The sequence below is a fragment of the Panthera leo genome, chromosome A1 (assembly GCF_018350215.1).
Source record: "Panthera leo isolate Ple1 chromosome A1, P.leo_Ple1_pat1.1, whole genome shotgun sequence".
In the NCBI taxonomy this organism is placed as follows: Eukaryota; Metazoa; Chordata; class Mammalia; order Carnivora; family Felidae; genus Panthera; species Panthera leo.
In genome coordinates, this window is record NC_056679.1 from 206,227,923 (window position 1) to 206,300,011 (window position 72,089).

General features: G+C 39.5%; 1 long non-coding RNA gene and 1 pseudogene across 1 annotated transcript; both read left to right on the forward strand.

Moving 5' to 3' along the window:
* The first annotated feature begins 31,340 nt into the window (after positions 1–31,340).
* Positions 31,341–33,868, forward strand: LOC122198463 (annotated as a pseudogene).
* A 484-nt stretch (positions 33,869–34,352) lies between these two features.
* LOC122227161 lies at positions 34,353–48,878 on the forward strand. Its single transcript, XR_006205912.1, has 3 exons — positions 34,353–36,718; positions 47,134–47,221; positions 47,960–48,878. It is a non-coding gene; the product is annotated as an uncharacterized LOC122227161 (long non-coding RNA).
* The last annotated feature ends 23,211 nt before the right edge of the window (positions 48,879–72,089 follow it).

The following is a 72,089-nucleotide window of genomic DNA, read 5'->3' on the forward strand; positions in this document are numbered from 1 at the left end:
CTGATTCACAATTTTGTTTTCTCATTTGTTCTGCTGACCTGATGTGATGGCTTCTTGACTCATTTAGCAGTATTAGAAAGACACCTGTGGCTGGAAAGGTCCTGGCTGTTTGGAGTGCTTACACATTTGTCCATCTGTCTTTACTCTCCCTTTTCCTGTGTGATTCCTGAAGGACACGTTTTCTCGGAGACTTTCTAATCTGGTCAATACCAGAATATCTAGGTGGTCATCAGAAAAACAGTGTCTTAGGAGTCTGAGGCTGAGAGAGATGTCAGTGAGTCTTTAGCTGAAGGGGGAAACATCTGCCAAAGTCTGCCTTTCAGGTTCCTTGGGAATCTGTGCTAGCATGGGCCTGCTGTGAGTGTTTTCTGATGTTGCTTCACTTGCAGGGGCCTATATAAGGCTTGGAAGGCAGGTGGGTGTGGCATTCATAAAATGACTGGGACCTCCCACACCTTTCCATGAGGGGAAACTGAGAGAAGAGGTAACCCCCACCTTGGCCTCCAGACCCAGAGTTTCTGCCCCATGTTAGCAGAAATCAGATTTCAGACAGCAGCCATCTCACCATGGTTATGGAGTCTCTTGAAACAGGCTACAACAAGAAGAGAACAAGCTGTCAACCAATTTTGTGCAAAGTCAGGCTAGTTTAGCCTCAGAGAAAAAGAACAATTTTGCCTGAAGGCATTTCTGGGACTGATCACAGGCTGAGGGGTTCTGAGGGCCATGCAGCTCCTGACTTGGAATAGCTTGTTAGCTTCTGGGTGGTGGTTTGCAGAAGAGGGTGGGTGGTAAGGAGATATGCGATCAATCCTGTAATCAGAGGGCCCAGCTGAAGATACAGATAGGAGAGGAGGAAGGAGAAAGACTTGGGTTACGGAGGTTTTCCAAGGGAGTAGAAGTAGAAGGGATTGGGAGGCCAAAGACAGGTCCTTGAGGGACTCCTGTCCCTAATGGCCTCTTTGTCAATCCACCTAGTAAGGTGTTATCTCCATAGGACAATCTGTAGAACAGTCTTCCCTTTTTTCAAAGTCATGAGACACATCTAGGTTTCTGGCATGCAGCATATTTTATTTCTTCTTGGAGATTTATTTTTTTGAGTAAACTCCTCAAAAGAATTAGCTGTATTGCCACCTCAACTCCTCATTTCCCAGCCTCTTTTGAACTCACTTCAGTTAGGCTTTCTTCCTTTCCATGCAGGTGAAACTCCTATCAAGATCTCTAGAGTGCTCCAAACACCCACCCCAACTTCATCATCTACCAGTCTCCCCTCCATCCCACATTGGCCTTACTGTTCTTTTAATACCTGAAGAAATCTTGCACCCCAGGACTTTGTACTTGCTCTTTTCTCCTCTGGAATGCTCCTATTCTAGCTAGACTCAGTTTCATGTTTCATTCTGTTTCTCAGAGAGGCTTCCAAGATTACTCTGTCTTTTCTCTGTTTCCATGTCTTGCATTCTTCATATTATTGCTCATGACATGACAATATCTACAATATTAGAATTTAAGCTTCATGAAGGCAGGTACTTTGCCATTTGCTGCTTTGTCCTCAGAATCTAGAACAGAGCCTGGGACATAGTTGGTGCTGCTTCATGGATGACAAACCTGGATCAACCAGCTACAGTACCATATGGCATTCACATAGCTCTCAGGATGAGACAGCTTGTTTTCTAATTCTCTTCTTCACGTAAAAAACTGCAGAAAGGCAGAGAACTATCAGACTTGGCATATGATGGCTGCAGCAGAAAATGCAAACACAAACAAACGAACAAAAGAACAACAACAACAGCCCACAACAACCCAGTAAAACTCAGGCTCCTATTGAAAAACAATTCAATTCAGCTAAATATTGACCATGTGTTTTGATGTAAGAAGTATGATAAGGCATTTGTTTTCATCTAGACTTAAACACAGAATTGTTGCACACTGTGTATAGGTATTTAAATTTTATTTTTACTTTTTATACTTTTTCTGGTTTTATCTTAGTTTTGTCTTCAAGTGTACAGAATTGGACAAACCTCAGTCAATGTCTCATGATACAGTTTTATCATTGGCCTATGTATAGCCTGCATCTATCTATCTATCTATCTATCTATCATCTCATTAATAATGTAATCATTCATGAACCCATCACTAAAAAGAAGAGCTAATTCTTGTTAATAACTTACATCAAATTATATGGTTCCCCTCTCCATAGCCACCCCTTGCCTTTCACTTCCTGAAGAAGCCTCACCCTTAACACTGTGGTTTTCTTTTACTTGCTTTCTCACTTCTTTTAATTTTATTGCATCGATAGCTAAGATTTACCCATATTGGTGCATATTGCTGTAGTTATTCCACGTTGACTTTAGGATAGTGTTTCATTGTATGGATAGACCACAGGGGTTTCCATCCGTTCTCCTGTTGATGGGCTTTGTGGTTATTCCTAGGTTTTGGCTTTTCTGCTGCTTTAGCCATTCTTGAGCAGGTCTCTTGGAGTAATAGCATAAGGGTTTCTTTTGGGTCTATACGTAGGAGTGAAAAAGAATATGTGAATATTCAACTACATGAGATAGTGCCAAATTATTTTCCAAAGTGATTGAGCCAATTTACACTTTCTTCAACAGTGAATAAAAGATTCTGTGGATCCACATCCTCTCCAGCACTTGGCTTGGTCAGACTTTTTTTTTTTTTTTCTTTTCCCAATTCAGTGGGTTTAAGGTGGTATCTCTTGTGGTCGTTCCCTGATTACTAATGACGTTGAGCAGCTCTTCATATTGTTATTGACTATATTTGGTATATCCAGTGAAATACCTGCTTATGTTTGTTTTTCTACTAAGAATTTTAATTCATTTTCTGTTTGCAAATAATAGTCATTCAACTTACAAAATGCCAATAACTTCAGAAAGAGGTCAGTAGAAAGCAAAAAAAGCCTTTGTTATAAGCCAATCTAACTTAACATTAGTCATGCAAAACTTTTAGGTTCTTTCTTTTTGGTACATTTCAATAATTGCAAAAGGTATTTGAGGTGGTGATGGTTGACTTCTTTTCACAACCTCACTACCAGGTTATAAAGAATACTAAGATATGTGTATATCTCAGACGAAGTTCTCCTGTATATTCAAATGCATATTCAAGAAACATTCATTAACAATTCATTAGCAGGCACAGAACCATTCACAGGTTTGATCTGTAGCCTCCTTGAAACCTCTGTAATCTGTTCTTTCAGAGCATCAGAGTACATATTGTCATGCTTTAGTGTCTTCTAGTCAGTCAGATCAATGGCTGGATATCGGATGTATTAGGAATTAGGTTCCATCCCTTAAGGGGACAAGATATTCATATTCCTTGTGCGTGAAAATGTGGACAGATTTTTAACAATGCTAGACAATCCACATTCTTTGAATGCTTTTAATTGTACCAATGGGAGAACATTTATAGCTTGCATTGTACAAATAAATAACTCGTTAGTTTCACCAGTACCATCCATTTTAACATAATATGCTACTTAACAAACAATCAGTTGTCAATCAAGATATGGAGAGTAGAGAGACTTAGAATAATCACCCCTGGAAAGTGACCCTTTCTGATATAATGCTAGCTGGCATCCCTGGACTATGCATTCTTGAAAGAATGTTGCTGAATACCCTGAGAATTAAAGTTTAAGTTAATCAGTACTTATATAGTATCACAATATTGATACAGAAATATTTTAAGTAAAGTAATAGTCACTGTATTCTCTATTGGTATAAGGGAGAGAATGTGGATCAAATATCCCTCTATTTGAATCCCACCTCTGCCTTTTATGTCTCTGTGACCTTGGGCAGGTTACTTAACTTGTCTAGGCCTCAGTTTTATTGTCTATTAAGTGGGGATATATATTAACAATTACATTGTAGGGTTCTTATAAGAATTAAAGGTGTCTAAAAAAACAAATAAAGGGGCACCTGGGTGGCTTAGTCAGTTAAACGTCTGACTTCAGCTCAGGTCATGACTTCACGGTTCGGTTTGTGGGTTCGAGCCCCACATCGAGCTCTGTGCTGATATGATAGCTCAGAGCCTGGAGTCTGCTTTAGATTCTGGGTCTCCCTCTCTCTCTGCCCCTCCTCCACTCATGCTCTGTCTCTCTCCTTCAAAAAGTAAAAATAAAACATTAAAAAAATTTTTTTTAAATAATTAAAGGGGTCTAGCACAGTGCTTGACCATACATATACATATATATCCCACAGATTTGCTTCTAAGCCCTGGACAGTTTTCAAGAATCAAGTACTTCTTTAAAAAAAGATACCATGATTTTTACGGAAGAGAATCACAGAATCTGAAGGTTGGAATGAACCTTCTAGATCACTGATTGAAGATTTCCAAAACTATCTATGTGTCAGTATAACTTGAATAACTTTAGAACATGCACTTTCCCAAACTCTAATGCCAGAAGGTACTGATTTATTGGGTCTAGAGTGGAGAGAAGGAGGTCTAATCTTTAAAAAGTTCCATTGATAATGATGGATATGTGTCATTACACATTTGTTAAAACCCACAGAGAGTACAGTACTGAGGGTTAACTCTGTGTGTTGAACTATGGACTTCAGGTGACAGTGATGTTTCAATGTAGGTTCAGTGACTGTAACAAATGTACCAATGTGGTTCAAATTGTTAACAGTAGGGGAGGCTTTGTATATGAGGGGACAAGGAGTATATGGATGTTTTCTGTACTTACTGCTCAGTTTTGAGGTGAGCAGTAAATAAAGTCTATTAAAAAAAGTTCTGTTGAGGATTCAGATAAACAGTCAGGTTTGGGAACCAGTGGTCTTGCTAGTTCACCATTCGGAGCAGAAACACCTGCAGCTGCAATGACCTCAGTCATGACTTCCTTCCTGTGCTGCCCGTGGAAGCTCGCTGTTCTCCCAAAGCCACCGTGGTTGGGTGGCACCAGGATTCGAAAGTTCTTCCTTATATGGAACTGACGTCAGCCTGCCGCATTGTTACTTCCAATCATTGTGTGTGATTCCTCCCACCCAAGCTACAGAGACCAAATCTAATGTTTCTCACATGAGGCCATGCAAGTATTTGAAGGCAACACTCCCATTCCTCCTGTCCCCACCCCATCTCATGTGTTCTCCTTTCAAGGCTAAAGATGCAGGAACTCTTCCTTGGATATAATTTCCAGGCAATTCCCTCTCCTGGTTAGTTGCTTTTCTAGGTATTTCCATTTTGAAAATATTAACAATGCATCTGGCAGCAGGTAACACCCAATCAGAGTGGAGACCTAGGTATGCCTCTCATTAACCTTTACGTTGTTGAGGAGGGGCGAGGTCCTGGGCTGAAATGACCTGGGGGCTCTAAGCAGCAGCTATTCACCAACTGGTACTGAAGCATTTCAGTGTTATAACAGTCACTCTGGCCATCCTGGTGCACACTTGCCAAATATCAGCCTAGTCAACCTCGCTCTTAAAACAACTCCAAAGGCGCCTGGGTGGCTCAGTCGGTTGAGCATCTGACTCTTGATTTTGGCATAAGTCACGACCTCAGGGTTGTGGGATCAAGCCCCACTTTGGGCTCTACACTGAGAAGCCTGCTTAAGATTCCCTCTCTCTCCCTCTGCCTCTCTCCCCTCCTCTCTCTCTCTCTCTAAAAACAAAAAACCCAAAAACCTCTCTAGTTTGGAACATGATGCTGTAGAGGTGGTCTGAGGCACAGAGTTGAGTGGGAAGGTGTCAGCTTACAGACATCTGCATCACCCAGTAGGCTGTGTGTCTGGTGGTAAAACAAACCTAGGAAATATTTTCAACTGAAGAGCTGTGAAACATTTTTTATGGCACCTGTTTATTGCAATTTTACATTTGACTTCTGAATCTGAATGAAGGTTCATTTGTCATGAGATTTACAGTTTATTTTTTCCTGCCTTTTTGGACTCTTGGGCTGATCAGGCAGCATGTTGTCCTGTCTCATGACTTTGTCCTATCTGCAGTTGATAGCTTTTGACATCATTAAGGACAATAAGGTTGCAGAGGTGGGGCTGAACAGACAATACAGCCACACACCTCTAGAGATCTCTCTGTAGCAGTGTTCAGTCCATTCATTCTGACTGGTTGTAGTTGGAAATTACTGGGAGAATTTTTAAAAAATCAAAATGCCAGACTTTACCTCAGACCTTTTGAGTCATCTCCTCCAGGGTATCGATTTTTACAAAAGCTCCCCAGGTTAAGTGTGACACATGGTCAGGTTTAGGGATTGCCACTTTAATGCTTGCTAGGTATTATTTTTAAACTTTATGAATGCACTTGCTGGATAGGTTTTTAGTACTTTTCATGAAATTTTTTCAAGCCTAATACCTTTAAAAATCCTCTTTATTCACTACTCCAAAAATAGTATTACTGTTAATATCTTTTCTAACTTGGAGTCATTACTTCCCCTGAGGAAAAATTTTCTCATGATAAAATGGAAGCAGTTACGTGACTGGTTCTTTTTAACATGTTCTAGAATTCCCCCCCCCCCCCCATCTCCCCCCTGCCCTCCTTCACATTCTCTGTTCACCAGTTTACTTTATTTGGGGATATTCTGAATCCACAGCTTTCTTCTTTGAAAAATTCACTAACATAATCCCCTCCCCCCAAATTGTCTTCAGCATACATTGTCTTCCACTGCTCCAATTGAATGGAGTGGGCTGATAATATATTGATTTTGTTTATCTCATGTGGTTAGCAGAACTTAGAACTTCTCATGTGATAGACATTCTTCTGAGAGGTCTACACATATTAATTTATTTAATTTTTATAACATGTTATGAGGTAATATTATTGTCTTTATTTCTCAGATGAAATTGAAGCAAAAGAGGTGAAGTAATTTGCTGAATGTCATACATATAGAGAGAACGGACCTGGTTCCAGATTCCATGCCCTTAGCTCTTAGCAAATACAAAAAAGGATAGCAGTAAATTGCAAGCAGTTTTTAATTTGATGTTTTTCTGCTTTTGGCAGTGGTGGTGGTGGTGGGGAATTTGATGTAAGTATGACAGGTGTCACATAAATGAACCCACACCAGAAGTGGCAGTGGTTGTCATCTGGACTGTTCGTTTTTCATTTACATAAATTTATGAGTTCTATACATTGAATTCCACGTAGAAAATTCTCCTATTTTTTAAAAAATACCCTAGCTCTATAATGTTGAAAATGTGTTTTGGGGCGCCTGGGTGGCTTAGTCGGTTAAGCATCTGCCTTCGGCTCAGGTCATGATCTCATGGCTTGTGGGTTCAACACCCATGTTGGGCTCTGTGCTGCCAACTCAGAGCCTGGAGCCTGCTTCAGATTCTGTGGCTCCCTCTCTCTCTGTCTCTGTCTCTCTCTCAAAATTAGATAAACATTAAAGGGGCTCCTGGGTGGCTCAGTCAGTTAAGCATCTGCCTTCGGCCCAGGTCATGATCTCACGGTTGGTGAATTCTCAAATTGTCTGCCCTCAGCATAGAGCCTGCTTCGGATCCACTGTCCCCCTGCTCTCTCTGTCCTCTCCCACTTGCACTCTCTCTCAGTCTCTCTCAAAATAAATAAATAAACTAAAAAAAAAAAACAACCCACAATAAATAAATAAATAAATAAATAATAAAGTGTGTTTTGAAATGAATAAGGGGAATGCAACTGTACAAATTTTGTTCTTTCTCTCTCCAATATAATGAAAAAACAACTGACCATGAATAATGTGGACCTTCAGGATGTAGCCTCTAACTTTGCCCTTAACTATACTGTTCTAGCAGACTTAGGTTCATTTCTTTTATGTCCCTGTGACTTGGCCATTCATTCATTCCTTTGTTAACTCAACAAATATTTTTTGAGAACTAATCATATGCCAGATTTTGGGGGAATAATGACCAGAAAAATCTAGGTTCTTATCCTCATGGAGCTTAGACTCTAGTGGAAGAAAAGACATAATCAAACAATCAAAATGTCCTCCATAACTGTACTGTGTATAATTTGTTCCATCCTAGCAATTATCATAGTGAATTATAAACGTGGAGTTAACAGCCTGTCCCTGTTCTGATTCTAATAGGTTTGAGGGAATGCCCTAGGTTTGTTTCTTCTCTGTGCTCCCTGTGTTTGCTAATTCACTTAGTACTTAATTATGTGTTAAATCAATATGTAGATTCATGTTTTTCTAAATATGGATCTGAAATAATTGGCCTATAGTGATTCCAATTTTATCTTTATAGTTCAGAATGTGGAAAGATAATGTCATTTTGGGAGCAGTTCAGGAGCGTTTTAGGGGCTTAGTTAATGAATGGGAAGATGATTTGGCTGATGTCTTTGCTGAACCACTATTAGAAATTTCACCATTTTCTTAACATAAGGAATACAGAAGATAGATGAAATTTCTTAATAATCAGTCATTGAAGTATTTGGACTCATAGAGACATTAAAGATCACCTGACTCAACCTCCACATATTGTCAAAGAGGAACTTGAGGGCAGGGGCTAATGAATTTAACCAAGGCCACATAAATGTTAACAGAGCCACAGCTGGACACTGAGCTCTGCACAGTCATCTTTTTTTTTTTTTAATGTTTTTATTTATTTTTGAGACAGAGAGAGACAGAGCATGAATGGGGAGGGGCAGAGAGAGAGGGAGACACAGAATCGGAAGCAGGCTCCAGGCTCTGAGCCATCAGCCCAGAGCCCGACGTGGGGCTCGAACTCAGATCGTGACCTGAGCTGAAGTCGGACGCTTAACCAACTGAGCCACCCAGGCGCCCCTGCACAGTCATCTTTAAAGCAAAACAAAATGAATACTAGATGTTGCTTGTTTTTTCATTTCATTTCATTTCATTTCATTTCATTTCATTTCATTTATTTATTTAAAAGTAGTTGCCTTTTTTTTTTTTTTAAATAGAATCAGTTCTCTGTGTGGTTGTATTTATTTTTGAGAGTAAGAGAAAGAGAGAGAGAGAGAACATGAGCTAGGGAGGGGTAGAGAGAGAGGGGGACAGAGGATCCGAAGCAGGCTCTGTTCTGACAACAGAGAGCCTGATGTGGGGCTCAAAGTCACAAACCATGAGATTATGACCTGAGCTGAAATCAAGAGTTGGATGTTTAACCGACTGAGCCACCCAGGTGCCCTGGTTTTTCATTAAAAAAAAAAAAGAAGAGTATGTGAGTTTATTTTCCCATCCCGGTTTACTGAAATTCTAGAATTTATTGATTAATTGACTGAAATGGCCCCATATTGTTATTTACTGACAAAAGCAGATCTTGCTAGAACACAGATTATTCATGAAGATTAATTATCTTGTTCATTCTAGTCTTCCTTTTTTAAAAAAAAAAACTTTTTTCAAAGTTTATTTTTGAGAGAGGGAGAGAGACAGAGTACAAACTGAGGTGAGGCAGAGAGAGAGAGAGGAAGACGCAGAATCCAAAGCAGACTCCAGGCTCTGAGCTGTCAGCGCAGAGCCTGATGCAGCGCTCCAGTTTATGAACTGCAAGGTCATGACCTGAGCTGAAGTCAGGCTCTTAACTGACTGAGCTGCCCAGGCACCCCTAGTCTTCCCTCTCGAATGGGTAGTGCAGAAGCTTATAGAGTAAGATATGGAGATTGTGGTCATAGGGAGGTTGCTGGATTCAAAGGCAGCTTGCACAGGGAAATTAAATAGGCAGGTTCAGATCTGCTTAAAGGAACAGCAAAATAGCTAACTAACTGACCAGGTTTTCCTAGAAAATACATTGATTGGGATTATATATATGCAAATTCAAAAATACATTTTCCTAGTCAATGGAAAAGTGAAACTAAACCATTCTCTGTTTCATTTTCTCTAATCTGTAGTTTCTATCTTTGCTGGAAATCCAGACAGGATCGATTCTTAGAACCCTGCAAATAGTGATTTCTATACTTTAAATTATTTGTAGGATAGTGAAATTATTGAGCCCTGGACTTGGGTTTCTTTTCTTCCAGTTTCCATCTTTTCCATTCATTGATTCATTGATTGATTGATTTCATTCTTTATACAAGAATATTTTAAATATATGTGTTCCTCTGTATTATGCCTGATCAGAATACGACTCTGAGAATTAACATTGACAAGACTTACAGTTTATTTGGTTCAGCAGCACCAAGAAGTGTCCAGGCACAGAGCCCTGTTACCCTCTCTGATGTCACCCAAAAGCTTATGGCCTCTGCAAACACAATTCTTCTTTAAAACTTACTACAGAAATATCATCTAGTGACTTATGTAAACATTTTGGAAACCATTTCTGTATTTCATTTTATATTATTTAAGATAATGTTTATAAATCTTCCAAAAGACTACTGTGTTCTAGATACACGTCTTTCAAGTTTCATGTTTTAATTGTAGTATTTGGATATTAGGCGATGAGATGCGTATTCATTCAGTTCAGGGTTTTATAAACTAGGGACAGTGTTTCTCAGATATGTTCTGAGGGTCCTGGGCATGTGCAGGATGGTGGTTGATAGTTCAGAATTATCACAAGGGAGTTGCAATTTCATGTGTGCCCAAACATTGTCTCTGGGAGGATAAATACATAATGTCACACATAAATACACACATACCAAAAATATGTAGGTAGTGCTGAGATTAATAAAATGCAAGTTAATTAAAAAATGATTCAATTTGTGAATGTTTTTTGTCATAATGTCTTTTCCCAATCAATAATTATTAAGTGTTTAAACACTATCATGTGTGTTCTCAAACTATTTTGGTATTAAAAAAGGTTTTTATACTCAGAAAGACCAGAAGCCACTAACATAAAATATGTCCCATAATAGGCTTTGTTTTTTTCTTGGTGAAAAGTTCACATCTTGTTCATTCTCCTGCCATCCACTTCAACGCTTTAGTTTCTGTCTTCTATACTTTTTCTGATAGTTTTTTTATGTCTTTCCTTAGGCGAGGTCATAGAAATTTCACACATATTTTTTGTCATACAGAGGTGAGATAACAATGTGTTGTTTTGTTTATACCACATTTTCTGATGATACTAAATATTTTCTGGGTTCTCCTGGTGGCACCTACTCACTGGGCCTATATTCTAAGAAAGTGCCTTCCACGGAATGACTTTGTCGTTTGAAGCTAAGGGATGATTTCCTGTGATGTCACCTGGCCCAACTGCAGGGTCCATGTAGGAATATCAAACTGGCATCCACGTCCTGTCATTCCTTTTCTTTCTTCTTCTTTTTTTTTTTTTTGTAAGTCAACCTCTCCTTTTATGTTGGCTCTTTCTCCTATTAACACCCTTCAGCTCTCCCATCTTAGAAAATAGAACCTTCTCTATAGCCCCGTATCGAATCCCATGGCTCCTCTCTTTTCAGAGTTAGAACAGCACTTCCTGAAATAGTGCTCACCTTCATCCCCGCTTCCTTACCTCCCGTTCATTCCTTAGCCTGCGCTCATCTCTCTGGCTTCTGCCTTCACCTATTCCCTGACACTGTGCAGGCTTAGGTCACAATGGAACCCCCCCATTTCAAAATCTAGCAGGCACCTTTAGTTCTTATTTCTTTCAGTTGCCCTCTCCGGAGCCTGTGAACTACTTACTTTGACTGGGTCATGCTGTCACATTCCTCCAAGGCTTTCCCTCATTTTAGAGTGCTCTTTCTCTTTTCTTTAACTGGCTGACTGCCATGTAGCCTGGAAGATTTCGTGTTAGTGGCACTAATACGGGAGGCTGTCCCCAGTCTTCCTGTCAGCTTCAGACTATTAGGGACTCCTAGAGCACCCTCTATTTATCTTTTTTTAAAATTTTTATTTGTATTTTTTAAATGTTTTTATTTATTTTTGAGAGAAAGAGAGAGACAGAGAGAGCACGAATGGGGGAGGGGCAGAGAGAGAGGGAGACCCAGAATCCGAAGCAGGCTCCAGGCTCTGAGCTGTCAGCACGGAGCCTGACAAGGGGCTCGAACTCACGAGCCCTGAGATCATGACCTGAGCCGAAGTCAGACGCTCAACTGACTGAGCTACCCAGGTGCCCTCTATATATATATATATATATATATAAAAGTTTTTCTATTGAGAGAGTCAAGTCCTGGCAGTGTGGAGCATGCTTCAGATTCTCTCTTTCCCCCTCTGTCTCTGCCACTCCCTAGCTCTCTCTCCCTCTCTCTCTTTCAAAGTAAATAAAAAATCATAAGAAAAAAATGTTCATGTCAGTTTCTCCTTTGGGTAAGTAGTGTGTGTTCATTATATCGAAATTAGAAAATCTGGTGAACATGAAGGAGAGCCTCTAAGAAACTCGTAACCCAGAGAGAACCACTGCTAGTATTTTGAGTTTTATCTTTCCGTTGCACACATACACACATGTTGATGTAGCCTATTTTTTATTTTTATTTATATTTATGTATTTATTTTTTAATGTTTATTTACTTTTGAGAGAGAGAGAGAGAGAGAGAGTGAGCAGAGGAGGGGAAGAGAGGGAAGGAGACACAGAATCGGAAGCAGGCTCCAGGCTCAGCTCAGCACAGAGCCTGATGTGGTGCTCAAACTCACAAGTTACGAAATCATGACCTGAGCCAAAGTCGGACACTTAACCAACTGGGCCACCCAGGCACTCCTTGATGTAGCCTGTTTTTTAAAAACATAATCATATATCTTGAATATTGTTCCATAATCTGTATCAACATTAAAAAAATTTTTTTTAATGTTTATTTCTTTTTGAGACGCAGAGAGACAGAGTGTGAGCTGGGGAAGGGTCAGAGAGAGGGAGACACAGAATCCGAAGCAGGCTCCAGGCTGTGAGCACGGAGCCCGACGCGGGGCTTGAACTCAAGAACTGCGAGATCGTGACCTGAGCCAAAGTCAGACGCCTAACCCACTGAGCCAGGCAGGCACCCCTGCATGATCATTTTTAAGGCTTCCATGTATTTGCTTTGAATATATCCTAATTTATTTAAACTGTTCTCTTTTCCCCTCTTTCTCACTATTGTTTAACATATTGTCTTGTATAGACGTCTTTGAAACTTATCTCATTATAAACTGAGGATACATTTCTAGGAGAGGAGTTGTTGGGGCAAATGGTATTTACAGTTTTAGGAATTTTTTATATGTTCAGCCAAATTAATCTCTAGAAAAATCTTGTTTCAATTGATAAGAGTGGCTGACCACATACCGTTGTAGTTGCTGGCTTATTTGATGTCCCTTCCTAAATTTTTGGTGCTTGAGTGTGCTGATTCTGTCTTTCATGGAGATTCCTATCAGAGTGGCAATTATTTGTTGAAGGAATCAATCTATATTGATTTTTTTTTCAAGGAAGCATATTCATGTCTGGCTTTGGGGAAGAGATTTTCAAACACAAGTAAGTTAGGATAGATTTATAAGTGGAGTACATTACAGCCATTGCACATGTTGATGTAGATGTATGGAAATTGTTTATAAATAGGCTGCCGTCCAAAAAGAATAGGCAATAAACAGTATATGTAGCATGAATCCCTGTTTGTAATAAACACCTATATTCATAAATTACATTTACAATATTGAAATTGGGGTGTACTATGTTTTATTATCTGTGTTAAAAGAGTGCCCGTGAGGGGCGCCTGGGTGGCTCAGTCGGTTAAGCAGCCGACTTCGGCTCAGGTCACGATCTCACGGTCCGTGAGTTCGAGCCCCGCTTCGGGCTCTGTGCTGACAGCTCAGAGCCTGGAGCCTGTTTCGGATTCTGTGTCTCCCTCTCTCTGACCCTCCCCTGTTCGTGCTCTGTCTCTCCCTGTCTCAAAAATAAATAAAACGTTAAAAAAAATTAAAAAAAAAAAAAAAGAGTGCCCGTGAACCATTCTATAGCCTGTAAATAAGCGATTTAAATCATCCGTTATACCAGTGCTTCTTCCTCAGCATCCTGACTTTTCCCTTACCAAGAGATAACAGTGCAGTTTAGCACCATGTTGTAGGATAGTTCACTCAGCTTTCCTGTGAAACTTTTCTAACCGGTGACTTAGGAGCAGTGATGGCCATCTGCATCCTCTTCCAAGGTGTGTTGTGAAATTAGCAAGATTACTTGGTGTTCTTGGGAGGAAAATTCATGTAGAAATCCTGGGTGTTTCTATTTATTATTAATATGTACCCTTGAGTTTTGAAATGACTCAGGACTTAATGTGGCTTAATGTGTGTAATGGGAGGCTACTTGGGAGGAGGGAAGGAATCTGATGAAATGTAACACAATATTACTAGCAACATAATTACATTTATCACTGTAAGAGATTATAGCATCTTGTTCCGTAGCATCCCTGATGATGTAATGATACATTTGTGTCTTCTGTCCTTTCCTTTCTTCCTTTCTGATAATTTTGCCTGTTGAAAAACTTTTAAGTCATGTGGGTACTGACTCTGTTAAGAGAGAAACTTTGCAAGTTTCAATTTGTGTACATTTGTTTACCATCCTTATGTCAACACTAAAAAAAAAAACAAAAACAAAAACAAAAAACAAAAAACCCCAAACAACTGCCTGGCAATACTTGAGGTAACACTATTTCTGTTTTTCATTCTATCCACAATAACATTCTTGCCTTTTCTTTGACAAGGTGCCAAAATAGGAAGGATGGAAAATTCTGCAATTGTTAGATAAATCACTTTCCAGACAGAACTCATAATAATTGCTACAGATTGCTGGCCTCAAGGAATACTTCTTTTAATTAAATGTTAAGGAGATGAATTATAATTTTTATTTTATTTTATGCCTTTTAACTTTTTAGGAACTGTCTCATCCATGGCCATAGAAAGGTTTGGGCAATTCTAGCATGAAACCTAATGATAATAATTACTATTAATTATCAAGAGCGTATAGAGTTCTAAAATTATTCAGTGCGCCTCACATGTCTTACTTCGTTTATTATTCTTGCTGTTATTTACTATCGGGTAGTTATTTAATCATTTTATGGGGGCTCCTGGCTAGCTCAGTCAGTAGAGCATGCAACTCTTGATCTTGGGGTTGTGAGTTTGAGCCCACATTGGGAGTAGAGATTACTTAAAAACAGAATCATGAAAACTTGCAACAAAACAAAACAAAATAATTTTATGGACTTTCTAGCTTTCTCATATGCTCCATGCCTTCTAGTCTTATAGGATATGCTATGTAATCTGTCCCTTACTTTGATCAATTTTGGAAAAAATAATAAGTACAATTGTCATTTATGGAGCACTTATTAGTTGCCAGTTGCTGTTCAGACAGTCTTGTTCCTACTTCCCTATTCCTGTCTTTCATATGAGAAGGGTGGAAAGGTTAAAGTTTTTCTCCATGTCCCACAGAGAGTAAATGTTAGAGCTGGAATGAGAATGCCGCTCAGAGTGACTCCAAAAAAACAGGCCACTTTACACTCTGCCACCTGTTCTGTGTGACATATGATGTAAAAAGAAGAACATATTCTGTGAGTTATGTGAGTAATTAAAAAGCAGTAACAATAAGGAGCTCTAAGTGGACGTTAACAATATGAGCCTAAAGTCATACAATTAATTAAGAGGTGCTCTAACGTTTCTTTCTTTCTTTCTTTCTTTCTTTCTTTCTTTCTTTCTTTCTTTCTTTCTGCTTATTTTAAGAGAGAGAGCAAGCAGGGGAAGAGCAGAGAGAGGGGAGAGAGAATCCCAAGCAGGCTCTGCACTGTCAATGCGGAGCCTGACACGAGATCTCATCTTACAAACTGTGAAATCATGACCTGAACCAAAACCAAGTCAGACACTTAGCTGACTGAGCCACTCAGGTGCCCCAGAGGTGTCCTAATTTAAAAAATTGACTTATAATTTGGTTTTATTTGCTAAAAAATGAATAAGTCAGGACCTAGAAACATCTGCTCTTATAAAAGCTTTTCTAGATCATTGGGCAACTGATAGAGCTTCAAGTTCAATTTGCTTAACATCCACGGAGCACCTGCCATGTACTGGGTGCCAGTGTAGAAGTAAAAAATGTAAGTAAAGGATGTTGTAGTAGGAAGGGGCCTTAGAAATCACATAGCCTATTGGTTGTCACTCTGGATTCCACAGGGACTTTGGGTTCTACCCTGGTTTATCTACAGCCATCACTGGGCACAGGGAAGAAAGGAAGAGACAGGGGAGACAGTAATAGAATTCTGGTTCTCTCCTGTCCCCTTCCACTGGAGCAGCTCCAAACTTTTACTTATTGGCCCTTTTGAAGTTTCTTCCTTTTACAGAGGAAGAAACTTAGGGACAGTCAGCATCTGAGGTGAACAAATGGTGGGTTAAGAAGGCACAAAAATAGGATCCTTCCATTTGCCAAACCAATGAGCTGCATAGTATTCTTTATGCTCTCCATACTCTTTATAGGAGTGAATTTCACTTTTATCATGTTTATGCGATGCTGCAGCCAAGACGGTCATATTGCATTCAGGTGGCCATGTCATAGGCATCAACTAATGGCCACTGTGGTGACTTTGGGGCTTTTAAGAAATTGCAGTCAGTGAGCGTGATGCACATGGCTTTGACTTTTATTGGTGTTACCTCCTCTGGGATTGTTGCCCATGATTCCAGTTGAAGTCCTGCCTTTCCAGTCACGGTTTCAAAGTTACATTCTTCTTAGTGATAGACTAAGAATTATCATGCAAACCCAATTCCATATCTTCTTATCAAACACTTTGATAGAGGAGAAGATTCTGGGTTGGGGGAAATGACTCTATTAATTCTATTTGTGCTCTCAGACTATAATTCTGTAGTCTTTGGACATAATATTCAAAGAAAAGATACATCTCATTCTAGGTTTCTAGCAATCCAGCTTCTATTGCTTTTATCCATTAAGATAATTAGAGAGCAAGGAGACTCAAGTATTCTATATCAAGTCAGAGGTAAGAACTGTTTAGTTAGTATTATGAAAATTTTATTAAATTATTGGGTACGGGGCGCCTGGGTAGCTCAGTCGGTCACACATTCGACTTCAGCTCAGATCATGATCTCGCAGTTTGTGAGTTCAAGCCCTGCATCAGGCTCTGTGTTGATAGCTCAGAGCCTGGAGCCTGCTTTGGATTCTGTGTCTTCCTTTCTTCTCCCCTCCCCCGCTCATGTTATCTCTCTCTCTCTCTCTCTCTCTCTCTCTCTCTCCCTCTCCCTCCCCCTCAAAAATAAACATTAAAATTTTTTTTAATATTAAGTATTGGCTAGAATGACAAAAATGTGTTCTAGTTGAGCTTTAGAGCCCAAGACATGGGCTTTTCTGCTGTTGGACTGGAGGACAGAGGCAAGGAGGCAGACTTGGACTTTAAGACTGGGAGGCCTTTGCTGAAGCGGAGGAGACAGGGGAAGCAACGAAATTCAATTAGTGTCTGGTAGGAGCAGATGACATCTGCAGCTGGAGGAGATCATCTAGCAGCTGTGGCTGGATCATCATGGTGACTGTAACCCAGACAAGAAAAACAGACCGTGGGAGGCAACCTGCCTGCAACTGCCTTATGCCAGTATTAAAACAATGTTAGGGCTTACTGATTTTTTTAATGAAGGAGAAAAAGTAGATGGATTTTTTTAGATGGATATGAATATGACGTCCATTAATAAAAATCTTTCCTTCCTAGACTTTCCAGGTAGTTTCCTTTTTAATTTTGCTTTGAAAGATAATACAGTGATAAGAATCCTTGTTTGCTCATTTCTTAATGGGCACATTCCATTTTTTTCCTGAAGATAAAAACCTAGAATATAAATTTCTGTGGTGAAGGGTGTATATATAATTAAGGTTTTGGTAGGTAAACAAATTATCTTTTCAAAAGCTGTTGCACTTTTTAAAATGTTCATCTATTTGTGTGTGAGAGAGAGAGAGAGAGAGCATGTGCACAAGTGGGGAAGGGGCAGAGAGATGAGGACACATTCTGAAGCAGTCTGTGTGCCCACAGCAGTGACCCTGATGGGGGGCTTGAAGTCACAAACCATGAGATTATGACCTGAGCCGAAGTCAGATGCTCAACCGACTTAGCTGCTTAGGTACCCCAAAAGCCGTTGCATTCTTATGTGGATTTCTTAACATTTGTTGGGGAATCACAGAAATTAAGGATACATTGTTGCTTCACAGACTCCTGAAGTTAGATAAACTCTCAGGGGCCGGATGGATCATTTTTATTGTATTAGATTTTCTGAGTAATGTCCTTGCCAAAGCCATAACCTCTTCCGAGGTCAGTTCCAGCCTTCTCTTCTGTCCTGTCTGCCTTGTTAATACCCAGGGCCCCTAGCTAGATGAACCACGGAGCCAAACTTGGACACATTTTTTTCTCTTAAGAATTTTAGCCAAAAGGCATAAAGTCTAGGAACTTAGAGAATGTAGCTAGATGTAATAGATCCTGGATCTCTATGGTCATACAGAGTTAAGGAGAAGAGTGGACATATAGCAAACTACATGTTTTGAAAAAAGGTGAAGTAGAAAACTTTTTCTATAGAGGGGATGTAGGGAAAGAAATGGGTGCTGAACATCAGAGACCACGTAGCCTGAGCGAGTCAAAGGTGCAGTCCCTGTGAATCAGTATATTCTGTGGTTCCTTCCATAAGGACCCTCCTCTGCTTTCTGAAGTTTGATCTATTTCGATCCCCATTCAAGACACCTGACTCCAGGTAAAATGCATAGCATTTACTTCAGAAACATCAGGCTCCAAACATAAACAGAGAACTGTATTTTCTGAAATACAAATTGGAACATGCCTGGCAAAATGATTTTTCAGAATGGTACATTTACATAAAAACTTCTCAGACCAGACCTTGTGGAATTTCATTTACCTAACTTCACCTTGATTTATCTAGTACAATAGTCCTCAAACTTTAGCACACATCACAGTTACTTGGGAGGCCTGTTATAACTCAGATTGTGGGACCCCATCCTAAGTTTCTGATTCAGCAGTCCTGGGGTAGGTCCCAAGAATTTGTATTTCTGACAAGTTCTCAGGTAATGATGCTTCTAGTCTTGGGGCCACATGTTGAGAACCATTGAGCAAGTAAGAATGTGGGAAAGTCCCTCAGAGAAGAAAATGATACTATTTCTCATGTTCTTACTAGTCACCCTTAGGAGGATCTTCTTAGCATTAACTCTTCCCCTTATCCTCTTCTCCCCTCTACTTCCCTACATCTCCCAACCTCCACCCTTGGAAACCCTTTGTCTCAGCTGCTGTATTCTACCATGGGTGGCAGTTATCACACTGCTTGGCAACTGTTGCATGCCCAATTAACTGCCACATCCTGAGGGCAGGGACCAGTGTCTTTCACTGTGTGTCTTCACTCACTAGCACCATATCTCAACATGACAGGCATGAAATACAAAAGTATTGACTGAATGATAGAATGAATGAGAATTCCTTTCTTTTTGTAGTGACTCTTTAGGTCCTTGACAAAGTCCATCTCTGGTGGACTTGATCCCTCCATTTCTCTCTGGTAAAACAGTCTGTTGCTTATCTATTTCTTCACCAGTATTCTTAGGATGTAAGTGGCTTGTCAGGGTGGAATAAAGTAGGATAAAGGAGAGAGCATGTGTGTATATGCACATGCATGTGTGCTCTGTTTTCCTTTTTTTTATTTTAAAGTAAGCTCTAGGCCCAACATGGGCTTGAACTCATGGCCCTGAGGTCAAGGGTCACATGCTCCACTGACTGAGGCAGCCAGACATCTGTTTTCTTTTTATTTCCTTCTTGTTCATGTAGATACAACAGCTGTGTGAGTTGGTGGAGTTGGGCATTTCCACCAGACCATGTACCCCCTTGAAGAATGTCCCATTCATAGATCAGAAAGTTTTATTTTTACCTCTTGTGGCTTACAACTCTTGGCTTTGCTTGAGTAGCGATGCATAACCCACAAAACTGGATTGTAATTCGTTCATATAATTTCTTGTGAGTCAAGACATTTTGAGATAGCACAAAAAAGTATTAGACTAAGAATCAGCAATTCTGGATTCTAGTCTTAACTTAACCTTTAATTAGTTACATGCCCTTAGCCGAGTCTCCTAATTTGATTTTTCAATGAAGGCCTTAATAAAAATAATCTAAATATTCTTTCCAAATCTTAACACTCTCAGCATCTGTGAGTTGAGAGGAATGTGTTCTCAAAAGTGTGACATGCTTTAGGCATATATTTATTTTGCATATTCAGGTGTGGCCCATATGTCCTTTTAGATGGTAAAGAGATCATTTGGTGAAATAAAGACATTCCAAAGGGCTATACATAAAGTTGTGTTGCAGGCAGTCCTGTGTCTTTGGCTATTCTAGGAGTAAATGAAAAAGAGGATAAAGAGGAACCAGTTAGAAGAGATACTTTGCATTTATTCCCATGAAGAAGGAAGCTTGAGTTCTTGCCCAGGTCTGAGTATTTAATTTTTCAGTAAGCAAGAACCAGATCCATCAACACATCCTCTTCTTTGAATATTTATGGTTTGCTCTATATCTTGTCCCTGTGGAATTTCCTGAGCAAAGAGATTGTATGTTTGACTCTTGAAGAAGATAATGTGATCTCAGAAATATGCTATTTGGCATCCGAATAAAGTCCAGATTTAAAGTATCAGCTTGGTCACTTGCTAACTTCTTCCAAATGTCCAGCTGTTATCATTACAATATATCATGTCTTAGTCTTGGGAAGTATAGTTTACAGCCATGTCACAATGGCAGAATAGTTGGTAAGAATGTTTTTTCTGAGTATTTGACTTGTTAAAGAAAAATAATTTGGGGGAAGTGATGGTGAGGGTGGAGATACATATTTTCATGGTGATGAAGCCACAGCAAATTTCCAGAGGAAGACAAGCTGTCACTTTCTTGACCTTTTGAGATGCCCCATGAAGTTTAATTCTCCATCATTTTTCTACTTCATAGGAATTAGATCTGATTTAAAAAACTGGGCTGGTATATTGTAAGTACTTCCTTTTATGGGAACTGTGTTGAAGGTGATCCTTAAACTACTTGGTGCAACTGAGATATTAACTTACCTTCATTCCCAATGTTCTAATTGTCTTTTCTTAAAAAAAAAAAAAAAAAAAAAAAAAAAAAAGGACAAAAACAAAAAAACCCTAAGTCAACTAGATTGAATTTTGGCTGAGTTGTGCCTCCTTTGAATAACATTTCCATTTGGTCTTACTGGGATACTCAGAAAACCTTAAAATCTTTAAAAGGTCATGTTCCCTTTGTAGATGTAGAAAAGTGCTTTTGACTTCCTGGGTCCCTTTAAAAAAACTTTACCAAAATAAGATATACACATATCAGGAAAGTACACATAGCATCAGTATAAAAACACAACTGTGTAACCAGCACTTAGATCAAGAAACAAAACACTGGGGCACCTGGGTGGCTCAGTGGGTAAAGCATCTAACTCTTGATTTCAGGTTAGTTCATGACCTCATAGCCATGAGATTGAGTTCTACAGTCGTGAGATTGAGCCCCGCACTGGGCTGTGCACTGAGTGTGGAGCCTGTTTAAGATTCTCTCTCACTCTCCCTCTGCCCGTTTCCCCTGTTTGTTTGCTCTCTCTCTCTCTCTCAAGTAAAAGCAACAACAACATTGTCAGCATTGCATAAGCCCCCTTGTGCTCTGTTCAGGCTCCTATCTGCTCTCCCCACCAACGATAACCGTGATGTTGACTTCAACAGCATAGACTTCTTTTGCCTGTTTTTATACTTTGATCTTGTTTTGGTCATACCAAAGACATTATTTGCCTATCCAAAATGGATAGGACTTATTTCATTCAATATTACGTTAGTGAGAATCATTGGGTTATATGTACGTGCCAGTCGTTCTCATTTATGAATAATGTGTAAAAATGCAGTATTTATTTATCAGTTTTACAGTTGATGGAATTTGGGCATTTCTGTTTCTGGCCTTTATGAATAGTTTGGCTATGAACATGACAGGACATGTCTTTGTTGAATAGATATGTATGTGTTTGAGTCGGATATATTCCTAGGCATGGAAATGCTAGGCTATAAGATATGCATAAGTTCAGCTTCACTAGATACTGCCAGCTTTCAAAAGTCATACTAATTTACTGTCTCATCCTTGGGTTCTTTTGACTCGTGTTTGTGGGAGATGCAGGAGAGAAGCATCAAAGGAAAAGGCTTCAAAAGGGAAGGGCTGGAGAGGGTGCAAGGCCTTAGGACATGTTTACACAGCTGAAAGCGGCTGCTGCCGCTGGTAAGGAACACCTTAGAGCCATTAACGTTCCTCCTTCACACCTGACCCTTCCTAGTATTCTAGAAATCAATTAATTCAAAATTCAGCCTTGAAATGCTAAACCATTAGAGTGATTAACACACTTGCTTAGTTGACTTTATGTAGATAGTCTTTAGCAATTATCCTAATAAAAAGAAGCTTCATTCTGGAGTCGGGCCCTCGTTTGGACTTGAGTAGGAGGACCTTCACTTAACTGCACTTTGTCTGCAGACTCATCTTTTGCGACTCCGGCCATACTCCCTGCAACAGATGTTCCCGAAGGTGTAAAGGAAAAAGGGTAGTTGAACAAGTGGCTCTGATATTAAAGCTGAATTGTGGTAAGCTTTCATCGCTAAGGTTCTGATCTTTCCCTAACTCTTACTTAATGAAATCATAAAGGCCTATGGCTCTTTTGTTCCACTAAAGGTACAAATAATGCTTTGAGCTTCCGTTATGAGATAGGAGATGGTTTAAAATAATTTTTTAAATTGTCTATACTAAAGAAAAATGTAAATATATGAGTCTTTAAAGATTACTCCTCCCTGACTAGTATCAAAAAATGGCGAATGGAACCCATTAAAAAAAAATTTTTTTGTGGTGCTTATTCAATTTGCTTCCAGCTTCCACTAAACTAAGAAAGACACATTGAAATGTGGAAATGTTGGAACCATCCTTTTTAAAGAAAAAAAAATGCTTTTCAGCAAGGGAAACAACATAACAACTATGAAAATATATGGATATGTCCAAAAATATTTCTAAAGGAACTAGAATGAATTTGTTATTTAAATTTTTTTAAATGTTTTTGAGACAGACAGAGCATGAGTGGGGAGGGACAGAGAGAAAGGAAGACACAGAATCTGAAGCAGGCTCTAGGCTCTGAGCTGTCAGCACAGAGCCTGAAGTGGGACTCAAACCCTCTAACTGCAAGATCATGACCTGAGCTGAAGTTGGACACTTAACTGACTGAGCCACCCAGGCGCCTGTAAAAAATATTTCTAAAGGAACTAGAATGAATTTGAATACTACCGACAATAAGGACATTTACTGTAAAAAGAAAAAGACACCCACTAAGTTTTCTTTGGACAGCTTTCTTAGAGAGACTGGAGCACTCCAAATTACTCAACTGAATATTTCTAAATTCTTAGATAAACATTATTATTATGAATTAAGCAATTATAAACAATGTATAAATTAAAGCATTTCAGTGTTTGTTATAGTCTGCATATTAATTTTAGACAAATATTATGGACTACAGTGCTCATATGTGCTATATTTGCATCAGTCCCTGAGGTGATCTACAATTACAGTATTTGATCATATTTCGTATTTGACCTGCAGGATGATTTTATTATATCCAGAAGTCCTTAGGATATGTATTTTTAGCTTTATTTTCTTACCTATTACTATCGGCATGTAATTTATTTCATATAAGTTTCTTGGTTCAGAATGAAGTATGTAATTAAACATGGGTTCTTTGCAAAAATAAATCATATAGATTCCAGGAATGTATTGTATTATGAATGACAATACCCCATCGAGTGTGTATTGTGTGATATGACTCTGTGTACATACACACACACACACACACACACACACACACACACACACGCATATCAATCCTTGTGGTGTGAAGTAAGGAAAGTTTATTTTTGTAAAAGCAATGCACTATAATATAGCTCAAAGGACCCCTGGGAACTCTGCTCAGATGTTTGGATTTTGTGCAACAAATAATGGTGAGTCAATTAAAGTTTTTCATCGAGGAATGAGATCAGAGGTGTTTTAAGAAGAATGATTCTGGGAGGAGTTGGAGGCAGGAAGAAAATTTAGAAGCCCAAACTGGCTCACATGAGAGAACTCTTGAAAGTCATAATCATCTTTGTAAAACATTATGAACAATTGTTCTATTAAGCTTAAGAATATCATTTCATGCTATAAATACCATCTCAAACCAAATTCTAGTATAGATGAGCTACAGATATGTCAACCTTTTAAGGAAAAGATTTAGAACAAACACATTCCACTGAGAAAAATGAATCCGTGAATTCTCCCCACTCCTGAAAGTCGTAAAACAAAGCCACCCAGATTGGATTTAAAAAGCTGTCTCTGTCCGTCTCTTGGAGCCTCAGTGTTCTACAGGAGTAAACCTTGAGAATGGTCCATTCTACTGTGTCTCTTGGCAACGAGGGCTTAAATGGAAAAGAGGCAACAAGAGCAAGAAAATAAGGGCTATTGTGAAGGAGCTGAGGAGTGGTTGGTGGTAAAAGATGGCAGGAGAGGAGCACTAAAATGTTAATAGCTGTCATGTGGAAATCCTTCTCAACAAAACCAAAGCTTCCATTCTGATTTCAGATTGGTGCTAGATGTTTCTCGTTTGATAATCTTCCTTATAACATTCTTTTTTTAGGGGTGCCTGGGTGGTTCAGTTGGTTGGGCGTCGGACTCTTGACTTTGGCTCAGGTCACGATCTCACAGTTCATGAGTTCGAGCCCTACATCAGGGTCTGTGCTGACAGTGCAGAGCCTGCTTGGGATTCTCCTTCTTCCTTTCTCTGCCCCTCCCCTGCTTATGCTCTCTCTCTCTCTCTCAAAATAAAGAAATAAAACTTAAAAAAATAAAATTTTTTATTTTTTTAAAGCAACTAAGTGTTTAGAGACAGAAACAGAGAAAGTACTCTTAGAAATGACGTTTGTCTTATCTCTCAGTGTTCATGCTAGATTGCTAGTGTTCAGAATCATGGAAGCATATGAATTAGGCTTTTGGAAAAACCAACCTCCTCGCTTAAGACAAAATGTTCTGTAAAGTGTACACTCCACACTCCTGCATGACATTAATAAATAGGTCCTTAATTATGCTTATGTGCCTCTATTCTTGCGAGGCAACCAACTATATACAGGAGAGCTGGAAAATCCCAGGTGGCTTATGGTTAATGACAAAGGAGCATCAGCAGCACTGACTAATGAGGTATTGAAAGAATGATACAGCCTAATTTTTGTTAAGCCACTGCACAGATAAATGACTTGCTTGATAGTTATGCGTTGACCTTAATAATAATTGTGCACAAAACAAATAAAAAAAAAACCCAACAGAAAGTTTTTGGCACAACCTTGGCCAGCATTCTTGAGCACAAAGCCAGCTTAAGAAAAGGGTGGAGTAAACGATCTTGTAGTGTCTGCAAAGTAGAAGAAAGTAGTACATAAGCTTTGACACAGCACAGAAGTTGTAATTTTGTGCACAAGGTGTACATTGGAAAAGGACAGAGGCAGTGTGTTTTGATGATTGAGGAATCAGAGAGACTTTGGTCTGAGTCCTACCAAAGATTGACTCACCTGAGGCAAACCCTTGGTTTTGCTTTCCTCCAAAGTTATCCATGTCAACCATTTCATGGTTTGGAAGTTTTGGGTTTTTTTGAACTTTTTTTAATGTTTTTTTTTAAAGTTATTTTTGAGAGAGAGAGACAGAGCACGAGTGGGAGAGGGGCAGAGAGAGAAGGAGACACAGAATCTGAAGTAGGCTCCAAACTCAGCTTTCAGCACAGAGCCTGACATGCGGCTCGAACTCACGAACCTCTAGATCATGACTTGAGCCGAAGTCAAATGCTTAACTGACTGAGCCACCGGGTGCCCTGGTTTGGAAGTTATTGTAAGACAGCTTTTAAATATAGCTATTAAAGCTTATCTCCCGACTTTTAAGGGGTTTGTATCTTAAATTCCTTTACCTGATAACGTAAACTTCTGTGGGCATTAAGTAGGAGGCAAAAATGCATTGAAAACAAGAATGTTAAATATAACTGAAATATTATTGCTGGAAATGTTAAGTCATCTCTTGAAACATTGAGCATACCAAGAATTGGTTTTGGTCCACCTCAAAAAGCAGGAGGTTATAACCTTCAAAGGAAACTCTCCTAGGAGAGGTTAGGATAGAAAGGGCCAAGCTATGTGCATAATTATCAATGGGGGCCAGTTTGTTTTATTGAAAGTCTTGCTTTGCAACTCTGAACTCGGTTCCTACACAGCCTGAAACTGCATAAATGATGGTGAAGGTAAAGGAAATAAATATACTCCTCCTTACTTGAGAAAAGTGAATTTAAAATCATACATATGGGGTACAATGGAAGAGTCAGGATGTGCCTCATAGTACGTAACTCTAAGGAAACCATAGCTAGAGTTAATGTTTTTAGCTTGACCCACAAAGACTTCATGAAAGGGATTGAGGAAGAATAACTTTTGATATTTGTAAGACATAGTAATGAGATTTGAGGCAAGGTTAAAGGGCTTTTTATTTACATATATGTGTGTGATATATATAACCACATATGTATATGTTTGTATATATAAAATATAACACATGCAAAGTTTTATACATAGGTAGGCATGTGTATATGTTTATATATGTGTGCATGTTTATATGGTATAATAAATACATCACAATGACAGTAATCATATTTGAAAGCAAAATGAGAAAACTGACAGAAATCTTGGGAGTGATTTTGAGGAACCAGTGACATTTTTAAATATATTCATATAGACCTTTAAGTTTTCCTTGAAAACCAGAGTAATCTAAGCAAGACTTCAAGATATTTCCCTGTGTGAAATAAAGACAAGCAGTGGTGTCTTAGAAAAGACTTAGTGCACTCTTAACCTCACATTAAACTTGTATTTTAGGATAATTTTTTGAAAGAATACATCAAAGCATGTGAAACTGGTGCCTAATTATATTGTCATTAGTATACAGTAGATAGTGTTATCATTCTGCATAAAGCACTATGAAATGAGTACGTTAAGAATATTTAATTATGTGGGTGTGCGAAATAATAAAGGAAAATTGCTAGTTAATTGCTTTTCTTAGAAATGCTGTTAGGGGTGGTAGTTGCCCAGCAACATGATTCATCCTAAAGAAATATGCTGTTGGGCTGCTTTCTGCAGAATTATTCTGGGGAAACTAGGAGGGAGAACTAGGACTTGTTGGTACAGATTTCATTCTTTATTCTCTGTAATGTGCCACTGCCTCTGGGAAGCCTTCCCTGACTTCAGCTGAAAGAACTTTCTATGAGCCCTGAATACTTTGCCTGTACCTCTATCTAGTATGCTTCTCAGCACGTGGTATTTTAATTATTATTCCATGTGTTTGTTTCTCCTTCCAAACTGGGAAATTATTAGACACATGACTGTGTATTATTCTTCCCAAGCCCTAGCTCAGGGTCTGGCACAGAATAGGTGCTTGATGCAGGTTGTAGGGTTGAAAAGTCTCTTCTCATAGAATCAAAGGCAGTGGCTGGGGAAAGTGGGTGTGAGCCAAAGGTTCTCCCATTTTGTCCTTTCGGGAGCATCTGAAACAGTCTCATTACCTTTAAAAAGAATCTCCTGAAGAAATTCAGTCTGTTGACAAACTTCTTTGCTTCCTTCTTTTTCTTTTTCTTTTTTTTTTTTTTCCAATATATGAAGTTTATTGTCAAATTGGTTTCCATACAACACCCAGTGCTCATCCCAAAAGGTGCCCTCCTCAATACCCATCACCCACTTTTCCCTCCCTCCCACCCCCCATCAACCCTCAGTTTGTTCTCAATTTTTAAGAGTCTCTTATGCTTTGGCTCTCTTCCACTCTAACCCCCCCCCCCTTTTTTTTCCTTCCCCTCCCCCATGGGTTTCTGTTAAGTTTCTCAGGATCCACCTACCCTATGACCCAGCAATAGCACTGCTAGGAATTTACCCAAGGGATACAGGAGTGCTGATGCATAGGGGCACTTGTACCCCAATGTTTATAGCAGCACTCTCAACAATAGCCAAATTATGGAAAGATGTCCATCAACTGATGAATGGATAAAAAAATTGTGGTTTATATACACAATGGAGTACTACGTGGCTTCCTTCTTTTTCTAAATGAAGAAAAGAGAGAGAGAGGGAGGGAGGGTGGGGGGAAGAAATGCATTTTCTCCTCTTTACATTTCATCTCATCAGAAAAACATCACTTGGAGGGTATGACTATTTAGAACAATAGAACCATCTATAATTCAGGATCAGTTGTCTTTTGTGGATGATTTACATTGTCTTCAATACTCTAAACATGTCTTTTGATCTTCCCCATTTACTCTAATGTGTTATAGATTTGGGTGTGTGTGACAGGAGGAAAGGAAAGTGTAAGTGTTCTACAAAGTAGATGAACCTATTGCCTTCCTAATATAAAGTCCTAGGATCCTAAGAAAAAGTATATAATAACTTTCTCTCTAATTATTTTTCTTGTATGCATTGCAGACTTGGGCACCCATCTATTCTCAAGGGTGCATATCTAATGGGGACATGCCTCATAAAAAAATCTAATTTGGAGTCAACAGGGAAGAGGTAGCCCCACATAATATTTAAGAATGTGAATGTACACATAATGTTTAAGAATGAGAATGAGAGGGGCGTCTGGGTGGCTCAGTTGGTTAAGTGTCTGACTTCGGCTCGGGTCATGATCTCATAGTTTGTGAGTTCGAGTCCCGCGTTGGGCTCTGTGCTGACGGCTCAGAGCCTGGAGTCTGCTTCAGATTCAGTGTTTTCTTGTCTCTCTGCCCCTCCCCCAGTCGTGCTCTGTCTCTCTCCTTCTCAAAAATAAATAAACATTTAAAACATTTTTGGAATGAGAAAATGAATTTTATTAAGGAATTCATGCCTTTTATCAGGAAAAAAGCAGAAAGTTGAAAAAAAAAGTCAAAAAAGTAGAACCATAGGTGGTTTATCATTAAAAATAGAGGAAAATAAAAGTTTGATTCTGAAAGTATCTGTTAAGGATCAGTTGCAGATAATAAGAAGTGAAATAGTTGCTTAGAAAACACGTATCAGCTTTGAGAGGAGGAGGAAAGTGATATGTAAATTACCAACCAGAGCCATAAACCAGCCACAGTGTTCAGCTATGGTGGCACTAGAAGTGGGTAATTATATTGGAAATTATCTTCCCTCCCTACCTGCCTGTCTCTTGCAGACTAAAATGAACACTTGGGGTAACACGTAAGGAGGAAAGTAGGAAAATGAGAGCATATTGCTGACACACACATACATGTACACATGACGAGGCTTTAACGGTAGAGAGGTAATTGTCGATGGATTGCTTTGGAGCTCACCTCTGTTAGTGTTGATCTGGATCCCAGCCTTCCTTCTCTCTCTCTTTTTTTTAAGTAATCTCTACACCCAGTGTGGGGCTCAAACCTACAACCCCTAGATCAAAAGTCACACATTCTACCGACTGAGCCAGCCAGGCACTCCCCTGGCCTTCCCTCTCTAAATCAGTGCCTGGCTCCTTAGCCCAGATGTGTGTGTGTGTGTGTGTGTGTGTGTGTGTGTGTGTGTGTGTGTGGTTGCATGTTAACAGAGACAAAAATTGAGATAAAGACAAAGTTAGAAAGTAACAGTGACATAGAAGATGGGAAGAGATATTTGTTCATTTTTTCCTACCATGTATCGATTATATCCTGGTTGATATTATATTAAAAGGACAAGAGAATGAAATGCCAAATGGTTTAATGTATAAATTCCTAAGCATTTTTTTAAATTTCAGAGATTTATTTTGAAAAGCAGGCTTAATGTCAAAAATTTTCTAACCACATTTGGCTTTAGACTTGCATTGGGATTTCATGTCATTTTCACTTTTCAGTTTCTTGAAATATATGAAATATCTATAATGTGTAGCTAACAGCTCCTATGGAATCCTGTGATAGTCTGGATTAAAACCACTACATTGGAAAAAATAAATTGGCACAACAGTGTGTCAAACGAAGATTCTTCTCTGGGCCTTTCATTCCCCATATATTTGGTTGTTTTTTTTTTAATTTTTAATGTTTTATTTAATGTTGAGTGGGGGAGGGACAGAGAGAGACAACACACACAGAATTTGAAGCAGCCTCCAGGCTCTGAGCTGTCAGCACAGAGACTGACATGGGCTCAAACCCACGAGCCGTGAGGTCATGATCTGAGCTGAAGTCAGACACTTAACCACTGAGCCACCCAGACACCCCTCCCATGTATTTGTTTTATTTAGTGACCCATATATTTAAGATGTTTCTAAAAAGAACGTAACTTGATATATCAGTATGATAATAAATGAGCATCCTTTGTTTAATTTGCCTTGTTTCCATTCCATCCCTGTAGCACAGACTTTATTTTTTATAATTTTATAGATAAGGAAACCAAGACCCATAAAGTTTAAGCAGCTTTCCTAAAGGCTCACTGCTGGCCACCTCAGTGAATGAGCTGTCTCCTTCCACTACAAGGCACTGCTGAGTATCAGTCCTAAGTCATTTGAAGCTTGGAGTCATGCAGTCCAGGACTTTTGCTAATTCAGCTGATGATGGGAATGGCAATCATGAACAGATACTATTGTTTCCACTTAAGCTGATTATGGCTTTAATTTCATATTTTGTTTTTTTCCCTCTTTAGTACATTCTGATTGCAAATCTGGAAAGTTCTTTCTTAATAAGCTAAATTGCCAGGCTTATGCTCTAAAGTAGTTTTTTAAAGTTTATTTATTTATTTTTGAGAGAGAGAAAGAAAGAGCACACAAGAGAGGATCAGAGAGAGAGGGAGAGAGAGAATCCCAAGCAGGCTCCAAGCTGTCAGCCCAGAGCTTGATGCAGGGCTCAAACTCATGAACCGTGAGATCATGACCTGAGCCAAAACCAAGAGTTGGATGCTAAACAGAGTGAGCCATGCAGGTGTCCCTAAAGCAGTTTTTGAATTATTTTGCAGTACATGTATAATTAGTAGGGGTCATCGTTTAACCCACAAATTTGACCCCTTACTTCCTATTTTAAAAGAGACGTAATGTCACAAAGATGATTTATGGTGATGAGGGTAGTCATTGTTCCTAAGCTCCTTCATCTTGGAGTTGAAGCAGTGTTCTGACCCTTACTTCAAAGCTCCTATAGTTTTCCCAGCAGGGTTAGTAGAAGAAAATGTTATCTGGGTTTCTTGGCAAAACTTTTAGACCTAAGGTTTCATAGTTTTTTTTTAGTTTCCATCTGCAGACATGAAGATGCTCTCCACTCCTTGTCTCTTTGTTTCCCCTCTCGTCCTTGCCGGATCCCAGCTGGGGATAGTAGACAGTGGCACTTGTTTCTTACTATTGACATTAGAGGCGGTGTCTGTCCATTCAGGAGAGGACCTGTGGACTTAGAGGTAATTAAGTGGGGGATGATCCAATGCCAAAGCCAATAAGCATATTTTCTCTTCAGCTTTGACTCTAGTGTGCAAGACTCAGAATATCACCATTTACTTACCTGGTAGGATCTCCATTACGTGCTTGGCTTCAGAGGTGTCACACATGGGACGGACTCTATTGCTTGCTTACTTCTATGCCAGTGTACCCAGCTCCAGGTACAAATCACGTTTGGTGTAAAAGCACTTATGATAGTCTTGTTGCTCCTTGCCAGTGACTTGTTTGGATGAGCATATGAACCTGTTCTGGGAAATAATCTTTAGGTAATACACTAGGAAAATCCTATTGTTGTTGAAAACAGGGTGCTGTGATACTTATCTTAGACCTTGAGGAAAAATATTAAATACATACTAAGGATGGTGGAGCAGAAAATTTGAAGGAGCCTGCATCCTGATGACATCATTGAGCCACTGATTCAATGTTGGGATGGCTTTTCTCTGGTCTTTTTGTTAAGTAATGTCCCTGTGGCTTAAGCCCACCAGTCGGGTTTTCTGTTACTTGCAGCTAAGACTACTCCTAAGTGATAGAATATCCTAAAAGGGAATTGTATATTACATTTTGCTTTTCATAACTTAATTTCACGCTACAGAAGTTCTTACACTATAATTAAAAGTACAGTTTAGTTCTCGCCCGCGCCCCCCCCCCCCTGCCCCCTGCCCCCTTGCTGAGCCAGCCAGCCTGGCCTCTCCCCTGAGGCCAAACTTCTGCACTGTCCCCACTGCACGAGGGAGAGCGCTCAGTGAGACCTGGCTTTCTCCAGGTTCCCGCGGGATGCTTCCAGATGCCAGAAGTGGGTGGAGAATTGCAGGAGAGCAGACTTAGAAGATAAAACACCCGATTCACTAAATAGACATTACTGATTACGTGCCAAACACTTTGAGACCTCTATGATCTGTAGAACTGTGCATTTTGCAGAGGCATCGGCAAACTCAAGAATGATTGGGTTATTTTATTTGTCAAAATTAATTGAGGCAGATACTTGTGAAGTCATTGGGAGAGGCCTTACAGGACAGTTCTTTGAGATAATGCGATATCAACAATATTTGATCTTACCAGTCATTTGACCAGTCATTTCATAGTCATTTGTGTCTATCATAGTAGACAGAGAAAATGAATGAAAGAATTGAGTGAAGACTCAATTGGGTCCTGAGACTCTGATACAGAAAAAAATGGATGAAACTTCCGAACAGGAACAAAAACATAAAAAAATAAACAACAGCAATGCTCAGAACCCCAGTGCAGAAGAAGGGGGTAAAGACCAGGATGAAGACATTTTACCTTTAACCCTTGAAGAGAAAGAAAACAAAGAGTACTTCAAATCTTTATGTGAAATCTTGATTCTTGTAGGAAAACAAGACATACCTCTGGACAGACATGAAACTGATGAGCCCCCAGAGGGTCTCTTTACTTCTGGTAACTTTCAAGCACTGCTGGCATGTGGTGTAAATTCCGGAGAAGAGGTTCAAGAAAGCTCTTTGAGACAACAGCAGTTAACGCATTGTTCCGCTCGAAAACACAGCAGAGGCAGATGCTAGAGGTCTGTGAGAGCTGCGTTCGGGAGGAAACCCTCAGGGAAGTGAGAGACTCCCACTTCTTTCCATCATCACTGATGATGTAGTGGACATAGCAGAGGAAGAACACTTGCCTGTGTTGGTGAGCTTGGTTGAGGAGTCTCATAACCTGAGAGAGGACTCTATGGCCTTCGTGCCTCAGGAAGCTGATCCAGAAAGTTTGGCTGTGAAATTTCACACCGCGGTAATTGAGAAGTGGGGACTGAACGTGGAATGTTGTCATGGCCAGGCTTAACGCTGTGTCCAATGGATTTTCTTCCAAAATGGAAGTTGTTGCTTCTGGACTTTAGAGAAATATCCCCAAGCTGTCTACACACTTTGCTCTGCCTGTCCCTTAAATACATGGTTGGCAAAATCCGTGCCTGTTGTGGGAGTATCTGTTGTATTAGGAACAATTGAGGAAGTCCTTTCTTCCTTCCATCGAACTCTACAACTGCTTTTAGAGCTTGACAGTCTCATTTCTGTCCTCTTTCAGAGCAGTGAGGAAAAAGGTAAAGAAATGAGGGAAATTTGCCATTCTTAGTGGACTGGCAGGCATAATGGTTTTGAAATTTTAAAAGACCTCCTATAAGCACTTGTTTTATGGTATAGTTTAGACGGTATAGTGATACAAGCATTAGATGGAATAACTGTTTAGCTGGTTGAGCATTTGTACTCTGTAGCACAGTAACAGATTTTGATTTCATTGTTACCATTGTTGTTCTTAAAAATGTTCTTTTACAAGAGCCTTTGGGAAAAATCTCGAGGGCAAACCTCCAATGTCTTCTTTGCCGCCGGTAGCTTGGTTGCAGTGCTGTATTCACTAAATGAAATGATGGAAAATATTGAAGTTGATCATGAATTTTGGTCTGCTGAAGCCACAAATTTGGCAACTAAACTTGATATTCAGCTGAAACTCCCTGGGAAGTTCCTCAGAGCCCAGCAAGGTAATGTGGAATCGCAGCTAACCTCTGAGAGAGTTACTATAAAGTAACTCTACCTTACTATAAGAAACTCTAAATGTCCCAACAGTGGAACGCATTATTCAGGAACTGAAAGGTACATTCTCAGAACAGCACTTCAGAGCTCTTAAATGCTTATCTCTGGTACCCTCTGTCATGGGACAGCTCAAATTTAATACATCGGAGGGGCACCATGCTGGCATATACAGGAGTGACTTACCCAACCCCGACACACTGTCAGCTGAGCTGCTTTGTTGGAGAATCAGGTGGAAACAGAGGGAAAGATATGGAGCTTCCATCCACCATTTATGGAGCCCTGCATCTGCAAGACATCAAGTTTTTTCCTAATGTTTATGCATTGCCGAAAGTCCTATATATTCTTCCTGTGATGAAGGTTGAGAATGAATGCTATGAAAATGGGCAAAAGCATCTCAAAGCGTACCTGAGGAACATTTTGACAGATCAAATATCAAGTATCTTGGCTTTGCTTAACATAAATTTTGACATAAAACATGACCTGGATTTAATGGTGGACACCTATATCAAACTCTATACAACTAAGTCAGAGCTGCCTACAGATAACTCAGACACCATTGAAAATACCTAGGAGACTTTTAAAGTAGGCTCTCTCTTATGTTTGATATTTGGAAAAATCTGTAAGAAATTTGAAAACATCTTATGAAAAGCTGTCACATGTATGTAGGCCACTTAATCACTGAATATCTTGACCCGTCAACCTCTCATTGAGTCCATTAGTCACTGATGATCTGCCTACTTAAATGGCCCCTGTTGGAACTCTTATGCTTTGGAGACATAACTGTTCTTCCAGAAGATAGCATTGAAAGTGCCACATTACACTCCTGTGTGATCTCTGCAAATCGTGCTTTGGAATTGTTTTAGTGAGGTCATTTTAGTCACAACATTTATTATCACTGGATCCAGTTGTCAGGTATTGAGTTATCAGTTCTTGGAAGACATAGATTTTGAAGAGGTGTGGGAGAAAGGAATACAGTGTATAAAATGTTACAATGAAGCTCACAAGTGACCTGGAGTGTGAAGTTTGTTAAAAATCTGTAATGGACAGTTAAGAGAGTTACCAGACAGCCAGAGAGAGATACATATAGAGAGAATGGAAAACAGGTGAGCTTGCCAAGCAAGGATTTCAGTGTAGATTTTGTCTTTATCAAATGAACCTAAAGGAACAAGTTACAGTTACAGTTTGAATGGGCGAGCCTGCCATTGTTGGTGCACATTAGGTTGTTGCTGTTTGTAGTCCTTGTTGAGCCTACATCTTCATAAGCTTTTTATCAGGTGTTTGTTGAACACCTCTATTTCATGGTCAAGATCAGAGGCCATGGATACTGGCCATGGACAACTGATTTTTCTGTTTTCCTCTATCTTTTTCACGACTGTATCTACTGCCTCATCTTGATTTATAAGCAAAACCTGGAAAACCTACAAAAACAAGTGTTTTGTGGTGTATCTAGGAATAATACGGAAAATATTGCTGTTATTTTTGGTGAAGAAAATCAATTTTGTAGAGTTTATTTCAATAAAATGTGAATTTTACTTAAAAAAATAAAAGTACAGTTTGTTCACACAACAAATGGCATAATCTCATAACACAAAATCAATAGACAGGGCACTTGAATATTATGTTAAGAAAGTAGGCAAGAAATTAATTTAGCAAATACATAATGCATAAATGTGCCTTATTGGTTCAATGCCAATTATCTTTAATTCATAAAATTATCCAAGCTTAATTATCATCCTCCTATATCATATTGACATCAGTATTTATAATAGCAAATTTTTATATGCCGACATTTGTAGGTCAGTTGAAATATTGATGCATACATAAAGCAAGGCCATAAGTTGAATGTATTTAAAATAATATGGCACCGGTGCAAGCAGATGTGAGGGTTAATTCTGGAAAAGCAGGCCCCAAATTTAACAGATTACTTACAGTGCTAGTGTGGGTGACCCAGGGTATTTTTCCTTTCTCTGCCCAACTTTGCTCTGGTGAAGAGCCAGGGAATCAGAAAATACTTAGAGACCCTAGGATGATGAGCATTAGGAAAAAATGTGGGAGGATTGAATATGCCATTAATTAGATACTGGTATGTAAGTATTTGAACCTCCACTATATGTATATTTTCTCAAGGTCAGCTCACATATTACTTAGGAATGCCTGGCATCGGTACAGTAAATAGAACATCTAGGTCCCTGATGTTCAAGTGCTGAAACAACAGTTGTTCTTAGGCCAGCACATTCTCATCGTGCACAAAAGCAGACCCAAGTCTTTAAGGGATTATTAGAGGAAGGATATTATTTTCTCAGTGACTCAAAGCCAGCTGTGAGGGCCTTTAGTGCAGTTTATGCGTCTTCTGCCTCCCTCTCTTCCACCTCTGGCATGCCTACAATTGGATGAAGTGCTTTTCCTGCAATGGCAATCACTATGAAATCCATTAGCTGGAAACCAAAATGTTTCCCTAATTGTTTAAAGTCTCATTGCGAAAAGGAAGTTTCTATTGATTGCAGCATGAGGGGAAACAATCCCGAGTTCATCATTTTTTTCCCCTTTTTATAAACACAGCCAGATGAGATGGACATAGTCAAAATCATCAGATTTATTTCTCCAAAGATTCTCATTCACCCCTAGAAGTTTCTACTCTGGGTTTCTTTGTGCCCATGCTTTATTTTGTATTTGCAGACCGCTTTCTCTCCGTTTTCTTTTTGGCCTTGTCTTGTGTGCTGTACATCTTTGCCTTGTCTTCAGTTTTGTAATTAATTTACAATTATTTTTAATGGCGGTTCTTTTAAAAAATTGGTTGGCTGGACCGTACTCCTGGAATACGGCACTTCTTCTCTTTTGTTCAACAGACATTTCAGCTACTCTCAAGCACTCACTTTTAGCCATTGCCCAACCTTTGGAATCCTGATGATGCCTTTCTTTGGACGTGTCCCTTAGGTACGTATACCCAGTTCTTAGAACAGTGCCTGACACTTAATGGGTGACGCTTAATTCCTTCTTAATGAATGCAGAAATTCAAGTGTGATTTATTTATTTATTTTTTAATCTCACCAAAAACTCACTTTGACCGAATAAATGGACCCAAATTAAAAGAAAAAAAAATAAAACAGTCAGCATGAGGACTTGTACTGTGGTCACATAGCATCTTATTTGGTTTAGATTCTCAGCCTCTTTGACAAAGCTTTTCTTCTCTCCTCAATGAACCAGAGATGTTGGACAATTTCTGAGCAAAGAGAAAAAGATGTTGTTCACTTAGAAGTGCTTATAATCTGATTAACCTAAATCCCAGTAAATGTGACATTACCAGCCAAAATGCTTTATAACTTTGATATTTGTAAATGGGAGCTACAGACAAATCTCTCTAAACCGTTTTATATTCTGGTTGTATAGATTCTGGCTGTATTATTCCCATTGAACGAAATTTCATCTTCCATATAGAAAACTTAAAAGGCTGCTAGTCCAGAACGTTTCCATAGGGGTAATGAAAAGTATGGAATGGCTGAAGACTGGATTTAATTGTATACTTAGCAGGCTAGTATTTAATTTCTCCTGAGATCATTAATTATATAGCTTATCACATTGAGAGAAATTGCCGTCTTTGATAATATAAAATTGAATTTCATTTGATAATCACGATGAAGTACAGACTATCAAGTATGCACTCCTTTTCCATGGTGTTGACATTCAGGTATCGTCAGTTTTCTTAGTGCTTTAAATTATATGGTGGAGTGGCTGCCAAAATACTTGAAAGGAGAATAAATAGATTTACTGATTCAAATTTGGCAGTAATTTTGCAGGAATGAGGATAGGCCGTTACAACATTCTAATCACAAAACTCCAAAGGGTTTTCAGTGTAATCTTTATGTTTTAAGTACTGTTTAGTTGTTGGACTAAGATACCATGTGCTCCTGTAATTGTCTTTGAGCTTTGTGCACTGGGTAATCCTTTGGCATGATCGATCCAGAGGGATGAAGAGGGATGAATTAGCTATCTTTTTAGCTATTTCCCAGAAACAATCCCTAGAAACTAGAGGAAAAGTTTTCTAAAGGACTGGTGATAGGTAGTGTGGTCCCACCGAGTGGCTATAGTTCCAAAGTTGGTACCTTAAATGACACGTGTGTTCTATTTCCTTGGTGTTAGCTATGAGAATTACTATACAGAGTTTTCAGACTTGGGACGTTGGGAGCAAACAGAACAAAATGGAGAGCCACTTCCTTCGCTTTATTAGATCCGAGTTTTCTGAGGCTGTAGAAATGTATCTTTTTGTTAAATTTGTTTAATTATGCTCTGTCTTTGTTTGTACTGCCTACCCATTGCGTGGCAATTTCCTTAAGGTCAAAGACTGTCTCAATCCATATAACCCATAGCAGAAAACCAGAAGGCTTACCAGGTTCTTACCTGATGTTTTACTGGATAGGCTGTTATTTTAACTTTCAGTTTGGTAAGTCAAAGGTAAAAAAACTAGATGGCAGTGGATTTTAAAGGTGGATTTTAAAATATTATCAATATTTTCTTCTCAATGGTCCTAGGACAGAGACAGGATTTGGGGCTGACCATTTCTGTGTCCTGGGAGGGATTCTTTTGTGGGCACGCTGAGTCATGCAGGTGTGAATCAAGTCAAACTAAGTCGCATGTATTGATTACTTATTATGTGCGGCACTTTTCTAAATGGTAGTAACTCATTTAAGCCTCATAACAACCCTGTGATATAGGTACTAAATACTAACTTCATTCTATGAATGAGGAAACTGAGGTACAAGTCATACAGTGTGAGGGGTAGACCTGGGATTTGGGACCAGGAAGTCAGGCTGCAGAGCATATATTTAGAGACTGTCACAACTACTTCCTTATATGTCTTGGAATGGTTCCCAACAGTGCCAAAGGAATCCAAAAGCACTTATTTCAGACAAGGATTTTGAATGTTATGTTTTCTAATGTAAAAAGCCATCCTATGGAAGAAGCCATATCTCTTCAGAACCTCTATGTATGTAATGTATGGATGTATGTATGTATGTATCTATGTAATCTACTTACTGTGGTAGGCAGAATAGTGCCCACCCACAGATGTTTATGCCCTAATCTTGAAGGCTGTGGATATGTTATGTTACATGGCAAGGGTGAATTAAGGTTGCAGGTGGAATCAAGATTTCTAATGCGCTGACCTTAAAATTCGGAGATTATCGTGAGTTATTTGGGAGGACCCAGTGTGAAAGTGGAATTGGGAGTCAGAAGGGCATTAGAATCATAAAATAGGAGAAAGATTTGACCAGCCATTGCAGTCTTTACAGATGGAAAGAACCACAAGCCTAGAATTGTGACTACCTTCTAGAAGCTGTAAAAGACAAAGAAATGGATCCTTCTTCTATAACCTCAAGAAAGAATTGCAGCCCTGCTACATTTTGATTTTAGCTCTGTGAGACCCATGCCAGACTTCTGACCTCCAGGACTATAAGAAAATAAATTTGTGTTGTTTTAAGACATGAAGTTTGTGGTAATTTTTTATATTGGCAATAGGAAAGTAATATACTTACTTATTTACCATAAGTGAGGAATTGGTAATTTCTTTGGTGGGTTGGGAGATAGGGCTTGGGGGTTTTTGTTAATGATAGGAGACAAAAAAAAAATCTAAGAATCTCTAGGTCAACTAAGAGCTGACCTCAGAATTTTTTATTCAAAAGTTAATTATAAATTTACTAAGATTAGGTCAGTATTGTGCAATATTTATGATTTTTCTGAATTCTCAACACATGAACATCGTTCAAGATTGAAAAAGCGTAGAAGAACATAAAATGGTAAGCATGTATTTGCTTTTCAAAATTTGCTTCTTCAGGATCCCAGGACAGAAACAGGATTTTGCGTTGTTTTTGTCTCATCACCTAGGATTTTACCTTATCGCTAAGCTACCTACCTTCTCTCCTCAGAGGCATCATGAACATCAGTTTCTTCTAGAAATATTTCATGTCTCTATGAGCATATATTTATGTATAGTCTTTTTCTCTTAAATAACAGTAACATACTGTTATTTGGCCTTTGCATTTATTTCTATCTTAAATTCAGAAAAAAAAATTTATGATAATTAAAAATAAGCAAAACAGAATGTTAATGAAGTTGGTGGGAGGGGAACTGTGCATGATTTTCCACATTTCTGTATTCCATGAGTTGAAATATATCCAGGAGAGGCAATAGTGAAGGGTATATTATGGCTTATGTAAAACAGGTACTCAAAATGTTATATGATGAACTAATGAATACGTATGAGATGACTGGGTAGCCAAGCTAAGATTTCATTCGCAGGCTTCTTGCAGAAATTCCTGGGGAAGAGAACATGAATACCCAGGATATAAGTTCTGACTGAAACGTGACTCTTCTGTCTTAGGGTTTAGATCTTTGAAACCTGAATGGCAATGGTAGAAGGTGAGGGCAAAAGCAACCTGTCATTTCAAAGCTGCAAGTGTATCTGCATGATCTGGAGACTCGAACACACCTTCAGCAGAAAGAGTTCTTTAGTTAGGGAAACTACAGGACTGGGGTAGTTGGTTTTATAATTACAGAGTTTTGCTCATAATTAGAGAAGTGTATGTTTGACAGCCATAGCTCTCAGTAGCTAAACTGCTCTACATCACATTGTTGGAAGGTGTTTATGTTCTAGTCAGAGCTGGATCTCTGAAGACACCATGCCCTTTAGGTAATTTCTAAATTTACTGATACAGAAATAGTTACTTACTCTTGTGAAAATATTTTGTGTGTACTCATTTTTTCCAAGTGAAGTTAGTAGCTGAGCTTTGGAAAGGTTGGAGATGGCAAGATGACACCCTACCCAGCATCTTGGATTGGCTTAGATGAATGATGGATTTTGTAGGGCTCTGGATATAGCATATTGCTTCCAGCTCCAAGTGATATTGTACAGCCTAAGAGTGGGTGGAGGGCTTTTCATCTCACCTATGGCACAGAGCCCAGGAGCTTTCTGGCATCAAAGGACTACAGACCGCATCTTTGGCATGGGCATTCGCATTCTCACAGTGGGCATCATCTGCAGTGGCAGCTAGGGAGTCCTTCAAGAAGCTCTGTAAGCATAGTTACACAAACTCATACACATCATCATACATATGTGTAGGATTCTTCATATTTTGTATAAACCAAAGTGTACTAGACATAACATTTTGCTCACTTGTACATTGTTTATATTAAAAGAAGGAATTGTCAGGGTGCCTGGGTGGCTCAGTCAGCTAAGCATCCGACTTGATTTCAGCTCAGGTCATGATCTCACAGTTTGTGGGATCGAGCCCCACGTCAGGCTCTGCACTGACAGCATGGAGCCTGCTTGGGATTCTCTCTCTTCTCTCTTGGCCCCTCCCCCACTCACCCTCTTTCTCTCTCTCTCAAAATAAATTAAAAAACTTAAAAAAAAAAGAAGGAATTGTCAGCCAAAAAACCCCAAGGATTTGAAAGTTGATAATGATTAAAAATGTCAGTAACTCAAATTGTTTGAACAATCACTTTGTGCCGGGTACTATGTGCTTTATGTGTATTTGCTCATTAATCTGTATAGTTGCTCAGCAGAGGTTCATAGATACCTCACAGAGTAAGGAGCTTCCTGGCTGTAGATGTATTTAAGCAGATATTGGTGACCATTTGCTCCAAATATAATAGAGAAGGTTCCTCCTTTGGGGGTAAGTCAGAAGAGGTGATTGCTAGACCCTTTCCAAGTGTCAGTGCTTAGGACTTCACCAGTTAATGATTGAATGCAGGGTGGGGTTATTTGGAGTGTTCAATAGTGTTTGCCAAGGACCAATGAAGACTTGAGTTTCTCTCTTGCCTCTGGGTAATGATTGGTCCAGGTTAGAGGTGATGAGGGCAGTCCCTGCATGCTGCTCTCATTGAACTGAATCCAGTGCAGGGTGGCTCGCTCTGTCTTCTAGACTGAGTGCGTGCCCTTGATTAAATCAGGTCATAGAGCAAATTGGAGGTCTGTAGAGGAGAAGCTGTCTTATATTTTCTACGACCTCTGAGGCTTCTTCAAGTAACAGATACGCATCCAGACTTTTATCCTTTACGTCAGCTTCATCGCTGAGCTACAAGGATGGCTTAAAATGGCAAGTTTAGGTCATCCGACTACTCAATTGGTGCTTTCTGAAAAACAGTTCTATCAGAGGAGTAGGCTATTAATTGCTTCATTAATCCATCAGTGATTTCTTTGTCAGGAACCATCCTAAATGCTTGAAAAATAACTTCCTCTTTGGACGGATAATCACATAAAGAAACAGCCGGGTGCTATGTTAGCGCTGCAATGGAGGTGGGGGCAGATGTGGTAACATCAAGGAGGAATGACGTTTAGTGACCGAGGTGTCACGGTGGCAGTCATGCCTCAGCTGGGATGTGAAGGATGAATAGGATTTCACCAGGCAAAGAAGAGAAAGAAGATAATTCTGTTCGGGGAGGTGATAGCTCTGTGGCTTGAAGCTCTGAGAGAGAAGGGCATGCTGCCGCCAGGGGGATGGTCACAGCTTCAGCAACGTGGGGGTGGGGAAGGTGGGGGGTGTTCATGCTGGAACAGTGTGTGACACTGTGTGCTAGTAGAGTGAGAGGTGAAGCTGTGTAACTGAAAAGCTGGACGTCGAGAAAGAAGGAGCCTACATAAAAGCCAGGCAGAGAATTAAAACAAAACAAAACAAAACAAACAAAAAACCCCCACATGTTAAAAAAAATACATCTTGACTCATAATTTTATTTTTTACTTTATAAGTTTTTATTTAAATTCCAGTAGTTCACATATGGTGAATATTAATTTCAGGTGTACAATTTAAGTGATTCAACACTTGCATACAACGCCCAGTGCTCATCACGAGTGCACTCTTTAATCGTCATCACTGGGGCCGCCTGGGTGGCTCAGTCGGTAAAGCGTCTGACTTTGGCTCAGGACATGATCTCAGGGTTCAGGAGTTTGAGCCCCGCATTGGACTCTGTGCTGGCTCAGAGCCTGGAACCTGCTTTGGATTCTGTGTCTCCTTCTGTCACTGCCCCTCCCCTACTCATGCCTTCTCTCTCTCTCTCTCTCTCTCTCTCTCTCTCTCTCTCTCAAAAATTAATTAAATTCTCTCTCATTCTCAAAAAAACATTAAAAAAAATTAATTGTCATCACCTATTTTACCCATATCCTCACCCACCTTCCCTCTGGCAACCATTAGTTTGTTCTCTATAGTTAACAGTCTGTTTCTTGAGGGGCGCCTGGGTGGCTCAGTTGGTTGCATCTGACTCTTGATTTTGGCTCAGGTCATGATCTCACAGTTGGTGGGTTCGAGCCCTACATCAGGCTCTGCACTGACAGTGCGGTGCAGAACCTACGTGGGGTTCTCTCTCCCTCTCTCTCTGTTCCTCCCTCCCCGCCCCCCCCCCCCCGCCCTTGTGCTCTCTCTCTCAAAACAAATAAACTTTTTTTTTTTTTAAAGAGTCTGTTTCTCAGTTTGACCCATAATTTTAAATGATAGACCAGGGTTATTGACTTTAGGCATTCCCAGGGGTAAGTAAAGATGGGCCGCAACAGTTGCCTAGAAAATTGACGTTTGAAAAAATTGTTTTAATGTTTATTTATTTTTGAGAGACAGACAGACAGACAGACAGAGTGTGAGCTGGGGAGGGGCAGAGAGAGAGGGAGACACAGAATCCGAAGTAGGCTCCAAGCTCTGAGTTGTCAGCACAGAGCCCAATGCAGGGTTTGAACTCACGAACCGTGAGACCACGACCTGAGCTAAATTCTGACACTTAACTGAGCCACCCAGGCACCCCGAAAATTGACAGTTTTGTGTGAACAAGTTAGGAGCCCAGCTCAGAATGTGAACTGGAACCCCCAGACATCTGAAACAGCAAGCAATTTTTGCACCTGCAAACCAAATTTCAGTCTTCACATACAGGCAATGAAAAGGAGATTTTTTATATATTTATTTATTTATTTTTGTTAGCCACATCTGCACACACAAGATAGTGATTTCCATCTGTGGTGTTACTTTAAATGAAAATGGAGCTTCCTGCTCAGAGCTCAGAGGTGTGCTTTTGGTGAGCGTCATCTGCCATGCTCTGTGACATCTCACTCACAGAGACTAACCCAGGCTCTGTCAGTGTCTGTGAGTGGTCCAAGCATTTCATTCCCATGCCAGATGGTGAGCACCTTCAGGAGAAGGATCACGTCTTAGGGTTCTCTGTAGCTTGAATACATTTGCCTTACATGTTAACTGAATGGCTGAATGAATTCTATTCACAGGCCATCCCGGAGAACCTATGAATAGTCTGATCTTCGGTTTTGCCACTGACCAGAACCACCCTCCTTGTCCAGGCTGACATTGACAGGCCCTAATTTTGCCTCTGTGACCTGTTTTTTTTTTAATGTTTATTTATTTTTGAGAGAGAGACAGAACACAAGCAGGGGAGGGACAGAGAGAGAGAGAGAGAGGGAGACACAGAATCCGAAGCAGGCTCCAAGCTCTGAGCTGTCAGCACAGAGCCCAATGCAGGGCTCAAACCCACAAACCACGAGATCATGACCTAAGCTGAAGTCAGATGCTTAACTGACTGAGCCACCTCTGTGGCCCATCAAAAAAAAAAAAATTCACCTAGAGACTAATGTTCAAAGTTCCCTTGTTTCAAGCCATGGAACAGTAGTCATTTGATTAAAAAGCCAGTGGTTAATTAAAGTGCTAAAGACTTTCTTTGGGAGGGCTCATCTCCTTTGTAGACCTCTGTAGGGTCCTCCTATCTCTTTCCTGAAGAGCACCCTTTACCTCACCCTTCTCTAGTAGAATCTGCAAACTTTGCATCCCATCTAATTTTACCCATCTCTTTGTCCATTCCCTTAGGGTCTTGCTCTCTGAAGTTGGCTAATGGCTAAAGTCATCTGTGCCCAGCACTAGAGTCTGGAAGTTCATCTTGAATTTTGTTAGGGACTTGGCGGAAACAGGGAATTGACTCAAAAGAAAGAGAGAACGTTCTGGGACTTTTGACCTTTCTCAGATCAAGTACCCATCCGGACCTGGATTCAGAGGCAGCTCAGAGTAACTCAAACTCTCTTTAGGTGCCTCAAGTGAGAAATAGCCAGATGGTGAGCAATTCTCTGAAACCAGATAGAAATTGAGAACAGTGAAATGATTCTTTCTCCTCCCACTACTGGCTGGGAGTTTATTTAAACACACACACACACACACACACACACACACACACACCCACACACACACACGTAAGAGCAGGAGACTAATTGTGAATGAAATAAAGAACATCAAAAGAATCTTCCTAATTAGCTTAAATACTGATTGTTACCATTAGAAAATGAGTCAGCCTAAAAACACATGTAATTGCAGTCTTCCTGTGTTGTGGGAAGCCTAGAGACCGAAGGACTACATTATTAGCAGGAAAGGACAGGCCATGGTGACATCCATCATAAAGAAGAGATGGTTTTTCCAGCACTGACTGTGGCATGTGACATTTGCTTGACTGAATGCAAAGCATTTGATGCCCAGAAGGCTGGTAGTCGTCCCTACACAGCCAGTACATGAGTGGCAAGCACATATTACCACTCCTGCTTGGCAAATGGGAAACCGAGGAACTGGAAATTGTAATAACTAGAATTGAAGTGAATCATCAAAGTTTAGGGCAAAGTTGTGAGAGAGACTTTGGTGCCCTATTTCTCTTGCTGTGCTCTTTTCCCTCCCTTCTCAATGCTTCTTTCTTATTGCACAGTTCTCCTATTTAAATATTTCTTGGAGGTGAGCCTGGGTGGCTTAGTCTGTTAAGCATCCAATTCAGCTCAGGTCATGATCTCATGGTTCTTGAGTTCGAGCCCTGCGTTGAGCCCTGTGCTGACATTTCAGAGCCTGGAGCCTGCTTCAGATTCTGTGTCTCCCTCTCTCTCTCTACCCCTCCCCTGTTCACGCTCTCTCTCTCTCTCTCTAAAATAAACATAATTTTTTTTTAATTTTCCTTGGAGAAACTGTGTGCTTTTTATACCTCTGTGTGAATGTTAATCATCATCCCCGTTGGAGAGGGCACTTGACTATTAACTCTTATCCCTAATAATGATACAAAACTTTTTGAAGGGGCCCTCCTAAACCCTAAATTCATAAAGAAATTACAAGCATCCATAATTAGCATGAATCTGGTAGAAGAGGAAGGTAGAAGAAACAAACTCTTTCCTGGTGCCCCTGACATCCTATCGCAGACCTGCCCTGTGTAAGGTGAGATATCTAGGAACAGGTGGAGTAGCAGAGAACAATTGAATTTCTTCTGATGATGCAAGTGTGAATGGCTGACTTGCTACGTTAACGAAAAGAGTATGTATTATGAGAAATTACTTGAGAAGTATGTGATGCCCAGATTGGGGATTATTGATTAGTAGAATTGTCTTAGTTCAATCAAAATACAATAAACAAAACCAATTTGTATGTCATTGCTTCTTCAAATATTTCTAATTATATGGCCCTGGGTAGGTATTTTAATCTTAGTAGTGCTGTGAACTTTTGGGCAGTCTTGTGAAGTCTATGGGCCCCTTTATAGAGTAGTACTTTTTTTTTTTTTTTTTTGAGAGGGCGAGAGAGAGTGTGCACCTGAGCAGAAGGGAGAAGGGCAGAGAGAAAGGGAGAGGGAGAGGATCTTAAGCAGGCTCCATGCCTAGTGTGGAGCTGGTTGCCAAACTCCATCTCATGATCGTGAGATATGACCTGAGCCAAAATCCAGAGATGGATGCTTAACTAACTGAGCCACCCAGGCACCCTGAAAATAGCATTTTTAATACATAAAATCAAACACTTAAAAAACTTCAAAGAAAACCAATACTACTGGAAGACATTAATCAAAATTTTTGAAAATTTGTGATATATGCTTTAGTAATGAATTAAAAACAAGATCTAGTGCACAGACATAATGGTTTCATAACTTCATAGTAGTGATGAATACAAATAATATTTTAAGATACCTACAACAACTATACTGTGATATTAAAATATTTGAGGTTTCTTTGGAGGTGAAGTCACAAATACCTGAATACCTGTGGCTATTAGTGACTACTGGTCCATATTTATAATGGAATGAAATGCTATATTTAATTCAAGGTTGATAAAAGGTTTGCAGTAGACTTCTTGGCTTGACAGTCTATCTACCTCTTTGAGCTGTGGGTGGTGTTGGAGGGAGAACATGGCCTTTGAATCTCAGCTCTGAGTTCAAGTCTCCATGAAGACTTTACTTCCAGCATGTCTCAGCTATTTTAGTTAACCTTTTGGAATTTAGTTTGCTTTGATTACAATGGGAAAATAGTGAATTCTGCATGAAGTTATTGAGCAGACTAAATGATATAATGTATATTTAACATCTAGCACAATGCCTGTCATGAAGAGGGAGCTCAGCAAGTAACAACTCCGTCTGGACACCTTTTCCCCCACAGCCGAAGGAAAAGCGAAGTAGGTAAGATATTTGTAAAGATAAGTCTCTCACTAACATCCTAGTCCTGGATAATTTGCTGTCTGAGACAGGGTACATACAGTCTTTTAGTTTCAAGAGAATTTGGGAAGGAAGATACTCTGGAAAATATATTCCATTTTATGCATCTCTAAGCCAAGCCATAAATGTAGCTGTCTAAAATTTCAAGTCTGTAAAATTCAAACAAGTTTTCAGGAGTTAATTGTTAAAAGGTAATTAAAATTCCAGTGAAATAAGATACCATTTTAGGATTGGGAATGCTGGCTTCTCTGTTTTATGATGATATTAAGGTTTTGGTAGAGTCCTCATCTTGTCCCATGCGGAACCAAGAGAGGGCTGTCCTACCACTGAGTTCTGCAGGATCCATGTGGAAGAGGAGGACAAAACCCTGGTCTGCTCAGGAACCTGAGCTGCTCCCTCAAGCCATAGGTCAGACACAAAGCAGCTAATGGACGCAGTGGCCGATTTCAGGTGCTTTGTGGACATCCCTAAACTGAGTTGATCCACAAGGTATTTCCTGAGTAAAAACTTCTTGAATTTTAGCTTCTTAAGCAGTCAAGAAGTTATTGGATTTTTGGAATTTTTATTGTTACGTATTCCAGATATCTTAGAATCTACAAACATTTATTTGAATTTTAAACTTAAAAAAAATTGAACTTATTGTGTGGTATATAAGGCATAAATATTCAATTTAATGAAACTTATTTAAATTTTTGTTTTCAGATTTGGGAAGCTACAATCAAGGTCATTCGGGAAGTAGGACTCAGTGTATTAGCATTACCTATGGGTGTCCACATAGAGATTTATAGACACAGGAAAGGCTAGATAATGAGAATGCCCTGTAAAGAGGCACCACGTTTCACCAGGGAGAAATGCATCCAAGTTACCTCACAAATGTTAAGAAATATGCCTACTTAATTGTATGGTGCATTTTCCATGGTCTTTGCTTTATTCATTTCATGTGCATTTTGATTAAAAATTTTGCATTTTATTATCTCTTATGTTTTTCAATAAATACAAACCAGGACTGCTTTTTTTTCCCTCTTTTTTTCATTCTTCTCAGAGGTGTGGTGAGCATCGAGTAAGATAATAATTTTGCAATGCTTATGTCTTGTCCATTTGGGCTGCTGTAACAAAATGCCACACACTGAGTAGCTTATGGATAACAGAAACTCATGTCTCACAGTTCTAGAGGATGGCAGTCCAAAATCACGGTGCCAGTGTGTCGGGTGAGGGTTCGCTTTCAGGTTATAACTTCTTATATCCTCTAGTGGCAGAAGGGGTTCCTGGAGCCTTTGTTATAAGGCACTAATCACCTTCCAAAGGCTCTACCTCCTAATACCATCACCTTTGGGGGTAAGAATTCGACATATGAATTTTGGGAGGACACACTCTGTGATACTGTGATTTATAAGAAATACATAGTTGGCCGTTTAGATGCCCAAAATATACAGTAGTTCCCCCTTTCTGCAGTTTCGTTTTCTGCAGTTCATTACCTGAGGTCAACCTCGGTCCAGAAGCAGGTGATCCCCCTTCTGACGTTATCAGAAGGTCAACGGGAGCCTAAGGCTACATCACAATGCCTACATCCTTCACCTCACCTCATCATGTAGGCATTTTATCATCTCACATCATCCCAAGAATAAGGGTGAGTACAGTACAATAAGAAATTTTGAGAGAGAGAAACCACATTCATGTAACTTTTATCAGAGTATATTGTTATAATTGTTCTATTTTATTGTTGTTGCTAATCTCTTTGTGTGCCTATTGTATAAATTAAGCTTTATCATAGATATGTATATATAAGAAAAAACATAGTATATATAGGATTCTGTACTATCTGCAGTTTTAGGCATCCACTAGGGGTCTTGGAATGTATCCCCTCGAATAAAAGAGGACCACTGTATCTCTCATATATATTTAGTCTTTCTCCGCAGTCCCTGGCTCACAGTTCCCCAAACCCTTGGAATTTCCTAAGTGTTGAGAATGACAAAGGTGTCTTATGTCATGTTAATGAGACGACCTCTGGAAAGCACCTAAGGCTGGGGGGTGCTTTCCAGGAGAACCAACCTTAGGATCCGGTTGGGACTCTCAGGCAACTCCCCAACCTCTGGGGAGGGGAGAAGCCCTGGAGGTTGAATTCATCATCAAAGGCCAATGATTTGATCAACCATGCCTATATATTGAAGCCTTCAGGAAAACCACAAGGACAGGGTTTGGAGAGCTTCTGGGTTGGTGAATGCATGCAAGTGCTGGAAGAATGGTGTCTTGGATAGAGCATGGGAGCTCTTTCCCCAAGCCTTGTCCCGTGCAGCTCTTCCGTCTGGTTGTTCTTCAGTTATATCTTCTTATGATAAACAGGAAATCTAGTAAGTAAAATGTTTTTCCGAGTCTGTGAGCTGCTCTAGCAAATATTTCCAACCCAAGGGAGGGAGACTTGGGAACCTGTAATTTACAGCTGGTTGGTCAGAAGTACAGAGAACAGCCTCAGCTTGCAACTGGCATCTGAAGTTGAGGGTGGCACTCTTGAAGGACTGAACTCTTAACTTGTAGAACCTAATGCTGTCTCTGGCTAGATGGTGTCAGAGAACACCGATGGTGTCCAAGAATTGTTTGTTGGTGTGAAGGGAATCCCCCTCACACACATTGAAATTGAGTCCAAGAATCCCAAAAGACACTCAGACATAGCAACTTAATAAACAGAATTATCTGATTGCTATTGACATTATGTTATAAATAGGTGTTCTCTCTTAAGAAGATGGCTTATTTAAAAAAAAAAGATGAATTATTTTATTACATGATTATCCAGCTATGGCATTCAAATTGGTGTTGCTTTGAATGATTCTATAAGATACTCTTTTTGCTTTTTTAAAAATAGATTTCTTATTTTAGAATAATTTTAGTTTTATAAAAATATTGGGAAGATAGTACAGGGAGTACCCATACACCCCACACTCAGTTTCCCATCTTGACATCTTACATTAATATAGTGTATCTGTTATAATTAATGAACTAATATTGATGCATTGTTGTTAATTAAAGTTCATAGTTTATTTAAATTTCCTTAGTTTTTATCTTACGTCCTTTTTCTGTACCAGAATCTCATCGAGGATACCACATTGCATTTAGTTGTCATGTTTCCATAGGCAGTTCTTGGCTATGACAGCCTCAGCTTTCTTTGTTTTTGAACACCTTGCTAGTTTTTCGGAATACTGGTCAGGTATTTCATAGAATGCCATCTGTTGGATTTGTGTGATGTTTTTCTTGTGATTAGATTGGAGTTGTGGGTTTTGGGAGGAAGGTCACAGAGATAAAACCAATTTTTAAATCATATTATATCAAAGGTCCATACTATCAACATGATTTATCACTATTGATACTGACCTTGATCATCTGGCTGAGGTAATGTAGGTTAGATTTCTCCACTGTAATTTTGGTGCTAGTTGTGCTTTTCATTACTGGTGTATTGTTGCTTTTAGGTCTTCTCTGCCAATGGAGTAAGGAAAGATATGCTTATGTGTGTGTGTGTTTGTGTGTGTGTGTGTGTTTATATATTATATATTGTGCATATTTGTAACATCTGTAACTTTCTATGTGTAACCATTATGTGTCTGTATTAAGCTAAACATGAGTGCATGCTGGTATCTCCAATTCTTTTTTTTCTTTTAATTAATTAATTTAAGAGAGAGAGAGAAAGAGAGAGAGAGCACGCACGCAAGTGGGGGAGGGGCAGAGAGAGGAGAAAGAGAGAATCCCAGGCAGGCTCCATGCTGTTAGCAGCAGAGCCTGACTCAGGGCTTGAACTCACCAACGGTGAGATCGTGACCTGAGCCAAGATCAAGAGTCGGACGCTTAACTGACTGAGCCACCCAGGTGCCTCTGGTATCTCCAGTTCTAACCAGTTATTAAAGAGATCATTCTAGGCTCTTCCTCTTACTCTTCCAAAACTTCCCACACTAATATTGGGAAACCTGGTTCCCACTATTCATCCATTTATTTATTGTTCCATTACAGTACACATGTATGGCTGTATCTGAATGATTATCCCTTACTCTTATACTCTTATGGGAAATAACTTTGTCACTTACAGTGCTTATAAGCCATTTGTTTTGCCTTTAGTCTTATAGACTCCACTCATTTCTATATTTACTTAAGTCAGCACTTCTTCCCCTTGACTCCCTTCCAGTGAGGTTGTTTCATACATTTGTAATACAGTTAGATTTTCTTGTCATGGTCTGATTCTTTCCTGATACCTCCAAATCTTCTAAATGATTTTTAAAAAATTTTATATACACTAAAGTTTATTCTTTGTTCTATAAAGTTCTATGGGTTTTGACAAACTCATAATGTCACGTATCTACCGTTACAGTGTTAGAATAGTTTTACTGCCTGACCAGATCCCCAGGTGCATCAATATTCAGTCCTTCTCTTCTCCCTCTGAATACCCTGGCAGCCATTAGCTTTTTACTATTTACTCACCAGAATGTCTCATAGTTGAAATCATATAGTATGACTCTCTCTACTTTTTAAAAATTAGTAAATAAAGGTCCCAAAGCCACACTTTTTTTAAACAGGAGAAAAGGATACATATTGATTTAATACAAGTTTTATATGGCACAGGAGCCTTCACAAGGAAATGAAGACCTGAAAAAACAGAGTTGAATATTGCTATGGTGGTTTGATGAAGAATGGACAGTTGTAGAGAAATATGATAGGTTAAAGAGTATGAGGTAAGTGTCATACTCTGGGGGAAACTTAGCAAACCTATTTGGATTCCTTTCAGTGTCCCTTTGTCTTCAAAGATAAGGATGCTCCTTTCTTCCAGGTATAGGGAGGCACCTCTCACATGAGGGTTTTAGGACCTGAGTGACCTTCCTGCTTCTGCCATTTTTTTTCAAAATGTCTTCACCTTAAAATATTTAATATGCCAAGGTACCACATTTGGAGTAGCATGTCCTGAACCCCATCAGCTGCCGTAACAAAATATCACAGCCTTGGTGGTTTAAACAACATAAATGTATTTCCTCACAGTTCTGGAGGCTACAAGTCTGAGATCAAGGTGTTGACAGGGTTGGTTTCTTCTAGAGCCTCTCTGCTTGGCTTGTACGTGGCCGTGTTCTTGCTGTGTCCTCGTATGACTTTTTCTCTGTGCATGTGCATTGTTGATGTCTCTTTGTGTGTCTTAATCTATCTCCTCTTTTAGTTATGTACACCAATCAATCATATTGGATTAGGGTCCAGCCTAATGACCTCATTTAACTTAATCACCTCTTTAAGGACCCTATCTCGAGCAGGTGCCTGGGTGGTTCAGTCGGTTAGGCATTGGACCCTTGATTTTGGCTCAGGTAATGATCTTGCAGTCGTGGGATTGATCCCCTCCTCAGACTCTGTGCTGACAGAGTAGAGCCTACTTGGGATTCTCTCTCTCTCTCTCTCTCTCTCTCTCTCTCTCTCTCTCTCTCTCCCCCTCCCCCACTCATGTGCAAGTTTTCTCACCAACCCCCTAATAAATAAACTTAAAAAAAAAAAAAGATTCCAAGACCCTATCTCCAAATACAGTCCCATTCTGAGGTATGAAAGGGTTAGGGCTTCAACATTTGAATTTTATTTATTTTTTTGGTGGGGAGAGGCACAATTCAGCCTGTAACATATGCCTTACCACCTGGTCAGAATTTCTTCATTAGAGATAATTTCTATTTCTCTTACCTTACTTTGAGCCCTGTCTCACCTTCTGTGGAGATGAAGACTAGAACAGTATTCCCCAAACAGTAACCTTTCATTGGTCTATGTGAGATGATTCAATCTCTTTCTCAGCAAACTGTTTTATTCCTTTCACTTAAAAATAATTTTATTTTATTTGACTGTAGTTGAAACACAATTTTATGTTAGCTTCAGGTACAACATAGTTTCAACGGTTAATATTATGCTGTACTCACAAGTATAGCTACCATGTAACTGGAAACCTGTATCTCCCACTCCCTTTCACCCATTTTGACCATCCTCCCACCTCTCCCCTAACTCTGGCAACCATCCAGTTTATTCTTTGTGCCAAACCCACGCTTTTAAAAATATACCTTCAGGGGCATCTGGGTGGCTCAGTCAGTTAAGCATCTGACTCTTGATTTCGGCTCAGGTCGTGATCTCACAGTTTGTTGAGATCCAGCCGTGTTGGGTTCTGTGCTTACAGCACAGAGCCTACTTGGGGTTCTCTGACTCTCTCTCTACCCCCCCCCCCACCCCTTCCCACGTGTGTGCACACACACGTGCTCCCTCTCTCTTAAAATAAATAAAGTAAAAAATATATATACCTTCAACCACAATTTTCTAAAGAGCATCTTGTCATTTAGAGACACTTGGTGTGAAGAAATGTAAAAAATTTAAAGCACATTTTATTATAAATTTTTATGAGTCAAGAGAAATAACTAGAATTATATTGCTGATTATTTTCCTTAAAACTGTTGAGATAGGGGCACCTGGGTGGCTTGGTCGGTTGTGCGTCCGACTTTGCTCAGGTCATGATCTCACAGTAAGTGAGTTCAAGTCCCGCATCGGACTCTGCTGACAGCTCAGATCCTAGAGCCTGCTTCGGATTCTGTGTCTCCTTCTGTCTCTGCCCCTACCCCACTTGTGCTCTGTCTGTCTCTCTCTCTCTCTCACAAAAATAAACATTAAAAAAAAAAAAAACCAAAACAAAACTGGTGAGATAGATTTTTAAGGTTAAATATGTATTTTCTCTAGTTTAGCTTTTCAAACTCTGTTCTCCTCCCCACAGCCCCAAAGCACTGAGGCTTAAATGGAACTTAAAATTGTGAGTTGTAAAATTGATCCAAGAAAGGATTTCCAGGTTATTTCCAAGTTACCATCAAACACGACAGGAGGTATAATTTCTTGGCAGAGCACAAGCGAGGTGTACTTGTGCTTTTGGAATGAAGTGGACAGCGACAAGCATCACTGTCCCTGGTGACACCCATACTGCCAACTACAGCAGGCAACTTTTTTCTTTTCATCCTCCCTGGTTTCTCAGCAGTGATTGATCAGATGAGCACTCCTCACCTCTGGAAAGCTTTTCCTCTCTTCCCTTCGAGTCCTTATATTGTCCTGTTGTCCTTCTATCTTCCTGCCGCTCCTTCGCTCCTTTGCAAGAGCGTCTTGAGGCCCTTAAAGTTCCATCCTAGGCCGCGTTCTCTTTTGTGGTTGCCCTCTCTCTCTCTTCCTTTTTTTAAAAAACATTTTTTAAGTTTATTTATTTTGAGAGAGAGAGAAAAGGAGCGAGCAGGGAAGGGGCAGAGAAAGGGAGAGAGAATCCCAAGCAGGCTCCACACCATCAGTGCAGAGCCTAATGCGGGGCTCAAACTCCTGAACGGTGAGATCACGACCTGAGCTGAAATCAAGAGTCCGGACGCTTAAATGACCCAGCCACCCAGGTGCCCCTCTGGTTGTCCTCTCTCGGTGATGTTTTCATTCCCAGTCTTCAAGCTCTACATGCTTGTTACAAGACTCCAGTTTGACCTCTCTCTTAATCTTATCCTCTACATTTCTTAAAGCTTTAGATACTGAATTATTCTGAAAAGTAGAGAGGCCTTATTGCCAAGGGAAGGGGCAAATTTTTTTTTTTTTTTTTTTTTTTTTTTTAATATATGAAATTTACTGTCAAATTGGTTTCCATACAACACCCAGTGCTCATCCCAAAAGGTGCCCTCCTCAATACCCATCACCCACCCTGCCCTCCCTCCCACCCTGCCCTCCCTCCCACCCCCCATCAACCCTCAGTTTGTTCTCAGTTTTTAATAGTCTCTTATGCTTTGGCTCTCTCCCACTCTAACCTCTTTTTTTTTTTTTTTTTTTTTTTTTTTTTTTTCCTTCCCCTCCCCCATGGGTTTCTGTTATGTTTCTCAGGATCCACATAAGAGTGAAACCATATGGTATCTGTCTTTCTCTGTATGGCTTATTTCACTTAGCATCACACTCTCCAGTTCCATCCATGTTGCTACAAAAGGCCATATTTCATTTTTTCTCATTGCCACGTAGTATTCCATTGTGTATATAAACCACAATTTCTTTATCCATTCATCAGTTGATGGACATTTAGGCTCTTTCCATAATTTGGCTATTGTTGAGAGTGAAGGGGCAAATTTTAAAATCTGTTTTCTTGCAGTGGCCTTTCAAGTGAATTCTTAGGCCTCAATTAACTTAGATATTTCCTCTGGGAAATATCTATACAATTGTAAGTTTTTGTCAGGAAGTTATTTCTACTTATCATTGTTTTTCAACTTCCTTTTTGGGCTATGAATTAGCTTATAAGCATGCTGAAAGGAATCATCTGCAGTTATGCTTCTGGCCAAAAATATTTGCCACTTACAGGAACTCTATCAATAGGTATCAGAAATATTGGTTACTTTGTGTCCTGGACAGGTGGCCTTAAACTGCCTATTAGTTCATGGCATTTAGGTAACCTTCTACTAGCACAGTATCTCCAACCTTGGCTAGACACTGTGATTACACAGAAAGCTTTTTTTAAAATTTTATTTATTTTTAACAATTTTTTTCAAGTTTTCTTAGTAATCTCTACATCCAATGTGGGGCTCAAACTTACAACCCCAAGATCAAGAGTTGCATGCTCTACTGACTGAGCCAGCCAGGCGACCCCCCCCCAACCCTTTTTTAACAAATTTTTAAGACGATTTTAATACAGGAAGCTTTTTATTTTTTTTAATAATTTTTTTTAATGGTTATTTATTTTCGAGAGAGCCAGAGACAGAGCACAAGCTGGGAGGGGCAGAGAAAGAGGGAGACACAGAATCCGAAGCAGGCTCCAGGCTCTGAGCTGTCAGCACAGAGCCTGACATGGGGCTCAAACTAGTGAACTGTGAGATCATGACCTGAGCCAGTCAGATGCTTAACAAACTGAGCCACCCAGGCACCCTTAAAATGAGAAGCTTTTTAAAAGTATTCATGTATGGCTCCCTTTAAAAAGTATTTTTTAAAAGTACTCATGTAACAGATGTTCATCTGACCTTGCGTGGTGCCCAAGCAAAGATCCTTCGGTGACAGCAGCGTGAGGCTAAGTCTGAGAACCACTGACACCTGTACGGGAACCAACAATTGTTGCCTCAGTTCAATGTGGCATTCATTTCTGCCTCATAGGTCTCACCTGAGTGGGCATATTGCTTTCGTGTTCAGAGCCCAACTCCTCCTCTGTAACATAGGGGAAATCATGTCAACACCACAAAAGCTTGTTCTGATAGGGGTTTAAATCCATGTCTTATTTTTCTTCCCCGGTGACATTTTCTTTTAAAAAACCAATAGTGACATTTTCTTTTGCCCTCTTAAAATGTAGATCTATCCCCATAATAGCACTTTATATCCTGTTCTTGATGATAATAGCCGGGAAAAAGCAGCAGATCAAAAGTCAAAAAATGGGATCTTGGATCAGCTCTGCTCTTCTCACTTCGTGCTCAGTATCTCAGTATCTCAGTATCAATTTATCCAAAAAATTGTGAAAAATCAATAGCTCTCAGTATCACCACGACAGTGCTGGTGGTGATGATCTGATGAGCATGGTAACTGCTATTGTTTCCAGGACACTGAACTACCATTACAGTATGAAAAGGAATTTGTTGTAGTTTAAGTGGGAGGACATGAGTTCAAAAAGCACTTTTCTTCACTGGCTGCAAGGAATTTTCTGGATGTTTCCTCTTTTCGGTTGAATCAAGAACTAATGCTTAGAGCCAGGCTGAAATCCTTTTTCTCAGCTATTTGCCACAGCTCATGAAATAGATACTTTTCCAATGAGATTGTTCTGAGTTCATGAAAAAGTCCATGACAGGCTATTGACACCAAATTACTTTGAAAATGCCACATTAGCTTTCGTTTTCAGACCAGTTTTAGCTGAAACAAAGAATACTTTTTATGTTTAAATTTTAATTGGCAACATTTCTAGGCTGTCATCAGTGTGGATATAATGCCATCTCACTACGTAAAAACTGAAATACTAGATGTCAAGTTCAAATTAATGGGGAGAAGAAAGATATAGTCAATATTTTACTCATATACTGGTGATTTATTTTGTTGTTATAGATAATGTACTGTTGAGAAGTATTTTAATCCATAAAGGGCCATCTCGAATCCATTTGTAAGGTGTTCAATTCAAAAAGACAAAGTAATTCAACAGTAATATATGCCCCCAAATCAGACATCATTAGAGAAAGATCAATAGCTCATCTTCCGCATAGAGAATGCAGCACACTGCACTTTACTCAGCAAAACACGATTCTTTTCTGAGAAAAGCTGCAGATTAAACACTTCAGTGACTGGTAGACTTTAAAACAACTAAATAATACCAGGGAAATGAAGGGAAAAGTGTTTCTTTAAAAAGATAGCCAAAGACCCAAAGATGACCTCATTGACTGTTTTCCTGTTGTGATTTAGAAATGACTAATGAGAAAATAGTGTGGGCATCCATATTAATACCAGGTTTCGTTTTGCAGGGAATTAAAAAGAGAAGTAGGTAAGGAGATCTTGGAGCAGATCGCCAAATTCCATGATATCCATAAAATCAGGATGGCTGTACACGATGTACCTAATAGTATCCCGGGCAAGATAAGTTGGCCTTGCTAAACTGGGGAGGCATTTATTACTTGAAGGAAGGATGCAGACAAATTGGGGAGACACCAACAAATTCATTCTGAACATAAAGGAAACATGAACATATGAATATATAAATAATGCCAAAGTCTTATTTAGGACAAAGTTTCAACCTCCTTTTCCTATCAGTATTATTCCAGAGATTTTGGGGGAAACAAAAATGGTTTGCATTTTAGGGTATTTGGATAAGCTAAGTCAGTCTTGGTAATGAAATAATTTAAGACAGGTAGTTAGAAGGAAGCTGATAAAGTAAGAAGGGGCGATCATGTATGTGTATACTTTCTGATGACTCCATAAAAGCTTGATGTCAGAAAATTTGTTCACACCAGTGGGTCTCTACGAGAGCCAGGCTTACTTGGGAACCACTCCTCTAAATCATCTCGCACAAAGTTCTGAATTGTTGAGTCCATTCAGAGAGAGTTATTTCCTTTGAATTTATTTGTAAACCTTTTTTTCTGCTTTGTATTAAAAATATAACTCACTTTGAGCAAGGTCAATATAATAAAATATGGATTTATACAAAAGCTTAATAATTTGGGGATGTCCTGTCTGGGTTCTGAGAGGAGGATGAGAATGGTCAGGTAAAGTTCAGGATTGTAAGTCCAGGCAAACTGACATGAAATGAGTCTGAAGGAAGGTTCAGAACTGGATGCCAGCCCACGGGGAGGAAGGACAGATAGCGTACATCTACCTTTGGTCCAAGTCAAGCACAAAATCTGGAGCAGGTGACTCATAGAGATTCAGAGGTCGGGCAGTTAACCCAGATACAGTTGGAAGGCAGCCAGCAGGGAGCAGAGACCTAGCCTCCAAAAGATGAGGGTAAACGGAGGAATACCTGGACTTTGGAGGAACTAGAATATCAAGCAGAGACATGAAAAAGAAGTCAGTAACTAATACCAGGGACATGGAGAACTATAACCCAGTAGGTTGGGATCTGTGGTGCCATGGACCATCAGTGAGAAGTGTACCACACTGACTCAGAGGGCGGTGGGTAACCAGGACACCTTAGAGTACTAGGCCTCAGGCCAGGACGATGCTTGCGTCAGAGCAGTTTAATCACTCGGCAACAGGTGTTTGAATATCACACGGGTAGGGAGTCAGACATATGATTGCAGGGGTGATCTGTCTACCCTAACAAAGAAACTTAAATAATATGGGATTTGTCAAAAGCAGTTCTGTTTAAATTTCTAGATTTGTTAGAGTTAAGTGTTCTTTTCTCCTTTAATTTAATTTGTTAGAGTTAAGTATTCTTTTCTCCTTTAATTTACTTTCTCAAAAAATTTATTCACTGTAGGTTATGACACATGTAACAAGCCATGCACTGGGGATATATGGATGCCTATGACATGATACTTGCCATTAGAAGCAAACAGATGGTGACTTGATACTTAAAATATCCAGTAGTTAGTGCAGGGGAGATGCGCACAGGGTACTGTGGGGTCCAGTATTAGGAAGAGGAAGCTATGTGAGGCTTCTTGCAGTTGGACACCTACAGTCTGAAATGTAACGGGAGAGTAACGCTTATTCAGGTAGATAGGCAGGGGTGAAGGGTAGTGGAAAATGGGGAAAAGAGGTCATTCCAGCCGGGAGGTCTGCAAAGCCAGTGTAGGAGGGGGAAAGATAGTAAGTAGTGAGGCCAGAACTGCCAAGGAGTGGCAGAAAATGAGGTTAGAAAGGTCAGCAGAGGTTGGATCCCAGAAAGCCTTGCGAAAGAGGGTAAGGAACGTGAGGGTCATCTTTTAGGTAATGAAGAGCCACTGAAGAATTTTAAGCAGGAGACAAGGTCAGATTTGCCATTGAGATAGCTTACTCTCGTGGCAGTGAGAGACTGACATAAGGAAGTTAACACTGGAGGAAGCCTGTTGTAGTGAGAGATACTGAAGGCCTGAGCTAGAGCAGTGGTATTCATTTATAGAAAGAAGAGAATAGATCCACATGTAATGAAGCACCTGTTGGAGACAGGAGTTTGAATTTGAGAGAATTTATCTTTAAAGTTTGCTGACAAGAAGGATATAAAGACATAAAATTGCCGGAAGCCTGGTTTTTAGCAAAGGAGAGGCTAACTACGTTTTGGAGCAAATTTAGTTTTTTCCAGCAAACTATTAGTACAGGACCTCTCCTACTTAGATTTCTCCAGAAAGCGGAGTCTGAGTACTTCTGGGCAGTACTTTACTGGGGAGTGTTATTGCAGGGTATAGGAATGAGGGAAAGGACAAGTGGAGCAAAGAAGGAAGGAGAGCCCAAACTAGGAAGTGTTAACCAAGTTGGAAACATGGAGAAACGGGTTGTTCAATCCCAAGGAAGCTTATGAGGAACAGCATGAAATGCACTTTAGGGGAAATGTTTTTCCATTAGCTCCCATCCCTATTGGTCAGAGGTTTGCCCCACAAGGAATAACTCTCCGGCACTTCTGAGTTAGGTTCCCATAGCGTCTCTCGCTTTGTCATCAAAAGAGAAGCCCCAGTGTGAGAGGCAAGAGGCACGAATTCCACAAATGGAACCCTGGGGCTGATTGTGAGAAGAGCCAATCTCATTTCAACTCCTTGGTCCTGAGACTGATATATTGCAGCTGTTGAGGAGATAGCATCATTTTTCAGCTGTTAGCTCAGTACATACATCACATCATGGAGGTCAGTGTCTCAATCCTGCACAGTGTTTGCCTCAAGTTGGTGCCTTAGCAGAGTCTCTGACAAGCCCCCCACTCTTATTGGGTCTGCTGCTTCTAGTTCAGTGCGTGGTAAGGGCCAAGGGATTCTGTGGTCTTGTGCCCACTGTCACACGTACTTTGCAATAAAACAGGCCCCTTGACCTAAGGCAGGGTTGTATGTGATACCATGTGATAGATCAGGCATTCTGTCACTCTCAGATGGTACTATTGCAAGAGGCACTTAGGACAGGAAAGACAAACTCTTCTGAAAGTAGATGTAAATTCTGGAAAGGACAAAATTCTGCTACTTCTCATCACATCAGCACTGGCTTGGACTGGCCTATCAGTACTGGCCTATCACATCAGTACTGGCTTGACCGAGGAAAGAGGCCTGCTGATGTTTACTGAACAGGTCATCCTGAGTGCCTAGTTTTGGTTGCAATGGGTGGAGGAGGGTATTGTGAAACAAGGAAATCTGCCTGCCTTGGCCATCTCCCATGGGCCATCCATATACGTCTTTACCAGGTTTTTTCTGGTTTTTTTTGGTTCCCCAATCTTTTAGTACAATTACTTCCTGACCTCTAACAACCATCCAAGCCATTCATCTGCTCATAAATCCATGTATATTTGTATCTTGGACCACTTCTCTCTTCATACAAAATAACTAACCAAACAGACTGCTTGCAGAAGTGCTTACTGGGAAGATTTATCATTGCCCACTAGGACCATTCCTGAGTAGGACTGTGTTACAACAGAAGTCTGTTTTTTGCCAGCACCAACCTTGAACTGGTTTCTCTGTACACCAGGACTGTTTTTCCTCCTCTGCCATTTGGTCACCTCTTCCTTCCCCATGGGACTGTATATGTAAGTTGAGGGATTGGTGTTAGTACGACCAAGGTCTGTGACATGGGAGTCTGGGCTGCCTTTTCATATAATTTGCTGGTGCAAATGGGATCTGACCCAGAATGTATTATTTCTATCATTCTGTCAGTAAATCAGCCAATTACTGTGACTTGCTTTTAACAATTAAATGTCAGTAACTGATTCCTATTAATCTGGAGTATTCATCCCCTTGACAGTAGGGAACACAGCTATATGGTGCCATGTTTTACTGTCAATACTATATGTCAGAGGACATCCTTCACTGAGTTTCTTAGTGATATTTCTTAAAGATCTCTGTCATGCCCTACCTATGCATTCTGTATCCTCTGTGCCCTCGTAGGAAACATAGACATGAGTTGGATTCTTACATAATAATTCCACTTTAATATTCCAACCTCCCTGAGTCTTCTGATCCCTATCTTAGTATTACGCTAAGAAAGTTTTGGCATGGTCCACTTCATTTACAATGGACCCATCATGTCTAAGCTTCAAGAAAGCATCTTAGCAGCATATTAACACTGGTTCCTTTTGTCAATAAATTCTCCCTGTCTGATTTTGTATCCTTAGACCAAATACGCAGATTACTTTACTGGGGAGTATGTTTCCAAAGAACAGAATTTCAGGGCAGCAAAGAGAGAAAGAGGGAGAACCTCTACAAAGAAGTATTATCAGGATGGTCACCACTTCATGGGATTATCCTAGAAACCTTGTGAAATGCATCTCAGGACAATCTCTCCTGAGGAAAAGAGGGGGAAACACTTATCCATCAGCTCGCACCCCCTATTTGTCAAAGGTTCACCTCATGGGACAAATTATCTGCCCTTCTGGCTTGTATGAGGTTTAGCATGAAACAGGTTCCTGTAGCGTCTCACTCTGTGCTGTCAACAGAGAAGCCCGAGGGTGGAAGGCAAGGTGTGCTTGGCACAGGACTGACGCAAAGCGCCATCAGGTTAAGTATTGTGTTTGATGATAAAGATTGAAAGTACTGTGGAAACCGTATCATTATAGAATTAGAGAAATAGAGAATTATTAATCTGGCTCTGTGTTTCTGTGTCTTCTTTTTGATCAGTGTAGTATTTTCAGGAGACCCTAACATTGGAAACCAGCAGGAGGAACCTACAGGTCTGTTGTTTTCCCCACTCGTGTTAGGGGAATGGCCATGCAAAGGACTTAGCCTGGGTTTGGTGCTGAGCTATCTGGACTAGATTTCTGGGAAATTTAATGCAGGCTACCGAGGTGCCCCAGATGATGAATTTAGGGATGAACCAGAGCCTCAGAGCAAAAAGCATGTTAGCTAAGTTGGTACCAATGAGTGCTAGCTGGAGTACCTACCCATTAACCTTCTATGGTCTACATAGAGGACTTCAAACTTTTGCTTGCACGTCCATTAAAATAATACCGAAAAATCTATGTATTTCTCCCACATTTATAGCTAAAATATTTTACTCGAAGTTGTTGAAAGTAGTGTAATTTCTGCCCAGTTGCCAATATTAACATCAAAACAAACGATCAGATCACCTTAAACATTTTCCAGTGGAATCCTAACACAATAACAATCAATAGCTATAATATCTCACTTAAAAATATGTGAAGGTCATCTTAATAGTCAAATTTTATACCATTTCTTCTCCTTTGAATTCATTTCCACCTCACCTCCCCCTGTATATTTTTAATCTAATGTAATCAATGTTTAAATGTTTATGTATTTTTAAAAGAGAGAGAGAAAGAGACAGAGAGAGCAGGGGAGGGGCAGAGAGAGAGGGAGACAAAGAATCCCAAGCAGGCTCCAGGCTCTGAGCTGTCAGCACAGAGCCCCACACGGGCCTCTGAACCCATGAACCATGAGATCATGACTTGAGCCCAAGTCCAATAGTTAACCTACTAAGCCACCCACGCACCCCTCTACTGTAATTTTTTAATGCTTGAATGTCTTACACTGGTCCTGTATACTTTGCAAAAATTGTGTAAATAAATTGAAATGTGAAATTAGCATTTTTCTGTGATAAGTCTCGAAGTAATAAAAATTTTATTCTGAATAAATTTAACTTTATTTCCATTATGACACAAAGTAGCTTACTTTACGGTTATATAATTATACATTCACAAACATAAAAGTGGACTCTATAGGAGAAAGGCTCGTGCGAACACATATAGTCCCACGGGACCACAAGCGGAAGCCGGGCCCGCCGCTAGTGGAGAGGTGTCCTCCGTGCGCGGTCGCAAAACCTGGGGCTGCAGTGTCGTAAAAGCTCCCTTCTGGGAAGTACTGGCGCTGCCCTGGAGCTGGCAGAGGGAGAGCGAGCGCGAGGATGGCGGCTGCCCGTCGCCCTCCAGAGAGCTCCCCTACGGGCCTCAAAATGTGTGTAAATCAGATGCCTGTCTCTCAGGCCAAAGCTCCAAGACCAGCAAGTGAGCCTCTCCTGCACAAAATCCTGACTCCCCTCCATGGGCGGCTCCTACGTGGAACCCAGGGCCGGGTGAGTCCTAGCGCGCCAGCCCTTTTAGTTGTCTAAGCTATATGCTTTGGGGACTCCTTTCAGGTGCAGATCTTAAAAGTCAGGGATGCCCGTGTGGGCTTCAAACTCTTCACTCCTCAAGGAGAAGCACCAGGTTTTGAGTTCCCTCCGGACTGGGTTGCCCCAAGTAGAATGGTATTTATGACAAGATTGTGACCCAGGCTTTCCTACCCACTTTGGTGTGGGTCTTCTCTCTTTGGCTCACTGCAGACAAGTCAGTTTTTAGGTTTTTTTTTCTCAGAGGACATTGTTCCACGTGTAGCTGTAGATTTGGTGTATTTATTACTACCCATTCAGGATCCTCTTACATAGCCGTCTTGAACCGAACCCTCCTAAAGGCTCATAATGAGGTACATTAGCTCATTACCTGCATCTGAGTATTACTGATTATTGGAATGGGAGAGGATTCAGTGGGATTCAACAGCCAAAACTGTGGAGGATACTAAATGTATAAAAGGTATATTAGTCACACCATATTCTCATTAATGTAAATCTACCAGGTATATGATAAGAATGAATAAGAAATCAGAGAAGTGGTTGATGAGTGACAATTGTCAGAAGACTTGGTGCCCAAGTAAAATATGCATGTGGATTGTCATTGTATGGTTGTGGAAGGAAATGTTCAGCAAGGTATCTCTGCTGTAGCTGTCGTCTAAGAATGCAGCTGAGGATCTGAAAATTCATTGCTTGGCAATTACCTATGCTTGCCTGCTCTGTTATGTAACTCAGGGCTACTTGAACCCCAGTTCAGAGACCCCTGATTATTTGCCATATTTTATAAATATCGTTAATTATGTCATGAACCAATAGAGCAAAAGCAGTAAGAAAAATAGAGTGCCTGTACGTAGGGATGTGCATTGACACTAGAAATGAAAGTAGAAATCAAGGTAGAGCTAATTTTTTTTTAAAGAAGGAGAAAACGAATAAAATTTAGGGCTGTATGCAGTGTAGGAATGATTTTGAAAGAAGAAAAGGCAAATTAAACAAATGTGGGAAGTGCTGATTGGATTCTATCAGCATATCAGAAACCCCCAAACCAAAAAACCAAAACAACAAAAAAGACCAAACCCCAGAAAACAACACAACCTTATAAGTATGTGGCTAGAGGTTACCATCACCACTGCAAGTCAGTTATGGTTATCATGAATTCAGGGAAGACACTCATGTGCTGGACAATTTAAAGCCTAAGCTTGGTGACGGTACTCTGAAGAACCCTTTCTCAATAGATTCCAGGCCTGGTGCCCTCTGTACAAATAGCAAAGCGAAGGATGAGGCAGCCTGTGCAAGCACCTGCACACCCTTGGGGATCATCATAAAAGGTGTTGCTGGCCACATTGGACTTTTCAAAGTAGCTGTGAGTGGCCACCCCTACTAACAACAGTGTAGGTTCCTCTGGGACGTACTCATGCTACGTACTCATGCTACAGGGATGAGATCAGATTCATCTGTATATAAACATTTAGAGCATATCACCATGCTCTAGGACTTAGGACATACTCTGTTGACTGAATAAATGTATATGGCAACTGTTATATGATGCCATTTAAGGTGGGATTTTCTCAGGAGACTCAAAACTTTGACAGTGGATTCTGAGTTCCTCCATTGAGTTTGAAAGTGAGGAAAATTAAAAGAAAAAATTGGAGCTATCGTCTCATCAAACTGCCCCTTCATCCAAGGGGAAGAGAAAAATAGGTCATATGTTCTATTTACTGCTTTGGTATAGAAAACCTTAACGTTAGGAAGTGGAATGTACAATCTTAGTGAACTCTTCTGGGCAAACAATAGTTAAACATACATTTAACCAATGGATTTTCAAATAATTAGCTCATCTAAAATATTTTGAATTGATTCTCTTGGGTTTTACAGACAAAAAAAACCCCACACTACACATAAATAATAGTAATGATTCTGTCTCTGCTGCTTTTAAATTTATAATTTATTTTATGTTATTAGTTTTGGTCAGACTACCAGAACAGTGATAAATAATTGTGCCTTCAGGCACACTTGTCAATGGAAAATTTTCTTATGTTTTGACAGTAAGCATGAAATTGTTGGTTGTTGGATTGGGAACATTTTTCTCTATTTTATTAATATTTCTGCAGATTACCAAGAATGAATGTTTAATTATTTACAAATGTTGTTCCAGCATCTGTTGAGATGGTTGCTTTATCTCCTGGTTTCCTGATCTGATAAATTGCAGTAAAGATTTTTTTTTATGTATTAAAGAAGCATCCACCTAGAATTCTTGGAATGTTTTCTACTGGCACTGACTATGGTGTCTTTTTTTCTTTTTTTCAATGTTTATATTACATTAAAAGGTTTGTTTTTGCTAATATTTATAAATCTTATATTAATATTTTTGTTAGATGGGCTTTTGGTTTCTTTTATCTGCTATGTCAGATTTCTGTATAAGGATTATTTTAGATTGACTAAATTAATTATGAGGCATCTCATCTTTTTTCTTTACTTTTTAACAACTTAACTAGAAAAGAAATTATTCGTTACTTGAAAGAACAGAAACATTACCCATCCATTTGCATGAATGTGGGCCATACACTATCTTTTGATGGATTTTCTTTTGGCAACTTTCCCCAATTTATCCTATGGTTATTTATTAAAAAAATTGTTTTTAAATGTTTATTTATTTTTGAGAGAGACAGAGTGTGAGTTGGGAAGGGGCAGAGAGAGAGGTAGACAGAATCTGAAGTAGGCTCCAGGCTCCCAATTGTCAGCACAGAGCCCAGTGCGGGGCTCGAATTCACAATCTGTGAGATCCTGACCTGAGCCAAAGTAGGAAGCTTAACCATTTGAGCCATTCAGGTGCCCCATCCTATGATTATTAATCTTTTACTTTTTTCCCAAATTAAAATACTTTTCATTTTTTGTTGTTTGATCTTTTTTCTTTTTCCTTTTCTTTTTAAAAATTTATTTATTGGGGTGCTGGGTGGCTCAGTCGGTTGGGCATCTGACTTTGGCTCAGGTCTTGATCTCAGGGTTTGTGGGTCTGAGCCCTGCCTCAGGCTCTGTGCTGACAGCTCAGAGCCTGGAGCCTTTTCGGATTCTGTGTCTCCCTCTCTCTCTTCACCTCCCCCACTCACGCTCTGTCTCTCTCAAAAATGAACATTAAAAATTTTAAAAAAATGCTATTTATTTTTAGAGAAAGTGTGTGTGCACAAGTGCGAGTGGGAGAGGGGCAAAGAGATAGTGAGAGAGCATTCCAAGTGGGCTCCATGCGGGGCTTGATCCCACAAACTGTGAGATCGTGACCTGAGCTGAAATCCAGAGTCAGATACTTAACTGACTAAGCCACCCAGGTGCCCCTGATCTTTTTCTGATATTAGATAATGTGTCTGTGTTTTTTTTTCCCCCTTCACTTTTCTGTTTTTAAATTATATTTGACCAAACTGGTTTATTCTATTGTTCTTTAAAAATAATTAGCTTTTAAATTTATTTATAATTCTAATTTATCTCTATTTTACTATTTCTTAATTTATCGATTTGTATTTTATTAATTTCTGCTTGCTTTCCTAAGTTCTGTTTTACTCTTTCTAACGTGAGCTACTTTGCCCATTTATTTTATTTTTTAGAAATTAATAATAAAACATTTAAAGTAACTTTCTTTGGGGGCACCTGGGTGGCTCAGTCGGTTGAGCCTCCGACTTCGGCTCAGGTCATGATCTCACAGCTCGTGGGTTCGAGCCCCGTGTCGGGCTCTGTGCTGACAGCTTGGAGCCTGGAGCCTGCTTCTGATTCTGTGTCTTCCTCTCTCTCTCTGCCCCTCCCCCGCTCATGCTCTGTCTCTCTCTCTGTCAAAAATAAATAAACATTAAAAAAAATTTTTTTTAAAGTAACTTTCTTTGACTATATAGCAGTATTTTCCAACTTTTTATATGTAGTATTCTCATTTTTGTTATTTTCCAAATGTTCTGTAGTTGTAATGGTTTTTTGTTTTATCCAAGTGTTATTTTTTATTTTTATTTTTATTTTTTTTTTTTGAGAGAGAGAGAGAGAGAGAGAGAGAGAGAGAGAGAATCTTAAGCAGGCTCCACACTCATCATGGAGCCTGACAAGGGGCTGGATCCCATGACCTTGGGAACATCACCTGAGCTGAAATAAAGAGTTGGATATTTAACTGACTGAGCCACCAAGGTGCCCCTATATAAGGGTTATTTAAAAGTAACTTTCCTCTTTTAATTTCCAAATGGTACCTAAATTAAAAAAAATAAATATTATAATCTGCTTTGTGGTGAGAAAGTGTAACTTGAACAATTCTTGGTCTTTGAATTAAGGGAATTTTATTTTGTTTCGTTTTGTTTTTCTTTTTGTTTTTGTAGCTGAATAGAATATCTGATTTTGGGGAGGGTAAATGGGTATAGTTACTCCTTCTTTACAGAATAGAATAGAGAAAGTGAAAAGTCACACTGACCTTGTTCTTCATTTGTAATACCTTGGGTCTTTGAGTCTGGAAATATATGAAGAGAAATCAGAAAAAAACATTCCTACCTTCTTGTTTCTTGTGATTCCTATTTCATGGTATCAAATTGGAATGTGCTATGAGTAGAATCCTTTGTAGGTTGATTTTCATCTAGTTTCTTCTGTTGTGGGATAACCTAGTAGTCTTAACCTATCAGGTTGACTTATAAAAACTAATTTTTATTGTTTTTTTTTAATTGTATTTTAGTTTGATGTTTGTCTAATGTGTTGTGGATTACTATCCAGATGGCAGTATGACCCCAAACTTAATGTTTGTAATAACTTTGCTTTCTCAAAATTAGTGTTAATATGCTATTTTGTTAATCTTGAAACATACAGAAAAGCAAAAATAAGTAGGTTACTATCACCCATGATACAAACATCCTTAGATAACCAAACTGTTAATATTTTGCTGCATAGCTTTCCAATTTTGTCCTGTTATTTAAAACAAATGCTGTTGAGCATACATGAAGCCTTTTACTTCTTTGAACCGTTGAAGGAAAGTCACTTGAAGGAAAAATACAGTCTAGGATAAGTAGATCTAAATTTTCACCTACTTTCTACAGGAAGGCAAACCTATTTCTTCTTGACAGATGTCCACAGTATATCCTGAATCACCACAGAGATCAGTGAATACACGGGGGTAGGAGGGATCAGGAACAGTGAACATGTGAAGGCACAAAATCATCTGAATTAAAACTCAGTAATAAAACTAAGGGATAGCTGGTATCTGTATAGATACTATTGCAGAGGAGATGAAGTTGGGGATTATCATGTTAGATCTCCACTGCTGATTACATAGTAAAGATTAATAAAATGCCTAATATTTTAAAAAGAATCCTAGTCATCCTCAACAGTTCATGTTAGTAAAGAAGAGACTTTTGGGGAAAAAAAGAATTTCGAGCAATTTGAAGAAAGAATAAAATAGCTTACTGAAAGAATAATTTCAATATGTTTTGCATGATTATCTTGGAAGAAGTTGAAATAAGAGGAGAAAGGGAGATGGCAGGAAGAAAATAAAATTTGGCTGGACTGATTGGAAGATAGTTATTTACAAAATGGACTCCTGTGTATGTGGGGAAGAATATAATTTAATTTAGAGAGGCTCACAGCATTGTCACCCTTCAAAAAATGTTATATGAAGATGGATAGAATGGTAAGGATTAATGTTGTATGGAAAAGCAGGATTGTTCGTGAAGGCTCGTTACACTATTGCCCAAAGTTTAGCATGTTACACAACACCAATTTTGCATCAGTGCTCTGGCCAAATGCCAGGAAAACACCCATGAGAAAATCTATGGAGCCAGTAAACAACTGGTTTCTGAAGAAACACATTATGAAGATATTTTGTATTCATAGACATTAGAAGTAGCCTCTGTGGTCGGCAGAGCACTTTAAACAGTAATGTGAAACCACTTGCATCTGCTAATTGTTTACTTATTCAATTGTCTTTTTTGACCTGTGCAGTCATAGCAGGGAATAAGGAGAAGCCAGTAATAATTGCATGATTGCAGATCTAACTGTGAGGCCCGAGTTGGAATCCTTGCTATGCCCCTAATTTACTTGTTGACCTTGACCATATTAGTTTACCTCTCTCTCTTAGCATCAGTTTCCATAGAAATAAAGTAAGATATTTGAATTGTTAGCTCTTCATGTTCCCTTTTAATGTTGAAGTTCTAGAAATCTGTGATTTAAATTCCTGTCATTTCAGCTCTTTGGTGTTTTGATCGTTTTGTTTTGTTTTTAGTGCAAGCCATATGTGTGTGTGTGTATGTAGGTAGGTGTGTGTGTGTGTGTATATATATATATATATATATATATATATTTCTTTTACCTCTAAGTAGAACTGTGCGTAAATCAGCCCTAAAATGTTATAATGATAACCAATATTTATAACAGGGTAAGCATGCATCCCCTTTACATGGCATTCTCTAATGCAAAGAAGCAGTGCAGTACAAGTTGTGGAGTGAGACCTGTAGAGTTCAACCCCCCTCCACCCCTTATAATCAGGTGGTTTTAGTCATGTGCTTCTGAAAGTTTAATCATCTGTTGATCTTATTAGAAAGCAGATTTTGATTCGGTAATCTGAGGTGGGGCTTGGCATTCTGCATTTTTTAACAAGTCCCCAGGTGATGCCGCTGCTGCTTGTCTCTGGAACACAATTCTGTGCCTCAGTTTCTTATTCCACAAAACAAGGACAATAGTAATATCTATCTACCTCTTATTTACTCTAGGACTCATGTGAATTTATACTACTAAACTACTTTAATAGTGCCTGGCACATAGTAAACATTTAATAAGTGTTGGCTATTATTCTTATCGACATTCAAATCAGCCTCATGGGGCAGGTGCTATTTATTATGCATTTTCCGGGGAAGAAAACTGAAGGTAGAGAAGCTAAGTAACTTGTTCAAGGTCACGTAATTAGTCACATAGGGCAGAACTTTGACTTTAAGTGGTAGCTTTTCATGATTTCTTCAGGAGGCAACTGCACGAACTCCTTTGTTCATTAATTTTTTTGTCACAAATGACTCCAAGAAGCTAAGTTCCCAACACTGTGTTCCAATGTCCAGTAAAGGACACCACAAGTTTTGCTTAAAAGCTTTCTCCAGATTCTGTTTATTATCAGGAATTTCTTTCTGAAGTTAAAAAGTGTGCTTCATCTAACGTGTTGAGTCATGTGTTCAGTAGACACAGATGATCCTCTACCATTTCCATCCTCTTGAACTGAAAGTTGCTGTTCTTTTTCAAGTCATTTGCTTCTTTTCAGCAGCTTTCTGTATCTTTCCATTTGCATTAGCTTTGTCATACTGCAGATGGAAAACCTAAGAAATGACTAGCTTTATTACCGAGGTGAGAGGGTTTTCAAAATAATCTATAAACTTCCTGTCAAGAGTGTATGTGTTATGAAATGATGTTCCAGCAGTGGTACATAGAACGTGCTTTCTACTCTCCAGTTGTCCTTGTGACCTGTGGGTACCTCTGTGGGAGGCCTTGTCAAGATGAACTGTCTCCTGACTGACTTGTCAGTGTGGGGAATGAATTTACAACCTGGGCCTCAGACAACATTTTATGAAAGTGTATTATTATTTATACACTTGTCATCTGGTAAGTTCTTTCTAAATTTGAAGGAACTTAAAAGGGATGTGGATGATGGTCAGTAAACCTAAGATGCTCATGGGTATGTGAGACAACCCAATATTTTGCTCCTTTGTTGAAAAAGCAATGACAGCCATTTTTGTAGGCAGTCATGTACTTTGTGTACAGGAGAAAAGTGAATTGATGTTTCTCACTCCTAAAAACATTGTTTACATTTTTAATTAAATTCGGGTTTGAAAAGCAAAAACAATGTATTTGATTACAATATTAAGTTCAGGAAAACACCTTATTTATTCCACCCTCAGAATGTGTTCCCAAGAGATAATGTGATATGGCTCATTATGTTCCTGCTCTGGTACACCGAAGCTATTGCTCCTTTGATCTAGGAAGTTAGTTTAATTAGTCTTGTTCTCCAGGTTTTCACCTGAGCAGTTGCAAAGTCAATGGCTGGAAATCAGTATTTGACAGAAATTTAGGGATTTATTTTATTTGGAGAGCAAAGATTTAAAAATGCATCATGTCAGAAATTGTTTAAACTAGGTTAACAGAAATCAGACCTTCCAAAATGGCAACACTGGGCACATTATACCAG